This window comes from Ailuropoda melanoleuca, chromosome 12, assembly GCF_002007445.2.
Source record: "Ailuropoda melanoleuca isolate Jingjing chromosome 12, ASM200744v2, whole genome shotgun sequence".
Lineage (NCBI taxonomy): Eukaryota > Metazoa > Chordata > Mammalia > Carnivora > Ursidae > Ailuropoda > Ailuropoda melanoleuca.
Genome location: NC_048229.1, coordinates 46,289,719 through 46,361,066, shown reverse-complemented (window position 1 = coordinate 46,361,066; position 71,348 = coordinate 46,289,719). Strand labels below are relative to the sequence as shown.

Here is a 71,348-nt window from a genome sequence, read left to right as displayed (position 1 = left end):
TCTCTGTCTCCATTAAGTTGAATATTTGAGATTGGGGGAGCATTGATTGCTAATGTTCTATAGAAAAGTAAGACTCTTAGGCTGGTATGAGAAAAATCAGGTAAAACTACTATAAAGAGGATGTTGTGTCGCTCTTCTTTCCATCTTCTATTACCTTCTTTTCATTCCTAGAGTAGATATTTTTAGAACACACTTTAATTTTAGGGAAAAGAGACATTAGTTGTACATTTTACATTTGTAAAAGAACAAATGGGGAAAACTAAAAACTAAAATTTAAAAAATCTATTATGCCATCCCTGAGTCTAAATACAGTACTTAGAGTTTATTTCGAGGTCTACAAGACCCTGAATGGGGGGTGGGAGGTGGGGAGGATGGGGCGGGAGGTGTCCTGGCATAATCAAGGCCCGTGAGGTTTAAATTACTGCCCTATCCTCTCTACCTCCATTGTACAAAAAATATTTTACAACCAGCCTGGGCAAGATTCAACAGCATAGTTTTGTATCCAAGGTTACTTCCCCACAACCACCTTAAGGGTAAGAAATGCAGTGGCAATATAAAGTTTGTAGCCTTTCCAATAAAGGTTATAAAACATTAGAGTTGTTCAGTGTAGTTTTTGTTTTAACCCTTCTACCCAGGTTTTTTGGTCACAGAGAAAACCATGTGGAGGGAGAACCCAATCTTGTTAAGCTGTTACTGCCCTTGGTCGTGCCTGCTTTGTAGAGCACGTGTGTACGGAATAAGGTATAGTATCAACAGCACAACGAATCTTTTTAACAACTTCATTGAAATAATAACTCCTGTGCCATTAACTCTACCTTTTAAAAAAAAGGTGTACAATTCAGTGGTTTCCAGTATGTTTACAGAGCTTGCAACCATCACCACCATCTAATTCCAGAATGTGTTCATCACCCCATAAAAAAACCCAAATCCATTAGCATTCACTCCCCGTTCCATTCCCCAGCCCCTAGTACAATCAATAACCTAGTTTCATTTTGTATAAAATGGAGTCATAGCAACATGTGGCCTTTGTAAGCTGTTCATTTAGTATGTTTTCAAGGCTTATCGCTGTCATAGTATGGATCAGTACTTTGTTTTGAATAATGCTACTTTGGACATTCATGTATAAGTTTTTGTGTGGACATATTTACAGTTCTTTAAGATATACACCAGGAGTGGAATTGCTGGGTCTCATGGTAAGTGTTTAATCTTTTGAAAAACCGCCAAACTTTTCCAAAAGCCTGCACCATTTTACAGTCCTGCCACCAATACATGAGATTTCAATTTATCCACTTTAACTGCCAACGTTTGTCAGTACCTGTCATCCTACTGGGTGATGAAGTGGTTTTTATTTGCATTTGCCCAATGTCTCATGATGTTAGCCAACTTTTCATGTGCTCACTGGCTATTTGTATATCTTTGGAGGAATGTATTCAAATCCTTTGCCACCCCATACTTTATTCAGATTTTTAAGATTTTATTTATTTGACAGCGAGAGACAGTGAGAGAGGGAACACAAGCAGGGGGAGTTGGAGAGGGAGAATCAGGCTCCGCACCAAGCAGGGAGCCCGATGCGGGGCTCGATCCCAGGACGCTGGGATCGTGACCTGAGCCAAAGGCAGAGGCTTAACAACTGAGCCACCCAGGCGCCCCTATTCAGATTTTTTTTAGTTTTTATCTTTTTCTGTTCCAGGATATCCTATTATATTTAGTTACACGTGCAAAGGCTCCTCTTTGCTGTGACAGTCCTCAGACTTGCTTTGTTTTTGATGACCTACACAATTTTGAGGAATACTGGTCAGCTATTTTGCAAAATGTCCCTTGATTATATGTATAAAGTTTCTCACAGCACTGGTTGCAGGAATGAATCCGTATGTTGAAAAACCTGTTTCCTCTGCTCATTACACTTCTGACACTGCCTGTAGTTAGCACAGACCCCGCAGGTTAAGGGCTCAGTCCCACAAGACTGTCACAACTTCAGGTGTCAATCACAAGTCCCAGGTCCTTGCCTACACTTCTGACCAACTGCTAATTGGTGGTACCCACAACCCCCTCCTCAGTTTCGATAATTTGCTGGAATGGCTCACAAAACTCAGGAAGACAGTACTTACTAGATTGCCAGTTTATCATAAAGGATACAACCTAGGAACACCTAAAGGGAGGAGATGCATAGGGCAAGGGATGTGGCGTGTCCGTGCCCTCTGAGCACATCCCTCTCCCAGCTTCTTGATGTGTTCACTAATCCAAAGTTGGACCCTGTCCTTTAGGGTTTCTATGGAGGTTTCATTACATAGGCACAGTTGATTAAATTCATCGGCCATTTGGGGGTTTGGGGGGGGGTTGTCTCATTAAACTTTTGTTTTAATGGGTCTCAAAATTCAGTGACAGATTCTGGCCAAGTTGTTTCCATTAAAAAGCACTGATTTTAAAAACAAATAACCTAAAACTGCCACACACACACACACACACACACAAATGGTTCACAAAACATTGTCCTGGTTCTACAATGCACTGTTATCCTTAACCAGTCTTTTACTATTAAATGGTGTCATCAAAGCAGTGGGCAAGAAGGCAGCTGGAGCTGGCAAGGTCACCAGCTATGCCCAGAAAGCTCAGAAGGCCAAATGAACATTACCCCCAATACCTGCCACCCCAGTCCTCATCAGTGATGGAAGAATGATCTTAGAACTGTTTGTGTCATTGACCGCTTGTGATTGAACTTCATCTCAGTCTCTCAGCTGCTGGAGGTCTGGACGGTGAGGCTGGGAGTTGCAACCCTCTAATGACACGGTTGGTTCCACTGGTAACCACCTTCCATCCTTCAACACTCATCTCATTAGCCTAAATTCAGGTATCGTTGAAAGAGTCTAGCGGCAAATAAAAAAGACACTCCTCCCACCCCTCTCAGGAAATTCCAAGGGTTTTAAGAGCTCTGTGCTGGGAACCAGGAACACAGACCAAATGTGTATTTCTTACCCTATCACAGTATCCCAGTGTTATGTCAGTGAAACACCACAGCACACACTGCTGCATGTTAAAACTCTGTCAAGGCACATGTGTAGAACTTGTTTCCAACAGGCCTGCTTGCACCATCAGTCCAGTGTTAGCTCAGTGAAACGCTGGGAAAGCTTGCTCCCGCCATTTGCCTACCATTGGCTTCGTTGTTGAGTTCCACCGTCCATGCATGGTGATAGCAGAATTGTAAACCCATGCCCACACGGGAAACAAGTTTACCAACTAGTGCACGGTGCTAACAATAGTTTCTTCTAATTTTATAGATCTCGTTTCCAAAGTGACTTAGGCTAGTAGCCTCATCCCCTTGCGGGACATTGTTTAATATGTTGTAGTGTAGTTAGATCGTGTTCTTTGTTCTACATTTCATCCTAGGAACCTCCCCCCCGCCACCTCCAAAGGGTGTTTTTAAATCTGCATACATGGAGGGTCACCGTGCGACAATGTTCACTGTGTTTTGACAAATGCATCATGTCACGTATCTACCGTTACAGTGTCCATGGAATAGCTTCACCGCCCTAAAAAGGCCTATGCTTCACCTATTCAACCCCCCTGCCCCCCTCCTGAACTCATGGCAACCTCTTTTTACTGTTTCTCACTTCTCCAGAATTTCATATAATTAGAGTGATAGAGTTAGTATGTAGCCTTTCAGACTGGCTTTCACTTAGCAATATGCATTTAAGAATCACCCATATCTTTTTGTGGCTTGATAACTCATTTCTTGTTGCTGAGTAAGATTCTATTGTATGGATGTACCACAGTTTATCTTTTTTTTTTTTAATTTTATTTATCCGTTTATTTGAGAATGAGCATAAGCAGGGGGAGAGGCAGAGGGAGAGGGAGAAGCAGGCTCCCACTGAACAGGGAGCTCCATGTGGGGCTCGATCCCAGGACCCTGAGATCATGACCAGAGCCAAAGGCAGACGCTTAACAGACTGAGCCACCCAGGCGCCCCCACAGTTAATCTTTTATCAAGATTTTCGATTTGCAAAATTTTTTTGCCATTTCATGGGTTGTCTTCAATTTCTCGATAGTGTCCTTTGAAGCACAAAGATTCTTAATTTTTAAGTCCAAATTATCTATTTTTTTCTTTTGTTACTTGTGCTTTTGGTGTCATATAAAGAACTTTAACTAAAATGTATAACACTGGGGATGGAATCGTCAGTGTTTATTTTGGTACAGTAGCTGTTTTTTTTGCATACAATAATCATCTGGTTCTGGGGAGTAGGAAGGACATCGTGGAGCCTACCTGGTAACTGACATTTTACTTGGGAAGCCCACATGAAGTTACTGTTAACAATTGTATCAATTAGGTCTTGCGTATTTTGCTGGAAGTACTAATTATACTGACTCATTTTCTTGCCTGTCCTTGCCAACCCATTTACTTATGCCACACAGAGTAAGTGAGATCCGTAGACCTAGACTTCCTTTTTTGGCTTGCTCCTTTGCAAGTCTTATGTTCTTTCAGTTTCAAGTAAACACACTTTATATTAATATAAATAGCTGGGGTCTGATGACAAAGAGATGCATGGATCTAATAATTACTCCAAAAGTCTTGTGATTAATTCATCCCCAGATGCAAGGGATTTGGTAAAATTCTGAAGCCCACACAGTCTGGCGGAGACGTCTAGAGAATGTTGTTACTATAATTCCCGTTTGTTTTTAATTTCTAAAAGTTCAGTTAAATCTCCGGTCCAAGTGAACCAATTGCCAGTGCCACCAGAAGTCAGGCTAAGGAAAAGGACTTGAGGAAGCTCTTTTAGCCGTGGTAGGCAGAGCACCTTCATGAGTGATGTGTTTTATCCATCTATGTGTGAACAGCTAATCCCCCTCCTGTGATCTACAAATTATTTTCTGTTGGGAAGACGGCACATGATCATTAAAAAATGATATTTGAAAAAAATGAATAATCCATTTCTCCAATCCCGTACTAATGAGACTATCAATACAAACAAATTGGTCTTTATTCTTTAAGATTTTTTTAATGCATATGGAACCAAACCTCCCATCTTTAGTCCTCTTCCCACATGCACTTTTACCATTTTCTCATGTGCGTGTATGTGAAAATGGTATACAATCTATTTAACAACTTTTCTTTGGTCTTTTTATTCCTTTGCCGTATCTGCATACTGATGCATAATAATCTATGTCTTCTTTTCAATGACCTCGCAGTTCTGGCGTTTGGATGAACCATCATCCAATCTTCTATTGGTAATGTTGACCTTAAAAATAAAATAGCCAGTTATTTTACCAACAAATTAAGTTTATTTGGGAAATAGCAGAAGAATTGCAATTTGGGACACGCAAGCTATGGCAAACCATAGGCAAGTCTGGAGAATAAAGGAGAGAAATATTACTTTATAGAGAAAAACGAGGAAGCCAAGAGGGGTTGCTTTGAAAGAAGGTCTGTTGGAGGAAAGCAAGAGTTCAGGGTGGTGATGATTTCTCATTGGTTGAGTTGTGACAGTTTCTCACTAGCTGGGCTGCTGCTGGGCAAGGAGAAAATCTCCCATCCTCTCTCTTGGGTAGTAAAGTGAACTTCTTGTTCAGAAATGTGAAGTAAGCTGTGACAAAAGTTTTTGTGTGAGAGCTCCTCCTTCAGGGTTTTCCAACTCCATTCTTATTCTTCTTTTTTTTTTAAGTTTATTTACTTATTTGTAAGTAATCTCTACACCCAACAGGGGCCTTGAACTCATAACCCCGAGATCAAGAGTTGCTCACTCTTTCGACTGAGCTAGCCAGGCCCCCTTCCTAGACTCCATTCTAAATGAAGTTTCCTTTCATTAATTTTCACAATAGATATTTAGATTGCTTCCAATTATTTCTTATTACAAACAATCATATGGATAATAACTTCGTAAATATGTCTGTGCCTTTGTACACGAAGCCCAGATTACAAAGTTAAGCTTCTAACGTATATTAGAAATGCACATAGTACCTAAATCAATATTTATTGAATGAAAGGGGTGCCTCTTGATCTTTGAACCTAATCTAAAATCTGGAAGACATAAAATAATGACCTAAATCTCTGAAAAAGGACTCTAGAAAAATAATATATCCCTGTTAGAATTGGAAGATAGAGCCAAAATGAGTTTCTCAACTTCTTCAGTACCAAAGATCTCATGCTGAAGTATTTTGCTTGCCAAATAAGTTATGATTGTTTACTTTTTACTATATTAAGGCACAGCTTTCAGTCCTGAAAGCTATGATGTAACTCACTGTAGAACCAAAATCCATAAAATGGGGATCTATATTTAAAGTACACTTAACTTTAGAAGACACAAGAGTCAGTCGGGAGAATGCCTGGGAATGCCACTTCCCGAGACACTCAGTGAAACACCCACCCACCAAGCCTTATGTACTAATCCTGATATTACAGGGAACTGGGCTTCCCTCACGGACAACTGATTTAAGCTAGACTCAAGTCTCCAAGGTTTGGGCCTTGCCTGGGCATCTAAAGGTAGGTTGAGTGTTGAGCTATTTCTTTGAAGGCATAATTGATACCTTACCCCCAGTGTTCTCAGTGACCAAGCTCTTCAAACAAGCCTGTCAGTGTGGGTAGCAGTGGTGTGACAGACATGGCGACACTTCATCCCATTCTCTTTCTCACCACATTGGTCCAGGGACGTCTTTCTTTTATAACTGTTTAAAAAAATATTTATTTGAGAGAGAGAGAGCACAAGCAGGGAGGAGGGCAGAGGGAAAGGAAGGAGCAGACTCCCTGCTGAGCAGGGAGCCTGACACGGGGCTCAGTCCCAGGACCCTGAGATCGTGAACTGAGTGGAAGGAAGATGCTAAGCCAACTGAGTCACGCAGGTGCCCTGGTCCAGGGATGTCTTATAGCTAAAGCTCCTTAGATTCTAGGTCCTCTCTGGCTTGATCCTAGACAGTTGGTAGCTGGGTACCCAGAATCACCATCTAGGAGAGACAGACAGTGTTGGATCTTCCCTGAGTATCCCAGCCATCTAGAGATGTCCACTGTAGTGACCTCATTACAGGAATTTATGCTTGGATGCTTCCTTTCTTGCTATCAAAGAGAAGAGATTCAACTATAGGTTAGACTCTTGTCACAGCTTATGTTTCAGAGATGAGAAAGTTCCAAGACATCAGAGATGGAGAAACAGTGCTCCACTGTCAGCTCTGCCATCTCCTTCAGAAAATTTCTGACTCTTTATTAGAATAGCTTTGGTCTCAAAGAGTTTGTCCACAGAGTTTCCTAGTCCTTCCTCATATTTACTCACAGAGGACTAACGACTACATTTGTTCAACACAAGATTCCTAAAACTATTTGTTCCGCATAAAATCCTTAGAATGCCTTTGCCAATGATGTACGTGTTTATCTGACCAAGACATTTCAAACCATGAGTGTATAATGGTTGATTAGCATTCTGCTAGCACTGATCAGTACATACTTATATCTAAAACATTTTGTGATTGCAATTAACAAAGACACACCAGTCATAAGAAGCAGTCAGGCCCCGCTGGAGGGGGAGTAAGTCCATAATACATTATCTTATAGCACTGAAGTTCCAAGAGTCTCGATCCATGGACAATCATGGTTCCAGAGTTATGCCTAAGAAATTAGACCTGGCACAAAAGAAATCAGCTTCTAAAGAAGGAAAATCTCAGCACATAGGCTCCCCAGCTTGCAGTCTACCCTTCTTTAAGGTCCTGAGTTTGAACTCCTGATACATTGTAGACCCACAGAGAGAAAGGACCTCTCTTTGTTCTATCCACGTAGCCCAGCTAGTCAACACCCTTTTCCTGCGTGTGCTTGAAGAGGAGAGAAAATGCAGACTATGTCAGGAGCATTAAAGGCTTATAATGGGCATTTTCTATATTTTGCTTTCTTTTAATCTCCTCTCTTTGGGTACTTACACTCTGGTTTTCCCCTACAGCCCATGGGTCATATCTAACCTACCACCTGTGTTTGTAAATAAAGTTTTATTGGAATGCAGCCATACTCATTCCTTTACATAATTTATATGGTGCTTTTGTGCTACCATGGCAGGGTTGAGCAGTCACAACAAGGACCATATAGTCTATAAAGCCTGAAATATCTACTATCTGACCCTGTGCAGAAAAAGCTTGCCTGCCTCTGCTCCAAGAGACCGCTACCTTCCTCAGTCTCAGTTCTTGTGATCAGAGCCAGTTTGAGTTGGGTTTTCTGTCACTTGGCAACCAGTCGAGTTTTACCTGACATAAGGGTGGCCCAGCACCAATCTATCTCCTGGCAGGGCCTAAAACACATGACCAGAGCAGCAGCGGTCCTTCCATATAGTCGGTGGATGGGAACCGTGTTCCTTTGACTAGAGTTTCCACTTGTTTTCCATCAACCGGATCAAATATTTGAAATTGGGAGTTTCCCCCCAAATCCCAGGTGTATGGTCATAATCTGGTGATGCCACATTGACATCTACATGCATGTCGATGTGTGTATATGCATATGTATGGGTATGTGCATATATATACACAGCCATGGGTATATATATGTACACAGTATAAAAGGATACACATATATACATATCTGTTTGGTGAGAGAGCAATAGTGCTGTGGACTAACAGGTTTAACAAGATGGAAGCTTGCTGCCTCCGCATCCCAGGGTGTGGATGGTGTCATAACAGCCAATCAACATCATAGAATGATTGGTACATGCCAGTGTTTTCATGCGTTACATCATATGAAACCCACACCAACCCTGTACGGTAGATATTATCGCCCCGGTTTACAGATAAGGAAACCAGATCTCAGAGATATTAAGGAATTTCATAAAGGTTACATAGCCATGAAGTGATGAAGACAGGATTCTAATTCAAGTCCAAACTCCAAGGATTGCTCTTCAACCTGATGCTATGCAACCAAGTCAGCAACCCCATAAAAGCAGCAACTCTTTATCCACACTGCCAGCCAAAGTCCCGAGTGGGGCTCTCGCTGTCTTGTGTGGGTCAGATGCCATCTTTGAACCCATCTCTGGGGGCAGGATTGCTGGGCCTGGGTTCTATGCCCAGCTGTGAGCTTGAGACGGGGCCATGCGTACCTAAATTACAAGACTCAGACGATGTTAGCTCCAGCATTTCCATATAGAAAGGAATGGAAGGGGATAGCATTTTATTTTATGGGTTTGAGAAACATTGATGGTCCGCATTTGTTGGGGCTGGGTAAGGAGGCGGTGTTGCCTCCGCTCCTGGCCTTGGCGCTTCTGTCCTTTTCCACTGTCATCTTTGGCCAGCTGAGATGTTGAGGGGTCATCCCTAGAGCATGTTTTCTGACAGAGAAATGTGTATCTCTCAGGGATGGGACTTGCAGGCAGCACCTGGGCCTGAGGCAATCTGAATGAGGATCTTAACAATCTCTGAGCAAAGTCAGTTGTTAAACCTCTCTTCCCTTTTTTAAAAAAACATTTTTTTAAGATTTTATTTTTAGGCAATCTCTACACCCAATGAGGGACTCAAACCCACAAACCCAAGATCAAGCATCACGTGCTCCAGTGACTAAGCCAGCCAGGTGCCCCTCAGTTTCCTTCTGATCGAGTCCTCAAAATGTCAAGATAACCAAAAGGCTTATGAGAATGTACAGGAATGTACCAGAAAGAATCATCTGTAGGCTAAAACCAATGAGTAATAAGGAAGAAAACAAGCTCACATTTCACTAGATTCCGGTATTCATGGCCACCCCACCCACCACCCATCTCACCCCCTCAATACACAGGATCTCCAAATCGATATTGTCATATAATTGGCATACGTCCAGGGCCTCTGTGACATGTTTACTGGGTACCAGGCATTGTTCAGGGCCTGTATGCCCAGGTGCTTGACATTTTTTTTTTTTTAAGATTTTATTTATTTGTTAGAGAGCACAAGTAGGGGAAGCTGCAGGCAGAGGGAGAGAGAGACGCAGACTCCCCGCTGAGCAGGGAGCCCACATTTTGGGGTCAATCCCAGGGCCATGGGATCATGACCTGAGCTGAACACTGAACCGGCTGAGCCACCCAGGCCCCCCTTGACACTTCCTTCGCACAAAGTTGAAATAGAAAGTTGGAGATGGGGGGCACCTGGGTGGCACAGCGGTTAAGCGTCTGCCTTCGGCTCAGGGCGTGATCTTGGCGTTCTGGGATCGAACCCCACATCAGGCTTCTCTGCTGGGAGCCTGCTTCTTCCTCTCCCACTCCCCCTGCTTGTGTCAAATAAATAAATAAAATCTTTAAAAAAAAAAAAAAAAAGAAAGTTGGAGATGGGCTCAGCTGCTCAGTTTGAGGGTGAGGTTTTGCTTAAAAAAACCGAAAAACAAAAAAAGAAACCGCTGCATGTGGGGTTCCTGTAGGTGACTAGCTCCCCCTGGTGCTTAAACATTTTTTCCTCTGGAAATCCCTGTTGAGGCCTTCATCTTAGGGAAATGATGGCTGTGCTGCGAAACTCCATACTAGAATGTTCCCTGAAAGATCATTTATGACGGTGAGAAACTGGGAATTACCCAAAAATGCCCCATTAAATTTTGTTACATCCATTCAGTGCATCATGTATACTTGTTAAAATATAATGTTTTAAAGAATGTTTTATGACATGATGTTAATTATATAATAGAAAATGCATTCAATATGGTACTATTTTAAAAGTATATGCCTGCGTAAGTGCTCTGATAGGAGGTAGACAATGTTGGAAATGATTTTCTTTGTGTTTCACATTTATGTATTTTTAAAAACGTTTTCATTATGAAAATATACACCCAAGTCAAATTATATAATGAACTGCTCTGCCTCCATTGTCCCAGTTCATTCATTATCAACATTTGGCTGTCCTTCCTTTACCTACTCTTTTTTTAGAAACTGACCTCTTTCCTGAAGAATTTTAAAAACAAATATCAGATATCACCAGATTTCATCCCTACATTCTTCAACATGCACCTTTAAAAAGGACATTTCTGGACACCTGGGTGGCTCAGTTGGTTAAGCATCTGACTTTGGCTCAGGTCACGATCTTGGGGGTCCTGGGATCTAGCCTCACGTTGAGCCCGGATCAGGCTCCCTGCTCAGCTAGGAGTCTACTTGTCCCTCTCCCTCTGCCTCTCCCCACCCCCCAATAAATAAAGTCTTAGTCCGATGATGGTATCAGGAAGCGCATGTGTTGTAATGAGTACCGGGTGTTACACGCAAACAATGAGTCATGGATCACTACATCAAAAACTAATGATGTACTGTATGGTGACTGACATAACATCATACAAAAATAAAATAATAAATTTGGGAAAAGTTAAAAAGAATTTTAAAAATAAACTTAAAAAAATAAAAAGGACATTTCTGATGCATTTTCAATGCCATTATCACACCTAACAAAATGAACACCAAACCCTTTGCATTCTGAACTACCCAGATTATATTCACATTTTTATGAGGAACTTTCTCTTCTTTTTTCTTATCTATGTCTTCTAATTTTTTTATGACAAACATAACATCTATTATTTAAAAGCCACAATTTTAAAAACTGAAAAATTCTTTGATTTATACATTCCTTCCCCCCCAGCAACACATTCATTACATTAAGCAATTAAATACTAAATCTGATGGATACAGCAATGCTCTAGAGAAAAATAAGGGCTTGCAACTTTTTAGCAGTTTAATGATTCAGAATTCTTAAGAATTCTTCCCAAGGATTTGCCACCTTAAGTATTCAGGATAGAACAACATTATGGGGGGGAAATCCCTTGTCTTTAAGAGAGATGCAGAGACTGAGAGACAGAGACCGAGAGAGACAGCGAGAGAGAAAGTGAGAGAGACTGATTTCTATAACAGACACCTTTTAGGTACAGTGTTATCTCAAGGTTACCCCGCAGGTTCCTGCTCCCTGCTCAAAACACGACCTAGTAATTCCACTTCTGGATGTTTACCCAATGAAAACAGAAACACTAATTTGAAAAGATCTATGCACCCCTATATTTATTGCAGCATTATTTACAATAGCCAAGACATGGAAGCCACCTAAGTGTCCATCCGTAGATGAATGGATAAAGAAGATGTGGTGTACTTCCTTCCTTCTCCTACTGATCTTCCTGCTGTTTCTTATGTTCCATAAAGGAGTGAAACCATATGATAATTGTCTTTCTCTGCTTGACTTATTTCATTTAGAATGAAGGGGAGGTAAACAGAAGGGGGAATGAACCACGAGAGACTATGGACTCCGGGAAACAAACTGAGGGCTTCAGAGGGGAGGGGTGGGGGACTGGGATAGGCCAGTGATGGGTATTAAGGAGGGCACGTATTGCATGGTGCACTGGGTGTTATACGCAAGTAATGAATCATGGAACTTTACATCAAAAACTAAGGATGTACTGTATGGCGACTAACATAACATAATAAAAAATTATTATATATAAAAAAAGATGTGGTATATATACAATGGCATGTCCCTCAGCCATAGTAAAGGATGAGATCCTGCCACGTGCCACAACACGGATGGACCTAGAGGGTATTGTACTAAGTGAAATTAGTCAGACAGAGAAAGACAGATAACCATATGATTTCACTTATGGGGGAATCTCAAAAACAGAACAAATGAACAAACAAAAATCAAAAACAGACTCATAAACACAGAGAACAAACTGGTGTTGCCAGAGGGGGAGGGGAGAGGAGTAAATGAAACAGATGAAGGGATTAAGAAGAACAAACTTCCACTTATAAAATAAGTAAAGCACAAGAATGAAAAGTGCAGCATCGGGACTATAGTCAATAATAGTGTGATAAGTTCATGTGTTACGGATGGTAACTGGTAACTATGCTGATCGGGGTGAGCGCTGAGTAACGTATAGAACTGTCGAATCACTGTTGTGCACCTGAAGCCGATACCATATGGTACGTCAACTGTACTTCAATAATAATGAAATGCCGCACGAACTACCTGTAAACAGCTGATATCAGCTCCAGCTTCAGTCCCTGCTCTGACAAAACTGGCTATCGTTGTGCATGGCTCTGGTCACACCGGTTTTTCCTGCCGATTCTCTTTGCTAAAAATCAAGCTGAGCGGTTTGGGCATCTCCAATCCAGATATAGGTAACTCCTTTTCCCCTCTGTACATACGAAGATGTGGTTTGTCTGCAAGCAACAGAAACTTAACTCCAGCTAACTTGGGCAAAAGGGAGTATCTATTGGCCCTCAAAATATAAGAAATCAGAAGCACGGAGGTGTAGCTGAGCCTTTGGGCCACGGACTCTCATCTCTGATTCTCTGTGAACGTCAGTTCTGATGAAGACCACTTTTCCTCCATGAAACAAGATCCTTGTTGTCTTTGGGGCTCAAGTTTCATGGTTTTGTTTGTTTTAATAATTACAGTTTTTGGAGAATTAGACTGTGTTTCAAGTTAGAGAATGGACTTCCTGACCCATCCAAAGAGCAGGGGTTTGCAGACTTACCTAAGAGCAAGTTAGCTTCCTTACTTGGGGGAGGGAAGAATATTCCCAGGGAGGAAGCTAGACAGGGTGGGTCTGATCAGACAATACTGTCCATCGCTATTACTACATTAGGCAATTGCAATTGTTACTTCCAGTTAATAGCGTATCTTGAATGACTTTTCATGTCCGAAGATACAGACACACTCATCTGGGTTAACAGTTACATGGTGTTCCTGTACTCCTTTGAAGAGAATCACCAATTCCTTATTAATGGAAGCCTAGGTCTTCCCACTCCTTTTACTATGGCCAACAGTGCTGTCTAGAACATCCCTGTACATATATCTTTCACACGTGGGAAAATGTTCTAGGATAAATTCCTACAGGTGGAATTTTTAGGTGAAGGGACATATGTATTCCCCCTGCCCCAATTAAGTCTGTTGAGTTATGATTTACATACAGGGAAATACACACAAGTCGTAAGTGGACAGTTCTGTATGTTTTAGATGAATATACCAGTGTAACTCGATCCTATGAAGACATGCAATAGAACTTTGTTCCAGACCATGATGGAGTAACAGGGACTGGATTTACCTGACTACCTTAAACAACTAAAAATCTGGAGAAAAAAACCCCACCTGAAACAATAGTTTGCAGACCTTAAACAATAGGGCAGCACGAGATAGTGTACCCCGTGGAGACGGGAAACAAATGAAGTGAGCTATGGGGTGTCCCAGCTTTCTGCCTAGCAAGAGCTTTTAGGTCACAGCGCAGGGATGGGAATCCCAAAGCCTTCTTACACAAGGCTTTCGTGAGCAAGTGTTTGTGTTTCTCTTGGGTAAATTCCTAGCTGGGGGTGGAATTGCTGGGTCCTAGAGTAGCTAAGTTTAACCTTGTAGGAAGCTACCAGTTTTCCAAAGTGATGGGGTTATTTTCATTCCCACTATCAAGATTGTGATTGTCCCACCTCCTTGACGTTTGGTAGTGTCAATCTTCTTCATTTTAGTCGTTCCAGTGGTATTTTAGTACTTTTAATTTGCATTCCTTTCAAGGACCAATGATGTGGAGCATTTCCCCATGTGGTCACTGGTCATTTGTAGATCTCCTTTTGTGAAGTGTCTGTTCGAGTCTTTCCTCTGTTTTTTAATTGGGCTGTTTGTCTTGTTCCTGACATTTTGGAGTTCTTTATATATATTCTTGATACAAGTCCTTTATGGGATTTATGTTCTGAGAATGTCTTTGCTCTTTCTGTAGCTTGTCTTTTCATTTCTTAACGGTGTTCTTTTAAAATCAGAAGTTCTGGGGCGCCTGGGTGGCACAGCGGTTGAGCGTCTGCCTTCGGCTCAGGGCGTGATTCCGGCATTATGGGATCGAGCCCCACATCAGGCTCCTCTGCTGTGAGCCTGCTTCTTCCTCTCCCACTCCCCCTGCTTGTGTTCTCTCTCTCGCTGGCTGTCTCTATCTCTGTCAAATAAATAAATAAAATCTTTAAAAAAAAAAATAAATAAAATAAAATCAGAAGTTCTTAATTTTGATGTGGTTCAATTTGTCAATTTTTTCCTCTTCATGATCTGTGCCTTTTTATCTGAAGAAATATTTACCTACTTCAAAGCGACAAAGATACTCTCCTACATTTTCTTCTAGAAGATTTGTAGTTTGAGCTCACATTTTAGATCTGTGACCCATCTCAAATTTTGCTGCCACACCATTTGTTGAAGAGACTTTTCTTTCCCCTTGTATTACTTTGTATTGAGAAGTATGTTGTCAATACAAGTGTATCAAAGATCTATATATGTACATATGAGTGTGTATGTGGTCTTTTTTATGCTACTGTGATAAATGTATGAGTCTATTTCCCAACTCTATTCTGTTCTTTTGTCCGTCCTTTCAGTAATGCCATACTGTCTTGGTTTCTGTAATTTTAAAGTAGGCACATACATACTTACTGTCCAGTGTCAAACTGTCCTTCCAAAAGGTTGTACAAATTCACACCCCTACCAACAGTGTATCCCCGCTCTCACCAGCATGGGTCACTGTTAACCTTATAAATCATGGGTCCATGTCTTATTCACTACTGTGTCCCCATCACTGAGCACCGCACCCAGCATGAATGACAAGAAGCTTTAACATATCTATGAATGTGGCCAACACTTCTTAAGCTGCCCTAGTAGGTAACACGATGAGACAATCAAGCAATCTAGGCAAATGTTTCCGAAAGTCCAAAAGATTGTGTCCTCAGATTAGGGTGGGGTAAAACAACAGCAACAGTAAGAGCTAAATCTCACACAACATATATTATACCCAGACATGTTGTCCTTGTTGTCATGGCTTAGATGCCACCCATCACAGCTACATTCCAAGTAAGCTACAGGAGAGGACAAGGAAGTAAAGGGATGAAAGGGAGGTAGGCTTCTGCTAAGGGAGGTTCCCAGCAGCTCCCACATGACGCTATTTATGTCCTATTAAATTTATGGCCACTTTCCATGGCATTTATGGCCATGTATAGGAGAAAGAGAAGCTGAGAAATGTAGGTGTGGTTTACCCCATTCTTAACTTCTCAGGTGTGTTTTTCTGTAGAACCAAAAGAACCCTAAATTCTACACCTGTCTCCTTGAGTGGGGTTTGGTACCCGATGTGTATTCCATGAGGCTGACCCAAAAGATTGGGGGCATCCTATTTTAAAGTTTGAAGTCAGCAATGGCAAACAGCAGCTTACCTTAAACATAAAGGGATAAAGGCCCACAGAAGTCCCGTGGGGGAGGGCACAGCCCCATGTAAATACCAAGGAGTCCAGTAACTCCACTTCCTGACTGGTGCCAGCCAGTCAAAAGGGACCCACACCAAAAACAAATGTCCAGTTACTCTAGAGTTGCCAAAGGGGATTTTTAAACTGGACCTATCTCATAAAGACTCTAGCGTAACTGGACTCAAGGCATTTTTATTTCAGAAAGTGTGACTAAAAAACAAAACAAAAACAAAACAAAAACTTACCACGGACAAAAAAAAATAACTAACCAGTGTACTCTTCCTCGCAGAATGTTTCGAAGTTTTGGCAAATGGTCCTCACTGCTTCTAAATGTCATTTTCATATTGCATCTGGCATTTCGAGGGCATATTTTCCCATTCAACTTCAACATTATCAACCATGTATCCTATCAGCACTGCTCTAAAATGGAGATAATCATGGGAAATGCTCAGGAAGAGGCTACTTGCCAGGATCTAAGCTAAATCACACAGAGAGAGAGAGAGAGAGAGAGAGAGAGAGAGAGAGAGAGTGTTTCCCCCCAGTCAATGCTCATAATTTATCCTATTTCTCCATGAGTGGGTATTATTACCTCCATTCTACAGATGGTACCAGGGCTCAGTGATCCCACAGCTGGTAAGAGGTAGAGCCAAGGTGTGCACCAGGGTCTGCCCCATTCTGGACTCTGCCTGGAGGTGAGGCCCTTGACACAGCAAATACACAGTCCTAAGAAGGTTCCACAATAATTAAGAGCTGTGATAGCCTCTTAATGTAAGGATGCTAGTTATGCGGCATTATTTTTAAAAACCAAGAATTATGCAGAACCTAAATGCTGAAGAGTGCAGCCAACTAAATGATGGGATCTTCATAGAACAGATGAGGTAACCATAGAAACCACTCATCAGGCACTTTTATTAACATTCGTGATGCTGAACAGGGACAAAGTTAGGATCCAAACCACACACACACACACACACACACACACGTCTCAACCACGTTAAAAATACTCTCAGGAAAAGGACAGTAAGGAAATCTCCCAGAATGCTAGGCTTAACTTTTGTTAGGGGATTTCAAATTTTCTGGACTTTTCTTCGTTTTCTAGCTTTTCCACACAAACATGTTTACTTTGATAATCAGAATATTTTTGAGTTTTACACTTTTGTGTAATGTATACTTTTGTGGTCTGAACTTATCACTAGGATTCTGAATGTTTAAATATCTTCAAAATCTTTAAGATCTTCCAAATTTAATATCTTTTAAAGGACTACAAAGGGATGGGCCCAGTATTTGCATTCAGAGCAAAGGCAGAAGAAATTGGGGAGGAGACAAAAAAATGTCAGAATGTTTTTTTTAAGTGAGAGAATGAAATCTCATTAGGAAACCCCTCCTGACCTGTGGCTCTTAAGAGAGCTGGGTGGGTACGTGGCAGTACGTTCCATCTTCTTTTTTCTTGGGGAGAGGTGTGTCTCCTGACTAGCCGGACGGGATGAAGGCCAAAGATACCTGGCATTCCCCAGAAGGCATTGAGGAGAGGTGGGCAAATGCACGTTCCTTAAATTGGTAGAGAACAGCACCTTCTCCCATGCCTGACCACATGCTTCTTTTAAGCCCAGCACACTGGGAGGATGGAATTTGAGTACCAAACGGTTTGGTGGCCATTCTATCTATGGCTTTTTAAGGACAGTGACCACATCTTACTCACTTTTGACTCCCCATTCCCTAGAAGTCCGTAGCTCATGGGTACTTATCAAACATTTGCTGAAGGCTTCTAGGTGTGTTTTAGCAAATCAATACCAAAAATAATACAGAATAGTCTAACCGCTACTTAATAAACTCTGTATAGTAGACTACAGCAAGTTTAGTCTCCAGACCAGATGTATACATTCCCAATGTGTATGAATGATGAGGGAAGATTAGAAGACTTAGAAGAGAGAACACCTCTAGTCCCCTTGGTTATCAACCAGTAATCACCCTTAACCAAACCACCCTAAACACATCCCTCCCCCCTCCCCGGTCTCTCTCTAAAGAACCACCTGTAGTAAATGAGGCTCCCTGTCCTGCAGAGAACAGCTTCTCTTCCAATGGCTCTGAGGGGGCTGGCAATCCTAGGCCCCTTCTCTACCTCCCCCGGCAAGCACAGGGCCAGCCAAAGCCCCCAGGGCCACAGAGACTGATTCAGGGAAGGGCACATGGATCAAGGTGGCCAAAGTCCTTCCTCGGAATCTGTCAACGTGGAGCTGGACAAGACAGGCTTTGCGTTTAAAGGTGAACAGGAGAACTTAAGCCAGCTTCCCTCCAGAACTTCAATAAATTCCTCTTTCCTACTTCAGGCTTCCATTTCTTCCAACGGAAAGAATCCTCTTTTTTTTTTTTTCCCTTTTCCATTTTCCAAGTCTTCTTTAATAAAGACATAGACATTTTAGTTTGGGGTGAAAAATAAAGTTTTGAATTCTAAAACCACACAGCAAAACTGACGCAGATCTGGAGAGGCTGAGGAAAAGGAATGGAATCCCTCGTATCGACGGCTCCCCCTTTCCCCACTGGCCTGGAGCCACATCGTTCTTCTTCCACCAGACAGCCAAGGTCTGTATTCATTTTAACAACATCCCATTTAAAGAACCCGTGTTTTCCCACCTCAAGCAACAGAAAGCCACTCAGGGTCCGAGGGGTTGACACCTACAAGGAAATGGAAACTGAGAAGTCGTGACTGAAGTCTGTAGTGCTGGGGGAAAATGTTCACTCTAGTGCCAGGAACGTGAAGTTACAAAGAGGGAAGGTGTAACTGAGATACCACCTTACGCCAGTTAGAATGGCAAAAATAGACAAGGCAGGAAACAACAATTGCTGGAGAGGATGTGGAGAAAGGGGATCCCTCCTACATTGTTGGTGGGAATGCAAGTTGGTACAGCCACTCTGGAAAACAGTGTGGAGGTCCCTTAAAAAGTTAAAAATTGAACTACCCTATGACCCAGCCATTGCACTACTGGGTGTTTACCCCAAAGATACAGACGTAGTAAAGAGAAGGGCCATATGCACCCCAATGTTCATAGCTGCATTGTCCACAATAGCCAAATCATGGAAGGAGCCGAGATGCCCTTCAACAGATGACTGGATTAAGAAGCTGTGGTCCATATATACAATGGAATATTACTCAGCTATCAGAAAGAACGAATTCTCAACATTTGCTGCAACATGGACGGCACTGGAGGAGATAATGCTAAGTGAAATAAGTCAAGCAGAGAAAGACAATTATCATATGATTTCTCTCATCTATGGAACATAAGAACTAGGATGATCGGTAGGGGAAGAAAGGGATAAAGAAAAGGGGGGTAATCAGAAGGGGGAATGAAACATGAGAGACTATGGACTATGAGAAACAAACTGAAGACTTCAGAGGGGAGGGGGTGGGGGAATGGGATAGACTGGTGATGGGTAATAAGGAGGGCACGTATTGCATGGTGCGCTGGGTATTATACGCAACTTAATGAATCATGGAACTTTACATCGGAAACCGGGGATGTACTGTATGGTGACTAACATAATATAATAAAAAATCATTAAAAAAAAAAAGAAATTAGCATGGAAAAAAAAAAGAGAGGGAAGGTGTACGTTAGCGCTATCTGCTTGAGTACATGTGAACTACAAGGAAAATTAAACACAGTCACCATTTTGGACATGTATTTTATTGTATAGAAATTTCCAGCAGAGCTATCATTAAGTACTTTTGTCAGGAGATGCCTATGAGAATCTAAATTGGAAAACAGGGACAGGCAGGCCTGTCAGCTCTTCCTGCAAAACCACACAACACTGGGTCAACAACCAGCCGGCCTCGGGCTACGAGGTGATGGGCCACCCAAGGTACAGTCCAGCATCCCCCACGGATGAATCGAGATGAACAAAAACAACTTTGCAGGTGCAGATTTAAAGCGCGACCCCAAATGACAAATGACTTTCTTTGGCGGTACCCAACAAGACACCAGAATAGAGTCCGTAAAAAATCGAACCTATCATGATCAGCGCTCCTCCCCTGAACGAAGTTAACCTCCTAGGCCAGCTGACCTTCTTATGTTTTTATTTATTTATTCTAAAATCAAACCAAGTGCATATAGCGTCTTTTAAAAAGTCTTGTAAACGTTGCAAAGTTTTTAGGTGTTATTTATAATCTGAAGAGATTCATAAAAAACTACTGGACTTGTTAAGACTACAAATTCTAGCCCCCTGGTCCCCCCGTGAAAAAAGTAATTGTTACAAAAATATAAAAAATAGACTAGCTTCTACTATGTAACCTCTCCACCAGAAACCTCACGACTCTGGGACACGTTCTGCTTTATGTACCATCCAACAAGCACAAGTGCAATTCTCTCAATTTTTAAGGAAGGAAAAGTTCCAACACGTTCCCTTTGTTGCTTGAGACTGTGGCTTCTTTCTTCCCAGAGACTACAACGCTAGCAAGTAGGGACAGTTTGTAGTTTCCTATTGCTTTCCCCTGCATGGGCCCAGCACAGAAATCAGCATAGGCGGCTGCCTTCAAAGCTCACGCCTCTTGGTATTTGTCTCTCTAGCTCCTTCGATTCCAATTTGGGACTCGCTGGGTCCCCAGGCTCCTGAGCTGGCCTTGGCTTCCCTCACTGCCTCCTGGGGAAGGCCCCTGGTAGGAGGGGGCTCTCAGAGAAGCCTCCTGTTTCCATAGCACCCACTTTCTGAGAGTGTGGGTCAGGCCCCCAGCCAGCTTTGCTAATGCCAGGGAAGCATCAGGTTTGGTGGAGGGCACTGCGCTGGCTGCAGAGATGACTGATGCCGCAGGACAGTCTGCAGAGTCTGGGAGGGGAGCCAGCAGCAAACGTGCAGGCAAACCCTTTGGCATCAAGTTAAGATACTTCGATAAACTTCGAATCCCATTACGTGTACTTGTCCACAGCAGCCAAGCTACCAGGCACTTGGACCAATTATGAGCTAGGAGACACTACCGGAGGGGACTGGTGGCAAGGGCTTGACTGTGGTCAAGTCCTAGAGGATGCCCCTCCCTCACCCGGACGTCTTCAGTGTTTCCTTGTCCCTGCGGTCGCCAGGGGGCGATGTCTGTAAAGGCTCAACGGAGCCCTCAGTAGAGGCCGTTGTTGGCCAACAGCAGGATGCAGCAGCACGAGCAAGCAGACTTCCGCCACATCACGGGGATATTGCTGGGCTGTAGCCTGCGTCCCTGAAGTCCAGGGAGTCCTCTCAGACGGGGTCCCAGCCTAAGCATGCGCAAGAGAATGCTTCACCCCAAAGCCCTCCCTACCTACTGCTCTACGTGCAGAGTCCTCACTACGTGCTGCACGCTCCCAGCTGGAGACCTGGTTCCACTTGGAGCCTGGCTCGCACCCACTCTTCCCCTGCAGGACCCTTCGACCTTGGCCGTAGCCCCCAGTACCTGTGACAAGCTAGTCTGGGATCCGGTTCAGCCCCCACGGCCTTCACCATTCTTGTCTGAGACACAGGCCATCTGCCCGCAGGCCAGAATGGTGGGCCCTTTCTGAGCCTCCAGTGGACTTCAAGGCTCTCCTGTTTGAAGAACTAGATTTTCACACCGCTAAGGGTTTTATTTCACAGATCATGGTGGTGAGTTTAGGATTTCCAGTCTTCGCCACGATTGTCATACATTTCCCAACACCTTCTTGTTTCTTCAGATCTGAAACATCTCTCACCCAACATACCCTGGTTGTTTTAAACCCCAAAGGACCTTTCCAAAAGCAACAACAACAGATTCAGAGAACGCTGGCCACATGTGCTGAGCAAGTCCTCTCTACTTTGGTTGCTTCAAAAAAACAGGACTTCTGAGATAGACCCAATCACATTGCTCAGAAGAGAAGCGCTCCCAACATCAAGGCACAAAGAAAGAAGTCTCTTGGGGCAAAATGACAACGAAAGCGACCAGTGACCTTGTGAGGCCTGAGGCAGAGTCGCTGGGGAAGGCAAGTTCAGTCTGGCGTGGGCGGACATCAGGAGGAAGGCCTGACAAACAGGTCTCCCTTTGGGCCCAGCAGTCCTCATGCGTACTTCTCCAGGAACTTTATGTGGAAGTCCTTCACCTTCTGTAGAACTGTCTTCAGCTTCTCCACGGGAGGGAGGATGGTCATTCTGTCAGGAAAGAGGACAGCTGTCAGCCTGGACACACGTCGCTCTGGAAAAGGGGAGAGGAAGGAACCCAGCAGCTCCTTCCTTCCCCTGCATTGTGGAGATGAGGAGGTGTGGGCAAGCCCTGAGAGGGGGAGGCCGGTCCTGTCCACTGAGAAAGCACCAGCCCCGGGACAGAACCTGGAACTCACTGAACCACCCCCTGCCCCAATTCATAATTTACTTCCTACCGAAGTAACACACAGACTAAGAGCAGTAAGATGGCGGCAGCATGAAGCTCAGTGACACGTCCACCTGTTGTGACACAAGGCCTGCACGACATTCTGACGGGTGGATACAACTTTCTCTAGAGCTGTTCCTCCTGCTAGGTGGGCCTTTTAAAAATCTCTTAGAGTGAGGACCTCCAGTCACAACTCTCCCTCCAAAGGAACTCCCAAACTGCTATGGTCACTCACTCCTTCTCCTGATACTGCCAGTACGCTCCCCCACTGGAAAGGCAGCCCTCTCGATTTAGCCATTTCTCGAATGAGCCCTGACTTGCCAAGGTGAACCTAACTAGAGTGGAGAGGCCAACCACACACACGTTTGTCCATCCGGGGCACGTGGCCCACGACCTGAGTCAGGACTTGGCTCCAGGTGCTGACTAAGCTCATGACGCTTCTTTTTTTAGCATCTGCTGCAGGAGACATCTGAGAGCACTGTGCATGGAGAAGATGCTGTTGTGAACAGAACCGGCCTCCGTGGGGAAACCCTGGCTGGGCTGCCCAGCTTGCTCAGCTCCCCCCGGGCTGCCATCCCAGCAGGGTCGGCATGCGCCGCGCAATGCGTCTCAGGATTTGGGCGCAGCGTCTCTGCAGACGTCTGGACGGGCTCCTGAGCGCCTGGATGCTGTATGCTACTGCGTGGAATTGAAAAAGGACAGGGAAATAAAAAGAAAACACCCCACCAGGAACACTTCCGATGGTATGCGATAGATGGAGGCAGCGGAGGGGGAGACGAGCGGTCAAGGAGATGACCTCGGGGTCTACCCATCGTGTTCCTGAATCCCTGCACCCAGGTCTCAGCCAGGTTCTGCAGCAGGACAGAACGGGGGTGGGCAGGGCGGATGGGGCTGCACACATCTCCAGCTCTGGAGCCCGCCTGCGCTCTACCCTCGGAAGCCCACGTTTTCCAAGACCAACCTGGTTCCAGCCCCACGGTGCAGAGAGACAGAGGTACCTGAAGTGGTAGGTGCCTTCCCTCTGGCCGAAGCCGCTGCCGGGTACGACGCAGATGCCCGTCTCCTCGAGGAGCTTCATGCAGTAAAACATGTCAGGGGCCATCTTATGGGCCTGCGGGAGCAGGGCAGACGTAGGGTTCGTTCATGGCTTTGTACGAACACAGCACTGAAAACCTGAAGCCAAGTCACCACCGAAGCAGGGGGTTCTTTCCCACGGCAGGGCCCCCCTCCCCTCCCCGCAAGGACCGAGGCAGGACACTGGATGCGGCCGGAAGCCGGTGCAGGGAACAAGGGAGCTCAAGGCTACGTCAGCATGGCGTCTTCCTTGCCCAGGACTGATGGTCTCTTTCCTTTATGACCCGCACCCAGGCAGCTCCACAGGCACCGATGGTTGTCTCCTACGTGCCAAGCACACAGCCCTTGGACAATGAGGCCAAGAGCTGCCCCCTGGGGAGGGGGCTTTCAGAGAACAGCGTCTCGGGGGCTCTGTTCACAGGGCTTCTCACACCTTGGTTTGTACAACCTGGGGGACCTGCTGAATGGGTTTCTGGGCTCCAGCCCCAGGGATTCTGACTCAACAGGTCAACAGACGACCCCTCAACAGTGGGGGCGGGCCCAGATTCTGGATGTTTGACGGGTACTGAGGCCCCTGAGGACAGCACTTCCAGAAATACTGCTCTGGCCCTTGATCCTCCAAGTAGGGTCTGTGGCATGGCCTGAGAATGTTGCCCCCACAGGATCCCGGGCCCTCTGCAGACTTCCCGCACCAGCACCGGCATTTGAACAAGACCCCCAGGAGATTTCGCGTTCACAGTCCAGCTTGGAGAAGTGCTTCTCTAGGACAGTCACTGTGCAGAGCAGACTCTGTCATGGCTTCTGCAGTCTGAAATGCATCATGTCACACGTGGGGCACTGCCTTCTGAACACTGGAGTTTACAGAGCCCGGCTCAGCACCACTCGCCCAGGGCTGACCTCACCTCTGCCCCTCACCACAGCACTCTGCAGGGCTGGGCTTCCGAGAGCCCCGTCTTTCTGCTGTAAGCACCATCTGGCCGAACGGTCCACAAAATTCCAAGCCCCCAGAGCCAGCACTTTTGCTCCCCGAGGCAAAAAACAGCCCCCAACCCAGCAATTCCAAGTGAATCCAGTACGCCCCGGCCCAGCACCCCAGACCTGAGCTGCTTCCACGGCCTTGCTGGGGATGAAGATCCGAGGAAAGGCATACATAGCTCCCTGCAAGGGGTTGCAGTGAATTCCGGGGACTTGGTTAAACAGGTCTTCTGTCAGCTTAGCCTTTTTGGCCAGATTACCCAGGACAGACTCTTTCTCCTGAGGAGACACAGAAAACAGAACAAAGCATATATCTGGACATCATGGAACGCTCCAGATGCTGGAAACTGTCCCTTCAACGTGGGGGCAACGGAGCAGCCTGGTGCAACGTGAGCTCGTGTGTGCATGAACACAGCAAACCAGGGAGGTGGGCAAAACCTCCCCCTCTACAGGAACATCTTCCCGGGTGCTCAGCCCAGAAGGCTGCCCGCGGCCATGGGCACGCAAGTACGGGAGTGCCGGGCAACAGGTAGGTCCTGCATGGCTTCTGTCATGCTTCTGTTCTTGTACAGGAGGTCCTTCCTGAAGATGGGAAAACCCCATCCCAGCCCAGAAGTCTGAATGGACTTGGCCCTGGATGGAATGCTCTAGAACATACTTCTAGGAGATGGCCCAAACTCTTCATTTTGGGCAGACACTCTTAATCTGTGTGGTGTGCATAGGGCATGTGACCCAGGCAAAGCAAGTCCATGACTGGCTTAGAAGTGGACATTTCCAGGACTTCTGCTGGAATGGGGCATGAAAGGGGTGGTCTGAGGCCGAATGAAACATGGTCCACGCACACAAGGGAATATCATTCAGCCTTTAAGGGGAAGCAAATTCTAACACATGCTACGACACAGATGTACCTTGAGGACATTATGCTGAGTGACATAAACCAGTCACAAAAAGACAAATACTGTATGGTTCCACGGAGATGAAGTGCCTAGAATAGTCCTATTCACAGAGACAGAAAGTAGAATGGAGGTCAGCAGGGGCTGGGGGGGATGGGGAAATGGGGAGTTAGTGTTTAATGGGGACAGCGTTTCAGTTTGGGAAGAGGAAAATGTTCCAGAGAGGGATGGTGGTGATGGTCGCACACCAGTGTGAATGGATTTTAAGTACTAAACTGTTCAGTTAAAAATGGTTAAAATGGTACATTTTACATTCTGTGCCATTTTGCCACAATTTAAAATAATGTGAGCCTGGAACCACAGTTAAAGTTGGGTTTTTGTCCCTTGCAGTTGAAAGGCTCTGACTGGATCACCTCAAGCTGCAAGGACAGCCGGCGAGGCCAAAGGCAGGCCTGTGGCCTGGACGCAATGCCATGCCCATCCTTTCCTCCTTTCCAGTTTAGTAACAGAAGCTCCCCCGCCCCCAGGTGTTCTCAGGACACCAGGCCCTTCCCTCAGGGTGCCTGCCCACCCGCGATGCTCTCAGGTGAGGAGGAGGAAGGGGTCCCCCACTTCAGACACAACCCCACTGCATCGTCACACTGAACCTTGTGGAGTGGTTCAGGCGCCAAGAGGAACCAGGAGCACCCCTGGGAGGCCACCTGGGGAGAGACTGGCCGCGGTGACCCTGAGTCCACTGTGCATGCGCGTGGCCCTAGCCGTGGCAGTGACGCAGAGGGGCCACAGTACACAGCGACTCACCCTGTGGAACTGCTCGAAGGACTCCTCTCCAGGCACGGGGGGGTTCACGACGATGTCCATGGCAGCCTGCCCGGACACCGGCGGGCACAGGCGCACGGACAGCAGCTTCACCAGCTGGCCTTTGATCTCAGGGTGCAGGTTGATCACCTCCATGTAGCCTCCTCTGTAGCCACACCTGCAGGGTTGAAGGAGGGACAAGGACCCACCGGTCACAGGCCTCAGCTACGTGCAATCCGGTCAGCCGGAAAGTTCTGCAAGCACCACCAGGCCTCACACTGAGCGGCCGGGTGTGGCCGAGTTCTTCCCAAGGGGAGGTGAACGGCAGTGACAGGGGCAAATGCCACATCGCTTCCTTACACGAAAGAGCAAGCTCTCTCCTCTTTCTTTTTTCCCTTTTCCTGAGAAATGGAGACCCTCAGGGCAGCAGCCCCAGTGCTAGAGATGAATGCCGCGGGTTGACAAGGCAGAGCACTCATCCTTGAATGACCTTGAGGAGCACAGCAGGTCCTAACCTCCCCTGCCTTTGGGCTGTTACGTCACCAAGAGACACACTTACACCTTGTTTTACCCACTGTATTTAGGGGCCTCTTTGTTAAGCAGCTTAGCCTGAGACCTAACTCACACACTGGCCCCTGTTCCAAAGGGGCACGGGGTTCAGGCCCCCACCAGCTCCAGGTTGGTACGGATTCACTGGGCCCACGAGCACAGCCAGAGGCCTTCTGAGGGAACCACCTGCTGCCTGTACACAAACTCAACCCAAAGGAGAGCAGAGCTGAGAGAGACAATGAGACAGAGCAAGAAATCAGAGACAGAGTCCCATCGACATAAGACTCCTGGACTTTCCACCGATATTAATTTTTTTAAAAAAGCCTCTTTGGTGTAGGTCAGTTCAAGTTGAGATTCTCCATTCGTTATCACCACAAGGATCCTGACTGATAGAGTCAAGTCACATGAAAGTGAGCTGAGCTATGCAACGAGTTAAACAAAAACAACAAACCATTCAGAACCGACTGGGCTCCAGCAGTCACACATTCTGGAGCTATGCCTCCCCTCTGGGCTGTGATTGATAACATTCAGACTGTGATACAGAAATGCAGACCCCCTGAGGCAGGACTCTAGGCCTACCTTCCTCCGTATACCCCACACCCTCGACCTCAGAGCACCCGACACAGTGAGACACTCAGTAAAACGCCACTGCAATCAGCCTGCAGGACTGAGCCGGCAAAGGCAAGTTCCCATCTCATCTGCCAGCGGGATCTCCCAAGGCAAGAAGATAAATGCTGGTGTCTCCGAAAGGTTTCCCCTAACAGAGGCCGAAAGGTTTCCCCTAACAGAGGCCGAAAGAAAGAACCTTCTGCTTAATCCAGAGGACTAAGGCTGAGAGCAGTCTTATCTCAAGGAATCGGGATCTGAGGACTGCAAGGCGTAACTCAGGACCCCAACATCCAGGAAGACTGGTTAAAAAAAATAACAACACAGATGGAGAGACAGCTAGGTATGTGAACAAAACACCTGAGCTTGAAAAATGAATTACTAGAGAACAGACTTATTAGGGAAAGAGCTACACAGCACATGAAAGTCTAGCAAAGATAAACCACTACGAGGACCATAGACCAGAAAGACCAGCATAAATCAGCCCCTGCCGGGGCTCTAATCCTCCAGTCGCTGCCACCCCGCTCCGAGTAATAGTAAAAACTAACCTAAGGAGCCCAGGTGATCGGCCTCCTATGACTTCTTTGGTCTCCACGTCTGCCACTTTCCCCCTCACACACTCGTTTCGGGCCCCATTTCCCTGAACATTCCAGGCATGCCTCAGATACCTGGTAGCTCCCTCCTTCCTCCTCAGTGACCCATTTCTTGTTTTTGTCACCTGCCACATGATTTAATTCATTTGTCAACTGCCTGTGTCGTCACTAGAACCTCGCTGTTAGGGCAGGGACTGCTGTGGTTGGCTCCCTGCTGGACCTCGGTGCCGAGACCAGTACAGGACTCACAGCGGGTCACCCATACGTATTACCTGCACAACAAATACAGGATTGCAGCAGCTCTCTGGCCCCAGTGCCAGGGTGAGGTGCACATGCAGCTTGGGCCCCGGGCCTGATGGCCTGTGTCCACTGAACCTGCCTTTCCTGGCCCCTCAGATTTCACAGGAGAAGCAGCAGTGACAGGGCTGGCAGAACCCCCTAGCACTGGAACCTGCGGTAGGTCCTGCTTTCATTTGCATCGTTTTCTGTGGTCAGGTTTCTTTCAAGCAGGACCTTATTTTCTATGAGCCCCTGCACAAGGGGTCTGTCCTCACACCACAGGGCCCCCCAGGGGGAGAGGTGGCCTGTCTCCTGCTTCTTGGATCAGCAGAGGCCTAGATAAGGGCGGCCTTCTCTGTCCAGCAGGTCGGCTGCGGAGCAGGACAGGGGAGCACTGGTACGGGGCAGGCCCGGAGGCGGAGCGAGGGTGGTGGAGGCCAACGTACTCGCCCATGTAGCCCTTGGAGGTAGAGTGGAAGGATGCAAGTTCCACGTTGCTGGAGTACTCGGGCCCCATCTCGTAAAGCACCTTCTTAAACGAGTGGAATCTGCAGTCTGGAGAGTACACGTTGTCCTGGTACACCTGGGGGAGAGGACAGGACAAGGACAGTCACCTAAAGTCCCCTGGAGGCCTGACCCATGCAGGCTGCCAGAGGGCGGGCACGGGGGCTCGGGCTCGGCCTGCAGTCAGGCTGTGTGCTATGAAGCCCAACCTCTGATGCTACTTCCAGGAATGGGCCAGGCCGAAGGAACCTTCCGGAACAAGTCAGGAGGAACGACTCTGGGCTGTATGCCCACTTGATTTCTCCCCTTCACCCACACTCACCTCCACCCAATCTCCAGCCCTTTCTACCTCATCTGACCAGTGAGGACGTCAAGGACTCCTACCTGCCCAAGCAAGTTTTCTCCCTGAATGCCTACTTCCTTCCGTAAGACTAATAATGAAAGCAGTCCATGCGGCTGTCCTCTGACCTCCCTGCTTCGAGAGCTAAATGTGCTGCTCTCTTGGCCCTTTATGCCACTTACCCCATTCAGACCCGTTCTGTTTCTCTGCTCATCTCACTGCCAGCCTTCCCACGGACCATACACACGAGCAGCACCCGCACATGCTGTTCTTTCCCGTCCACACGGTCTACACTCAGCAGGCAAGCACCCCACTCCACCCCTGGAGATGAACTTCCCACACTCATGTTGGAGATCAGGGGGACACCGTGGGCCAGCGGGAGGGTCAGCCCAGCTCCATCCTCAACAAGCGACGCACAGCCCTCCTTCTCGTCCTCCCGCACCCTCTCCGCTTCCCACACCCCAAGGGGAGGAGGTCTGCGCACCAGGTCACTCTGCTGCCCCTTCTCTCCTTCAGAAATGAAGATTTTTAACACCCGATACTATTATAACCCTGCATGTTAACTATACTGGAATTTTTTAAAAGATTTTATTTATTTATTTGACAGAGACACAGTGAGAGAGGAAACACAAGCAGGGGGAGTGGGAGAGGGAGGAGCAGGGAGCCTGATGCAGGGCTCGATCCTAGGACCCCGGGATCATGACCTGAGCTGAAGGCAGACGCTTCATGACTGAGCCACCCAGGCGCCCCAACTACACGGGAAGTAAAAAAAAGAGGAAGAAGATTTTTAGACCCATCTGCTAGTCATGGCAACAATTTGGTGGGTAAGCTGTGTGTGTGTATGTGTGCACACGAGCTTGGGGGTGGGGGGTGTGGGAGGAGCTAGTGAGCAAAGAAACGAAACCAATGTTCTAGAAGCTACCACTGACCAGAAATCATGCAAAAAGGAAGAAGTGAAAATAGAATTTGAAAGGCCTTGAGCTTCTTCCTTACAAAGCAGGAAAAGAATGGGCAGCTTGGCTCCAGACCTGGGGTTTCAGGGAGCCGCAATCACTAAACTAATGAAGATTTCCCTCCCCCTGCCAGGCGCTGTGAGGACTAAATGAGATGGCAGACACAGGAGCACCAGGCGGTGTAGGAATGCAGCATTACACCCGCCCAGCACCCGTTCTCCCTTCCCAAGAAAGAGTCCCTTGACTTGCCCTCAGGGAACACAGCTCCCCTGCTCTGGGGAGAAAGTGCACCCCTTGCCTGGGGCCTGGTCAATGTGCATATGGCAACCAGTGGCCACAGTGAGTGGGTTAGCAATGGCCGTGTGGCCTGAGCCGCACCCATGAGGCTCAATTCTGAGACTTCCATGGGAATCCCCAGGAAGAAATGCTCTTTCTAGGCTGTGAAGATAGCAGGGCTGTGTGTGAGGCCAACAGGGAAGGAGAGAGAATCTGAGGGATAGGGTTTGAGTCCCTGGACTTAGCCCCCCACCTGTTACCTCTACAATCCTTTCGTTTTTCTTTTTTAAGTTTAAAGTGGCTTGGGTTAACTTTCTGAAATTGATAACCAAGAATCCAAACCAATACAGGCATGATTCAGGTCACAGTTCCATAGGTTGTAACATCCTCATCCTTGGTTAGAATCACTCCTCCAACACCTAGAAAGTTCTGACTACAGGCTCCCTCCCCCTAGAAGAGAAAGCTCAGCCTCACTCCTCACAGAAGAGAGAGCTGAGCAACTCTTACCTCATCAGCCAGGAGAAAGAGCTTCTCTTCCCAGGCAAAGTGAATCACATCTTCTATGCACTTTCTGCTTTGTACTTGACCTAAAAAAATCCCCAACAAAACCAGAATGCAGCTTGTAATGCTGTTTCAATTGTCCCTAGGTTAGAACCCCACCCAGAATCAATCACTCAGGTGTTCCGTGTTCCCACAGGACCCTCAGGGGTCACCCTCCCTAGCTGCTGAGCTTGACAGGGTGTCGTCGACCTCTACGGACCCCCGAGTGTCGGCCCCACCTGTCTGACTCACTTAAGCCGGGTACGTGGAGGGAGAAGTGTTTCACACTCAACTTTGTTATTCTTACGAGGTGTGTGTGTGTGTGTGTGTACGGGGGGGTATGTTTGTCTGGGCTAGAGGACAGTGCCCTAAAGAACAGGAAAATAAAACTGAAGGGCTTAAATCAATCAGCTCTGCGCCGCCCCCCTTACCACACATCCAACAGCAGCCAATGGAGAGAACCACACTGGCTGATGGAGAGTTCCCACCACGTCTCAGAGGTACACCCGAGCTCCGTGAGCAGGGACAAGGTCTGTTCGGCTCATCGGCTATCCTTACAGCCAGTACTCAGCCCGTGCTCCGCGAATATTTGCAGAGTAAGCACTAAATGAACGAGCCTGTGCAGCAGCTCCGGCGTCTCCTGTCAGTGGCCACGGGGAGCCACGCATCACTGATGACGACGGGGAGTGCGACGGGGAGTGTGCCGCGGTCCTCCCTTTCAAGGTCTCCCCCTGAGGACTTGACTCAACACACACAGTGGACACACCCACCACCCATGTCACAGAAATGAGTACAAACAGTACTCTGCCAGCTCACAGGAAACACCACGGGTCGAGCTGGGGAAGGAACAAAAACTGCATGGTGGAAATGGGAACTTTATCCCGTCTTTCCTGATGCCTACGATCGGTGTGGCAGTGGGAGTGTCAGAGGTGCTCACACACCCTCCGGGAAAGCACCAAAGCACCACTACCGTCAGGCTGACGGCTTAAAAGAGGCTGCTTCTTTACTATGCACGTGTGCGTATCACGCATACTCCCGTAACTACGTGTGTGCGTGCGTGTGTGCACATTATTTATGTCGACCTTGATGAAAAGCAATACCTAGAGTATGTTCCCTTTTTGTTAAAAATAAAAGCACCTATACTCTTCTCTGTACGAGAATATCAAGAACGGGTCTGGAAAAAAATTACCTACATCTTATAAAAGCACGGGATGATCCAACCAGGATCTCAGGCTTGATCTATCTAAGCAATGCACCAAATCCTTTATTAAAGGTCTAACTGTTCTCTTGACAAGCCAAGTTGCCAAACCGGGCTTCCTACGAAGCTCAGGGTTCTGGGATTCCGAAGGGCGGACGCCCTGGATTCTGTAAGGAACCAGCCACTGTTCCCACAGACTGACAGGTTCTGGCTACCAGAGGGTTTCTACTGGGCTTGCCTCTGATCCCACAAAGTACCCCGTTAGAATGCAAGCAAAGATTTGACCAGCAAGAATATCAAAAACATGTGCACATAATGCCAAGGGGACTGCAAAGAGGAACTAAGGATGGACCAGGGCCTCAGAAAGCCTGGTACTCAGCAGAGGGAGTGGACCCACTACAAGCAAGTAATTCCACTGAGCTGTGCAGCGCAAACCTGGGGACAAGGACAGAGCTTCTCTCCAGTACCTGGGAGTCACTCAGAACATGGCTCAGAGCCAGTGGATGGACAGACACATGCGGTGGTGTCAGAGGGACCCAGAAACAGCTGTGCCCAGCAGGGGGAGACATGAGGCCACCTCACAGAAGGGATGGCTTTGACACAGAAGGCTGGAGAGGGGTCTTCCAGGTGCCCCTCACCAGAGGCTGGGCCATAGGAAATTTCTCACAACCTAATGAGAAAATCTGTTGCTTGAGCCTTCCCAGCGTCCTTCCCTTTTTTGAGTAACAGAGCTGGCTGTTCTACGGGGAATTGCCTCTGTTTGCACTCCAGCAGGGGCGAGGGACACAAACCTGGCCAGAATCTTGGTGATTTGACTGGTTCAGGGATGGGCAGGTGACCCAACTTGGGCCAAAGAGAGTCTGGCCTCGAATTTTTGTTAAACCTATGAGCAAGGCTCTCTGCTGGGGTTGCTCAGCAGGCAGGCCATCGTGGGAGCTGCTGAAGGTCACTCCAAGGACACAGCCTTCCTGGGAAGGACACCAACCAAGACCTGGGAAAGGGATCGAGATTCCTAGGACAGTGATGTGGATTCAGGTGTATTGCTTTACCCCTGGACTTCACAGTTTAGGACCCAATCCCTTCAGCCTTGAGCTGGGTTTCTGTCTTAAAACTCAAAGAGTCCTGGCTTATTCTCCCAATCCATCTCGACACCTTTCAGCCAAAGTGGTCACAGTGTCTGGTCCAGACGAGACACACGGCCCTCACAGGTAGGTTTCTATTTTCCATCCCCCATTTTCCAAGAGCTGACTGGTATTTCACACATTCAGACCCCAGAGAGCAAAGCCAGCCTCTGCCCACTCAGAAAGTTACTCTTTAAAAATTACTCATATTGGGGAGCCTGGGTGGCACAGCGGTTAAGCGTCTGCCTTCAGCTCAGGGCGTGATCCCGGCGTTATGGGATCGAACCCCACCAGGCTCCTTCTGCTATGAGCCTGCTTCTTCCTCTCCCACTCCCCCTGCTTGTGTTCCCTCTCTCGCTGTCTCTCTATCTCTGTCGAATAAATAAATAAAATCTTTAAAAAAAAAAAAAAAAAAATTACTCATATTAATATACACTCACATGATCCCTTTACCTAAAATAGTAAAGTCTTTGATGCAACTATTTCTTCCCAGCCAGTCAGCTGAAAAGATATACAGAAAGGCCTGGCTAAGAAGTAACCAACCCTCTAACAGAAACTGGGCATACAGAGTATCTCCCAAGATACAGGACCTGCTACTCCCAAGTTGGGACCAGTAGCCTCAGTACCACCTGGGAGCTCGTTAGAAAAACAAATGATCAAGACCCACCCCAGCGTAATTACATCAGTACCTTAGAGTGGGGTCCGGCAGCTTGTTTTTTAACAAGCTGAGGTCTGAGAACCACTGTCCTAGGATAGAGGTTCTCCTCCTCAGCACAGGGAGTATTGATGACTGGGCCTGATCCCCAGAGATTCTGGCACACAGCCCTGCCTGTGGCATTTTTAAAAAGCTCCTTTGTGATTCAAATGTGCAGCCAGGGTTGAGAACCCAGCTGTAGTCATTTTCCTACCGCGCCCCAGTTAGACTCTGCACCCCCTACCCCCGGGGAGCTGATGTACAGAAACGGGTGAGCCGCACCCATTTTCTGCACTCAGGAATTCAAGTGGTGCTTTCAGCTGACCGAAGCATCATTTGATGTTCCAAAGCAGCAGACTCACAGTCAACTCCAACGCGTTCTGGCCCTGACCCAATTTATCTCCACAAAGGAGGAGAGAGGAGCCCTTGTTCTCGGCATCCAAGTAGCACTGGGGGCAAATGAAGCCAGCGGCCCAGAAAGATCAAAATGGGAGGGCTGTACATTTTTTTTATAGAAAAATGTGTAAAAATAGGAGTGCTTTTCGACTTCTGGAACCAGGGCTTTTCAGTTTGTTTGCTGTTGTTTTTCACAAGGCATTTCCTCCTCAGGTCTCAAAGTACACAAGTAACGCTGTGTCAAGAAAAACAAAACCGCACACACCAGCATTCTGCTAACTGGTTCAGCAAAACAATTGGGAGTAAAGGTAAAATGAGGCTTATGATTAATGGTGACAGGTTGAGTGTAAATACCCTCAAGGAGATTCTTTGCAAATGCAAGAAAGGGAAAAAAAACCAAACAAACCCTGGTTTTAATAATAATACAACCCTGTCCAAAAAAATGCCTGCATTTGCTCAGCTCCTAAGCTGGTTTGTGGCAGATTTTATGGCTTTATGTTAGCAAATCTGGCACTGGATTGGGAAACTGGGAGAGAAGGGAATGTCACGGTCATTTAACTCTTTAGTGTCGAGACATGGAGGACGCCCGCTGCCTTGCCCCCACCGCCCAAGAACCTGGCGAAGAAGTGTAGCACAGACCTGTGGGGTTCCCGGGATTGATGATACACAGCACCTTGGGGTCACAGTGGTCTTTGGCCTCCCGGACGGCCCGCCGGAGCTCGTTCACATTTAGGGCCCAGCAGTTGTCCTCGTCCAGGTAATAATTCACCTGGATGGCATCGAGCTCGGAGATGACGGCCGAGTAGAGGGGGTACTGTGGGATGGGGATCATCACGCCGGTCCGTGACTTGCCGCCTCCAGAAACCAGGATTTTCAGGATTGTCTGCAACAGAGACATCACGTCTTCCAGGGACACTGCCCATCTCCACCCTTTGGGGGCTGCCGGGCAGATTCCCCAGGAGGCCCCCCACCCCAGCCTTTGCCAGCCACCCCGCTGCCTGCCTTCGGTGCACCCCTGTGAGCTGCTTGACTTCCCTGAGTCTCACTGTCCCCATCTTTAAAACGAGGTCTGCTGTGAGGAGTAAGCACAAGGAAATGCTTTAAAGCTCTGAGCACAGTAGTTAAAAAGATGCAATGCTTATACTTTTAAAGAGGCCTTTTAAAGCAGCAGTCCACAAACTGGCCCTGTCTTGGCCCTTAAGCTCATTCCGTATGTTCTGATGGGGATGAGGGACAGGAATCTGTCTTGTTAGTAACTACCAGTACCCACGGCTGGGCAGACCCTTGAACAAGAGAGGGATTGTTGATTCGGGATGAAATACCCAGCTACTACCACCAGGTGGCGCTTCAACCTGGTTGTTTGCACGGCTGCGTGACTCAAGGTTTAGCAGGACTCCTGAGAAACCGGGCCACGCGAACCCCATAGGGATACGGGTGGAGGTGGCAATAATTGATTGCAAACCCTGTTCTGGAACAGTTCCCACCTCACACACAGGCTCAGTTCCTGGTGGCAAGAATGCCACTGGATTAAGAAGCTCAACAACTTGATTCCCTTCACTGAATCTTGAGGACACCTCGCCCTCTGCTCTAGGACCTCTGCCTGTCCGTGGGCTTCTCTAGGAAGGAAGAGGCCTTGACAGCAGAACACAGCGGAAGATGCGCTGGCTGGAGATCTGAGCCCCATCACTAGAATCCCAAATGTCCCAAGAGGCCAGGCAGAGCATTTAAGGTTCCTGGGCCTGTTTCCTTGTGGCTCCAGGAAGAGCTAAACGCATCTGAAAGGCTTTGGGAAACGATTAAAGCACTCAACAAACATTAGGAACAAGGGCCTTGGAGGTCAAAGAGGGAGATAACCCCATTCAAGAAAGGGTCAGCACGCACTCCCTGAGGAGGGAAAATGAATAAATGCATTGAAGACCCCAGCACGGATGAGGCATGGGAAGGAGCGCGCATGCTCTGTGGGAATGGAAGCCCGCAGGTCCCTCAGACCCAGGAGGGGTCTGAAGAGCTCCTCTGCTAAGCACACTTTGATACCAGCCCCTCTGCACCGCATCCACAGCGGACCCCAGCCCAAGCCACCTCTTCCTCATGGCCTAAATGTTCCCTCACATCCATTATGCCCCTTCCCCGCTGAAGTTAAAACTTGACATAAATCTAATTATCTCCCATCGGTCTGTCACCGCTCCCCCCCAAATCGTTCAACGGACATTGTTCTTAGGACCATGACCTAATTCCTCAGCATGGCCACTAAGGCCCTGAAGGACTCAGGCCCCTGTTGTCTTCCTAGCCCACTTCTGGAAACTCTGGCCCTTGCTACCTGTGCTCGTTCACTCCGACTCTCCTTTTGCAAACACACAGCCTCTTTCCAGCTCACAGCCGCTGCACATGTTGACCTTCTGTTCAGAACACACTCTGTCCCCTGCCTCCCCGTTCATACCTACGTATCCCCCAGATCTCTGCTCAGCCATCCTTGGAGAAGAAGCCCTTCTGCTCCCCACAACCAGCCCCGCCCCCTGCTGCTCCTCCTGCGGCACTTTGTCCTCTTCACCCAGAAGGGAAACGGAAAGCTTGTGGTATGACATTTACTTATGTGATATTAATGCTGGTCCGATCCAGCACCAGGTTACGTGTAGGCAGGGGCCAAGCTCGTTGGGTTCCCACGGTCTCCCCAGCACCCGGCAGGGGAGGAACACCAGTACCAGTATGAACTAAGTGAGAGAAAGGCCAACGCCACCAGAAAGACAGGCACCCTCGAGTGCCCATGGTTCCTCTCCAGCTGGACTCGCGGGTGTGCACCCTGGAGGGAAACCAAGGCTGCAGGAAACAGCAGGGACCAGAGACTAGCCAACCCCTCCTCCCAGGCCTGTCTCCCTACAGGCAGGCTCACGTCCTTGGCCCTAACATGAAAGGCTGTTCTTCATGTGGGTAAACACTGGGTAACAAGCCACCCTCTCACGTACAGAAATGCCATCGCTGGCTCCCGTGGTCAAGTAAATGTTGTCCGGGTCTGCAGGCACACCGCCGTCCCTCCTGGTGATGTAGGCAGCCACGTCCTCACGGATGCAATTGACGCCCTGGCTGGCGCTGTAAGACCCTGTAAGACAGCAAGCAAGACAGTGACTGGAGGCCAGAGGATGGGCTCTATGGAGTTGGTGACATCCATGTAATTACCTGCGGTGGGGGTGGGGAGTTGGGGAGGTCTTAGGACCCAACTGCCACTACTCTAGGCAGTGGAATCGTGGCAAGCTGTTTCAGGCTTCACCCACCCATCCGCTCATCCATCCATCCACTCACCTGCTATCGACCCATTCATCCATCTGCCCATCCACCCACCCGTTCATCCACTCAGTATTCACAGAGACGCTATTAGACGTCAAGCATTATTCCCTGGCTTCCAATCAGTCGAATGTACCCATACCTGTTTCATCCACCCTCCTGGGAGTCATACATATTCTAAACATACACATCACTACTGCTGGGCGTGCTATGGCTTTATCACCACTGCCTGCACACGGTTCCACAGAACCTGGAAGAATGGGAAGAGCCTTCTGCAGCACTGGAAATGTTCCATGTCTTTATCTGGGTGAGGGTTACACAGGTGTGTACCTGTACAAAAACTACTCGAGCTGTACGTTAACCGTTGTTCATTCTATTACCGGTTTGTTAATAGCTCAATAAAGAGTTGTGCTTTTTTTTTTTTTTTAATGCCAGGCCACTGTTTTTAGAAAGAATTTGAGAACAGATACTTGCACATGCACAAAATCTGGTCGGAGTCCCAAACTGGTGAGCTGAACTCTCTGGAGAAGTGAAGGGGAGGCTGGGGGCTCAGAGGTGGGAGGCAGACCTTCACTCTATATTCTTTTACACCATTTGAATTTTATACGACATGCTAAGAGACCTAGCCTATTCCTTCTAAGACTGCAAACCCAGCCCCAGGAGGCAGGATGGGGTTTTTCTGGGCTTCAGTGAGTATCCGTCTGGGCCCTGAGCCCTGGAGGCTCTCCTGAAGAGGGCCAGCCAGGCTCTGCCTCAGGTCTGTTCATCACTGGGCTCGCCCTTCCCCTCTGACCAGCTGAAAGATGGAGAGGGAAGGGAGGGGAGGCCAGGCCAATTCTCTAAGGTTCCAGTGGCAGACATTAACATGTATCAAATATAGGTGCTGGGTTCAAGGTCTTCTGTTACATTATTGGGGTATTCTAACGCATTTGAAATAGTTTGTAAATTCAAACAGTGGGGAGGTACAAAAGCTGGTATTAGAGAATCCTTCCTCTGGGAGAGACTGACTTGATGATTTCTGAGTTCCCATCCTCAGCAAACTTTCCCCCTGCCTTCCCCCAAGGCCCGCCCCTCCACTCCATGTCCATTCCCACGCCAGCCAAGCCTCCCCTTTTTCCTGCCTTGAGCTCATCCACGTCCTTGAGTTCCCAGGCCTTCACCCATTGGCAAGCTCCCCGCCCCTGCAGGCCACTGACCTTCCACCCTTTCCTTCAGCTTTTCTGTTATGCTCCAAAACGCACTGGTCCTTCGAAGCTCAAATCTTATCTCTCTCTAGGAGGCCTGTCATAAAGATACGGCCCCACCCCTAGCCCCTCTCCTGACCTAAAAATTCTCGTTATTTATTGCATACACATGAAACCCTGCCTCCCCATGTTGACTGTAAGTTCCCTGAGGGCAGGGACCATTACCTATTTCTTCTGTTGCATCTCCGTTAGAGCACCTACCCCCTGCCTGCCTCCACCCCACTACATCCCTGCTTAGGGCCCACTGCCCTCAGACTGACGGCAACCTGCCTCCCATGGCCTACAAACTGGCATCATCGCCACTGCCAAACTTCCCAGCCCCATCCAGACCCCTTCACCTGATCACATGCAGTTCTCAAACCTCCGGGCCTTTGCACATGCCATTTCTTCTGTCTGGCATGCATTTGCAAGTTCTCTATCACTCACCATCCACATGAATTTGAATCGGATTTGCTCCTTAAACCCTCCCTCTACATGAGAATCCCTGGTTATAGCCCCATAGCTCTCTGCTTTTCTCCAAGAACTCATGAAAACTAGAGATTTTTTTGTGTGTGAATTCTTTTTAATGTTAGTTTTCCCCAAATCTGACCGTGAATCTTGTGAGCACAAGGTTCCATCCGCCCAGCGTCCCTCAGGGCCTAGAGCCGTGCTCCCGGAGGGCTAGATAAGGACCCGTGCTGCCCTGGATGTCCAGATAAGGACCCGTGCTGCCCTGGATGTCCAGATTCCACCTTATAGTCCTATTAAGATCCAAGATACAACCTGGGAACTGAATTACTCATCAAACAAAATAGGAAACTCTAGTAGGAAGTAACTTTGGAGGTGCCTGGGTGGCTCAGCTGGTTGAGCACCTGACTCTTGATTTTGGCTCAGGTCATGATGTCAGGGTCGTGAGACTGAGGCCTGCGTCCAGCAGGGAGTCTGCGTGAGATTCTCTCTCCCTCTGCCCCCCCCTACTCGTGCATGCACTTTCTCAAATAAATAAGTAAATCTTTTTTTAAAAAAAGTAATTTTAAAGGGCACGATAATAACACATCCAGATGAGCTCTAAGACCTTGTGTACGTATTTAATAATCCCGACCCGGGTCAGGGTCACCCTGGGCATACTGACGTTTTCCATTTCCCTTACTTCCATGGGCCAGCAGGCTTAGTTGACAGAGCACCACCCCCAGGATGACACTGCCCTACCCCCTGTAATAGGCAGGGACTGACAGTGACCCCCAGGGACAGGGCTTCCTCACACCTGACACGTCAACCTCCTTCAGAAGCCCAGGAGGTGAGTAGAGTACTTCCTAGTTCGAGGAGGAGAGAGGCTCAGGGAGTACCCCCCTCATCTATCCTCATAGGGTCCACAGACAGAACTCAGTGCAGGTCCCCAAGCCCCACAGGCCACCTTTCCTCTTGCTACAACACCCCAAGAGGGGACTCACATGACCATGGCCTCCCCAACTCCTTCCCAGAGCCCTAGCTGACAGAGTTGCAAGAACTCGAAAGCTTCCTACAGGGCACGAAGAACGCCTCCCCCTTCCCCAGACATTCACATCAGGCAAGCAGAAGGCAAACACTCCCTCCCCTGCCTCTCCCTGCAGCTTCCAGGAATCTCAGGCCCGTGGCCACCGGGTCTTTGAGAAGCGCCTTTGTCCTGTGGGCTGGGCAGAGGGAGCAGGAGCAGAGGGGCCTGCAGGCTGCACCTTTGGGCTGTTGGGGGGGTTCTCTGCTAGCTTGTGGTTTCAGCCTTGCCACACAAGGTGCTGGCCCAGACCCCCCGGGGTGGCAGGCAGCAAAGCAAGGGAGAGCTGAGAAGGACACCCTGAAGGACAGTAACCAGACTCAGACAGAGGGCTGGTGGGGTAACCACAGCAAGCAACTAAGCATAGGGCTCTCATTAAAAGGAAGGAGCAGAAAAAGGGAGGGGAGGGGCAGGGGGAGGGCAGAGAGGCCAAAGGTAGCTGATCCCCTGCTGGGCAAGCCAGAAGAATCCCTCTCCCATGTTCCAGAACATTCAGGCACATGTCCTAAAAAGGCTCTAAGTACAACTACTTTTCCTGGGGCGAGGAAAGCTGGACCCCGTGTAGGCATGGGGCAAAGTAAACAGAACAAAGAACAGGAGATGAGAACAAAGAACCAGGGGCCCAGGGACTGGAAATCCATCTCCGCAGCAAAGGAAGAGAGAATATCATTTTCATATCCACAGGGTCAAATTCCAGGGCCTCCCTCTGTGGCATGCTCCCTCCATAAGGAGGCAGATGGCCAGGCGTGAGCTTCCAGCAAAGAGGAACAAAGGCCGGTGTGGTGGGAAACACAGGGAACGGGAGGGTGGACAGAACAGTCAGAAGGAAGGAAGACACCCAACGGGGCTCACAGGCATCTCACACCACTCCCCTCCCCAATAACTGACCATCACCTCCTGCCGTGGGGTGACAGACAAGAAGGCTGGACAAAGCCGCACACCGCACTTCACCCCGCCTCTCGCTGAGGCCCATCACTGGTTTAACCCCCCTGCTCTGAGGGGCACCTGGGTGACTCCTGATTTCAGCTCAGGTCATGATCTCAGGGTCTTGGGATAGAGCCCCACATCAGGCTCCATACTTAGCAGGGAGTCGGTTTGAGGATTCTCTCCTCTCCCCTGCCCCCTGCTCTCTCTCTCTTCTCTAAAATAAATAAATCTTTAAAACCATTCAACCAACCCTCTGCTCTGACAGAAGGGTCAGGTATTCAAGCTGGTTCCCAGGTGTAAAGCCAAACGCCAGGCAAATACAGGCTCCTGCAACTGAGGTGCCCCGCTCCTCCAAAGATGGCCCGGACCTCCCCGCTCCGCTAACAGGAGGTTAACAGAGCAGACATGAGGAGGAAGACCATTTTTCATTTACTCTGCATGTCATCATCCCATACACATTCACACACTCACTCACATGAGTAACCCTCCGTTCGGGGCCAGGGCCCAAGCCCACGCACAGAACACATGGTCATCTCAGGCCCCCTGGGACCTGGCTAGTCGGGGGGGCCTCACCCAGGCTGTTCCCGCCACAAGCCTGTAGGATCCGCCGGGCTCGCTTCTTAGCGTCTTCTGGGAAGCTGGGGCTGTCCAACAGGTTTGGGTAGGTGCAGAGTGCCATCACCTGAGGGAACAGAGGCGTGGGCTGGGCTCCCAGCACCCCCCCCAGCCCAGAGCCCCAGGAGGGGCACAGAGGACCCTGAGCATTGACACTGTGCAGACAACTCTGGGACACACTGCGGTATGTATGCCTCTCCGCAAGGGCTCCCGCCTGGGGGAGCTTGGGGGTGGATGGGAAGAGCATGCTGGGCTCTTTCCAGCAGGAGAGATGCTAAAAGGTGGGGTGCATCATGACCTGGGCTTGGGACCCCAAGGGGGACTGCCAGAAGAGGAGCCGGGGACAGAATGAGCCTGCCCCTCAGTCCCTGGCCCCAACCCTTCCAAAGAGGACAGCAGGTCACACACCCAGGGCCACAAGATCCAAGGGGCTCCTGAGCAGGGGCCAGGGCTGAGCAGGCAGGTAAACCCCAACTGAAAGGAGCACAGAGCCCTTCCTCACTCCCCCACACCCTCAACCCCCGCCCCCATTCTCACCATCATCCCCTTTCCTGGCCAGAACTGAAAGCCCAGTCAGCTTTCCCATCTCTGTAACAGAGAAAATCACCCTAACCTCACAAATTAAGAGGATTAAGCAAGGAAATGTGTGCAGAAGTGCCGATAAACCCCAGCACACCTGGCAAGTCTAAGCTGGCAGCTTAGGGCCGTGCCAAGAGCACTGCAGGGACGTTGAGGGCTCCCGGCTCTGACACCAGCTGGGTGACTTCGGGAGGGAGCTGGCTTCTTGGAGCCTCGCTTTTCTTCACTGGTACAATGGGCAGTGCCCCGGCCTGCCCTCTGCCCTCCTCCCACTTGTGAACATGAGAGATGCGTGAAGGCTGCAGGACGCCAGCACCAGCGAGGAGAGGCTGGGTTTGCCATAGCCAGAGGCAGAAGTGATTTTGGGAGCATGTCAGCCAGCCAGAAAAGGCTGAGGCAGCAGGAACCTCTTCACGCCCAGAGCCCCAGGCATGTGTGGGGAACATCTTTCGCCTCTCTCCTCCAAAGCTGCGAGACTCTAGGGCAGTCAGGGCCCTCCAGCCTCCTCCTGCCTCCGCTTCCCCGGCACAGCTGCTCTGTTTGGTCTGATCCATTGCCCCATCCTGGGCCCAGCTTGGGGGCCTCTTAGGTTCAAGGGCAGCTGGTACGCTCCTGAGGTCAGCAGCCACGGCCACGGGAGAGGAGGCCCAGTGGACGTTCCTCAGGTCAGTGCCAGCCTCAGTTCTTTTTCCCAGACCCTGTGTGAACTCCCTGAGCTAAGTAAGGTCCCCATACCCCTCCACCCAGAGAGTAGGGCAGGGTAGCCCCCCTCCCCACCCCAGTGCCAGCCCCTGCAGCAGGAGACACAGGCCTGGAAAAGGACCAGGGGCTTCAGTGCTCAGCTTCCCCGTTTGCCCAAGCCTGCGAACCTGAACCACGTAAGGACCATATTTTGCTCCAATTCTTCTCTGGGAAACAGCTTTCACCACAGCTGGTCTCTAGCTTCTGTTCAGGAGGCCCTATGGCATTCTCCCACCCTGCTTCTTTCCCTCAAGCCCACCAACCCCACAATTTCAGCTCATGCTGCATCTTTATGGCTGGTGCTCAAACTGAAACATTAAAACCCGCCCCCTGGAGGGGTGCCTGGGTGGCTCAGCCGTTAACTGTCTGCCTTCAGCTCAGGGCATGATCCCAGGGTCCTAGGATCGAGCCCCACATTGGGCTCCCTGCTTGGTGGGAAGCCTGCTTCTCCCTTTCCCACTGGCCCCTTGTTTGTGTTCCCTCTCTCACCGTCTCTGTCAAATAAATAAATAAAATCTTAAAAAAAAAAAAAAAAAGCCCGCCTCCTGGAGACCTCAGGACCAAGATGGGTCACAGCAGCAAGGCAACCAGGAGAACAGCAGCTGACAATGGTCAGCAACCGACACTCTCTCCTGCTGGGCCAGGGGTGAGCACTTGGTATTCAATGTCACACTGAGGCCCCTAGCTGTCCTCCGAGGCAGTGCTCCGGTGATCCGCACTTGCTCAAAGCCACCCAGCAGGTAAGTGGCAGAGTCGACACTCGAATTCGGGGTGTCTCACTTGGGATGAAAGTATCCAGACCCCCACATACCACCTCCCAGCCCACTGAGCCGCTACCTCTCCAAGCTGCCTCTCTGATGCGCTTATCAACCAAGCTTCGAACTCAGGATCCGAGACGACGGACTATGGAAGGGCGTCCCTGGGAGCCTCGTACACAGAATAACCCAAATGAGTCTAGGCATTCTAGACAACTCTGGAAGGGGAGGAGGCTGAGAGAGAGACCCAGGGCACATCAGGCACTGGAAGGGGCTGCTCATTCAGTGGCACTTCCCTGTGGCACTCCCCTGTGGCACTCTGGTGCCTGCTGTGTCCCCAGCGGGCTGGACAGGGGAGGAAGCAGGGATGAGAGGAGCTGGCGGGCCCTACCAGCCTCCAGTTCCCTGCTCTCCCAGCAGCCTCTGCTCCTGAGGGCCAGCTTACCTGTCGGAGAAAAGTTATTGGCTGCTGGCCCATGGCCTGGGCGTCCCCGATGTTGGCACGGATGACCTCAGTGAATGGTTTTTTGATACCCTGAGCAGAGAGAAGGCAACAGGTGGTTACTTGGAGACTCTCAGATCCCGAATTCCAGAGGCCAAGCAACGTCCCCACAGGATATTAATAAACACTCCTATTTTGAGCCTTACCAGGTGTCAGGCATAGTGCCAAGACCTTGACATGGCTCGCCCCATTTAACCTTGACCACCACCCCATGAAAAAGAACTAGCATTAATCTCATTTTACAAATGAGGAAAATGAGGCTTCAAAAGGCTAGGAAACTTGCCTGAGATCCCATAATTGAGAAATACAAGTACTGGGGTTTGAAGCGAGACTCCAAGATCACTCTTCTGAACCACGATGCTCACCGTCCCCCGCTTTCGGAGAAGGCTCCAAGAGCTCTCCTGGGCTACCATGGCACCCTGGGGCAGCTGCACGTCCAGGGCCCACCAGCCAAATGGGGCCTGGGAAGGATGCCTAAAAAGGGGGCCTTGGGGCTAAAGTGGTGGGAGGCAGGGGTCAGCAGTAGAGGCCCCCACACGTCCGGGAGGGGCCCCCACAATTCGCCCCCAAGCACGGCGCCACCTCAACAGCCGAAATAAATGGCAGGGGCACCACGACCACCCTCCCCTCCCAAAGCTCCCCCGAACAACGAACAGCAGGAACTCTAGGCTTGTTCCCTTGCAACCTGGCTTTGCAGAATAAAGAATGTGGGCTGATTTTCACTTCAAAAAAAATCACCAGAGATGGAAAGAGTGGTTGTAGAAGAAAGTCGGGGCTGCTGCCTGAGCAATGTGTTCAGCACAGGAAGGAGGTCCCAGAGAGGAGGGACTCGGAGACCTGCCAACCTCACCATCACGGGGGTGGGGATGGGGGGGTGGTGACTAAAGGACTCCCCCAGCTGCTGTGAAGGAGAAAATGCACTTTGGATGGAGGTTTGTGGGGATTCCACAGAGCTCCCTGCTAAGTCCAGAATTTGCCACTAGAAGAGTAAGAATCAGCACCTTGTTCAAGGGCCTCCCCGGATGGCCCAAGGATTACCCGAGACAAACAGTACAAACAGTACGAAAGCACCTGGCAGAGTACAAACATCATCAGCTTACAAACCCGGGCCAAGGACGAGGTCGAAAGGGTCGTGGTAGAGGAAGAAGGCTCTGGGGCAAGGAGGTGGCGGGACCGAGGGGTGGCCCCCGGGTGGAAGGCCTGGCCGCCTTCCTATCTCCAGCTGCCCTTTCCTCCAGGGCATGCTAAATTCAAATTTTAAAAATACAATTCTATGTGGTTTTTTAAAATTGTTTATTTAAATTCAATTTAGTTAACATATAGTGTCTTATTAGTTTCAAGGGTAGAATTTAGTGATTCATCAGTTGCATGTAACACCCAGTGCTCATTCTAGCAAGCGCCCTCCTTAATGCCCATCCCCCAGTTACACCATCCCCCCACCCCTTCCCCTCCAGCAACCCTCAGCTGGTTTCCTAGAGTTAAGTGTCTCTTAGGGTTTGCCTCCCTCTCTGTTTTCTATGGTTTTGACCCTTGTCTTTTCTCCATTTCCCACAATGTGTGAATAAAAGCACCTTTAGAGAACTTTCCCTTTTCAAAATCAGTACTATACACCCTTAAGTAAAAAACAGTGAACTTAAAGGACGAAAGTAGCTGGCAAACAAGTTTTGCTGACCCTCCTCTGCCACCCCTACGACCCTCGTGGATCTGGCTGCTCTGGAGCGAGAAGGCGTGGGGTGGGCACAGAACAGGTTAAGGAGGGTGTCTCCGAAATGCCCCTGGCCCTTCATCAACAGGGCTTGCTAAGTCTTCACGAGCTTCTGTGAGGAAGAGGCCTTTTAATTCCCTTGTGTCCCTTCTGCAGAGCTCTTCAGGGCTAGTCAATATGAAAAGAGGTCCCAGGGTACATGGGAGAAGCAGCTTAAGTGTCCTGAGGGACAAGGCACGTGGGTGGCACCACCCTCTGCTCCAGGGCTAGGACACGGGTGAGAGCATGACCCTGGAGACAGACTGTGAAGCACGTGGGCTCACGGCTCACCCCACAGGCAGGCGGCAGGAGGCTGGGGGTGGAGGAGGGGCCAGGCCACAGTGTGCAAAGGGGCCAGACCGACCCACCCCTTGCTGGCTTGGGCTCCTGGCACAGGTCCCTCTGTCAGCCCGTGAACTGCCACAGCCCCCTAGGCCTAGCCAGCTGAACACAGGTAATTTCCACAGTATGGGCACAGTCCATTCTCTGCTAGGGATAAAATCTGTCACAGTTGAGGGCCAGGAACCAACACACAGCTGTGGGCCCTCAGCCAGCCCAATGCAGGGAGAGACTATGCCTGGAACAGAGCCCTGGATATTCCTTTCCCATACCCGCCCCCTGCACTGCTCAACCAATTCAGGGCCTGCTGACAAGAAGCCTGGGGACACCAAGCATCTCTTGTCTTGGGTCTGGGTGACCACAGACCCCAGACATTTTGCTGTGATGGATGAGCTTGGGGGAGGAGGGGGACTGGCTCCCTTGAATGGGTAGCAGATCAGCCTGCCCAGCCAAAGGTCCCCATATAGAGGAGACTGTTCTGGGCAGGTTCCTGTATCTAGGCACTCAAGGTCCACATAGGATGGGAAATACCAAGGCTCCAGGGACAGATTCCTGTCCACAGTGAGTCATCCAGGCCTGGTAGGTCACCCAATGGTGACCTTGCCTCAGCCCAGCCCCCAGGAGCCTATCCCGTCCCCAGGTAGCATCCTGTTTCCTCTCAACAGTATCTAATCCACCAACAGACATCCCGCCCAGAGCGGCCTCCCTCCGGAGTAGCGAGATAAGGTCTTACCCAGAGGAACTCCTTCCCCACCACTTGGCTTAAGCAGGGATCAGGGAAGGGGCCCCGAGGCTCAAGGCATGGCATATATCACAGGGTGTTAGCAAGGACAAGGACAAAGGTTATCAGTGTCCTTCCCAGTTCACAGGCCCAACATCCCTATGAGCGCTGAGGGGACAAAAGATGATTCTAACAGGCACAAGGCAGTTTTCCTGAGCGAGGGATGGCTCCTGTCATTTCATGTGACATGTGGGGGGAAAGGCTTGGTAGGACAGTTATTCTCTGGAACACAGCCCTGGATGTTCCTTTCCCATACCCGCCCCCTGCACTGCTCAACCAATTCAGGGCCTGCTGACAAGAAGCCTGGGAACACCAAGCCTCTCTTGTCTTGGGTCTGGGTGCCCAAGGTCCCACCAAGGTCCACAGAGGATGGGAAATACCTTGAACTCTGGGTATCTGTGAGAGGGTCACCCGTAGAAACTGAGACTCACAGGGCGGAAGCAGAAAGGAAAGCTGATAAGCTCCGAAGAGAATCATTCACAACGGCAAGACTAAGGCCCCGGCAAGACAGAGCGAACCCTGCAGAACGCATGCCCAGATCCGGACAGGCTCAGCATGAAGGCAAGGAAAGGGCATCCCTTGGGGCTTCTCCTTAGTTTGGGAAAAGGTCTCTTAAGAGTTCTAAGTGGCTTCTTGCTGTTGTCAAAGCATCATTACTAACATCTCAAACTAGTCTTTAGAAGAAATAAAGTGGCCCCATTTTGCAGAGGCATAAACTGAGGCCAAGGTTCTCTGAAAGACTTCTCTGAGGTCCACAGCACGTAAAGCAAAGCCCAGGATGCACGTCTGTGGTGACCTGGGCAGGGTGGGGGGGGTGGGTTTGCTCTACTCGAAGCCCGCACTACAAATTTATTTTAAAGTAGCATCCAAATTCTAAAGAAAATGACCAGTGAGATCTCACCACCTGTGCTTGGAACAACCAGGGGTTCCGATCTTAGCTCTCATGTGCTATGTAGCACCTTCCGTTCTCACCAGCGCAGGAGCAGTACACACTGGTGTTAACAGTCATCACCAGTTTTCCCCTCTATTTATGAATCTTTTGCCCCAAACGTGTGTACTTTACAAATAGAAGTAAAGCCATTCCTCTGTTTCTACTTGTGCCAACTTCCTCCCCTCCTGCAATAAAGGAAAAAAGAAGTAGGTTGAGGAAGAACTGACAGATCTTTTCAAAACTCCTACTAATGGCAGCTTATTTTTAAGTGCTGCTCCCAGTAACACCAGGATCTGAAAAGCTAACAGTTTCTCCCCCTTGGAGCTTGGAGCTGCTGTCGGGGAGAAACAGGGCCTCCCTGAGCGCACACAGACCAGCCTGGAGGAGAATGGCCCCTTTCACACCCACTTAGCCAACTTCCCCTCCCTCCTCAGGCTATCCTGAGCATTCTCCACTCCCATCACAGAAAGAAGAAGGGTGGGACTCTCCCGGCAAGCCGCCTCAAAGTCAAACACCAGAACTACGTGTCCAGCCAAACAGTGGGTACTGTTTGCAGAGCACCTGGTGAAATAATTCCAAAAGGCAGCACAAAGGCCAGGACACCTTCAGACGGACAGACGGTACAAAAGTCAGGACAGGGGGGCGGGGATCACCGGGCCCACCAACCCACCTGTCTCATTTTACAGACTAGGGAAACCAAAGCCCAGAAAGGATATGAGATTCACCCCAAGTCACCCTACAAATCCTTACCCATCCCCTCTCTACCCAATCAAACCCTTTATAACATCAGTCCAGTTTCGAACATTGCAGTCCAAAACAGAGGTAGAAAAAAAATGAAGCTGTGCAGATTCAAGCCAAAAAAAGAAAAAAATGACTGGGAAAATACGGCTCTCTCAGAAGGGGCACTATGTAAGCTAGCAAAGTAGAGAGAGGCTGTCTCCCGAAATGAAAGGTTTAAGTGAGGCTCTGCTGGCTTGGCCGAGCTGTGTCTCCAGCACCTAGACTGGAACAAAGCGAGAATAAAATGTGAAGGGATGAGCTTGAATGAAAGCACCAGACGATGCAGGTGGACAGAAAACTCAACTTACTCAGGAGCAGGCCATGGGAATGTGGGGCGTCTGTCCCAGAAATCACAGGGTGCTTCCAGCTTAAATGACCAAGAAATTTGTCCACCTCAATCATGGAACCATACCTTGCTGGAAACGCTGCATGGTTCCCCACTTCATACCAAAACCCCCACTTTGCACCAGAAAGTCCTGATCCCGGCACCCAAGACTCCAGTCCGCCTATTCTGTCTCAAATTCACCTCCCATATCCCCCTGCCCTAGGGCTCTTCAAACAGCACCAACCCCTTCCCCAAAAGCCCAGAACTTCCCACCTTCCATCTTTGCTCACAGCCCTGCTCCCACCTGGAATGCTCTCACATTTTTCTCTGCCTGCTAAAACATCCCACCAGTCCTTAAAGAATTGGGCTGGGGGGGGAGGGGGAGTCCAGGTCCAGAGAAAAGCTGGGCAGTCAGCCTCCTGAAGACAAAGACGGGACACCTTTCTGTCCTCATCATTCTCATACTTCATAGAGCCCACATCCAAGCTGCTATTTAGCAAAAGGTAGATAGAGAGAATCCCTGGGGCCCTTACCAGCTCTGAAACCAGAGGAATGAGCTGTAAAGTGATAAGCAGGGAACAATTTAATCTCAGCTTTGTTTTAACAGGGAGACTGTTGTCTCAAGGACAGGCAACTCCAGTCGGAACTCATGTTTTTTGTCCCTGGCCCATGTCAGGTCAGGGAAGCACAGAAACCGAGCGAGCCTTCTGTGGGCCAAACCTTAAACTTAGCCCTACAAGGAGTCTGAGGGAGATGCTGGACTCTGACTTGTTCAGCTCACTACTTTCAGTCAGGAGAACTGGGCATCCCACCATTGCTTCCTCCCATGCATTCAAGGGACACTAAGTGCTCAACTCGCCCCAGAGTCACCGGGCTCTAGAGCCTCTGAGAGCTGGATCAAGGAACCCTCCCCCGCATTCTGGGTTAGAACTATCTTAAGCAAGCAGCTGTTTCATCAGATCTTACAAATCTTAGGAGTGTTTACTTTTTTTTACACTGTTACTATTGACCCAGCCTCCTAAATTCCACTCAGGTTAGAACTGGTGTCCCACAGAGGCATCTCTTACACACACAGGGTCACCCTACCCGTAGGAAGGGAGAAATCACTCCTGGAGATGTCGTCACTTTTACATGCAACTACAAACTAAAGCCAAGATCCCAGCCAGCCAGCCACCAAGACGAAGTCCCAGGGCCATCCTACCAAGGCCCCAGACGCTCAAGACTCTTGACTACCCACTGGGGATGAGTGTATCCTCTGAGAACAAAATGTGGTGGCCAATCAAGGTTTCAGGGAGGGGCCTAAAGGCAGGAATTGTTCGGGACCCTCCTCCACACCTCCACTTTTGTCATGGAATCACTACTGGCAGAATGACCCAAAAGGTCTCAGAAAGAAAAAAGCTTTAGAAACAAACCCAAGTCTTGGAGCCGTCCTCCCTCTCCTCCTCCCTAACATGGTATCCTTCCCAACACTCCCATCCAGCACCCCTTACACCGTTCCTCCATTTTACTTTCTCCAAAGCACTTATTCACTATCTGAAATTCTCCTATTTCTTTACTGCTTGTTGTTGCCCTCCCCCCACGGATCTTGGTCCACCGCGGACAGGACAGCCACATAACGTGCAGTGCCTGGCACCACAGGTCGCTCAATTATAACTGATGAATTCAATTCAACAAGTGAACCGTATCTGAGGGCCTTACTTTGTGCCAGGTGCCAGGCACCGGCGGGTGAAGGGATGGGAGGAGGGCATTCTCCTTTTAGCCAACCTTGGCTGAATGAAGCAGCTGGCCACCGGGATGGGAGGAAGCCCCAGCGGGTGGACCCCAGCCGCGGACAGCTACTGCTCTCCCCGCCCGGTTCGGGGACCCTAGCCTCCCTGGGCCCTCCCGGAGCCCGCGCTCACCCGCTGCAGCTCGAGCTCGATCTCGCCAGCCTTGAGCACGATGGGTCCCCGCACCGCATACTCCACAGCCTTCACTTGCGGGTTCATGGACTCAAGCGTAAGGATGCGCTCGCGCCGGCTCCGCTCGGGCCGCACCTTGAGCACTGCCGAGGCCTCGGCGGCAGCGCTGCTCTGACTACGGCCCCACGGGCCCGGAGTCCGTGGGCAGCAGCCCCGCCGGACCAGTGCCGCTGCCCGCTGCATCGCGCGCCCACCCAGGGAAACCTTGACACTAAAAGAAAAAGAACAAACACGTCGCGCACAACCGAGGGCGGCACCAGTGCCCCCACCCCCAAGGCCGGCCAAGGGCCCTTTCAGCGAGCGGTGCCAGCCTGGCTCTGGGGCCGGGTGCCCATCCCCCCGGCGACCCGGACCCTCGACCGCGCTACTGCAGAGCCAAAGCAGTTTTGCAAAAGCTGCTCCCGATGCACGCATGCAACGTGCCTGTTGCCGCCGCCTGGCCACCCCTCGCTGTGCCCAGCTAGCGCGCGCGCCTGAAACCTGCCCGGAGCTTCGGCAACCGCAACCGCATTTCAGCGCCCAGCGCCCGCACCGCCCGGCCCCCTGCGCTCGCACACCCACAGCCGGCGGGTCCGTCCCGGGCCTGCCCACTGGCTCCTGGGCCTTGTAGTTTCCCAGTCTGCTTGCAGAGCCGAGGTAGAGAGCTGGATGAACTACAAATCCCATATTGCTCCGCGCTGGTCCGATAGGGGGCCGGGCCAGAGGCGGGAACGGTCTTCAGACTCAGCCGGGGGCTGGGAGGGCTCTTTGTCCCGGCTGAGGGGCTGGGGAGTTGGGCTGGGGCAGGGCCAGGAGCTGTTCTTTCAGCCTTCTACGAATTTAGAGCTTTTTGCAGTGTCTTCTTGCAGGCGCATGCCTCCCTCCCACAGCCCTCCCCCCCACTACCCAGCACCTGCGAGGAGACAGGCTGAGAGATGGTGCAGTCCTCGCCCCGGGTTTCATCATCCAGGGCCTGAAGGTGGCAGTGGCCACTCAACGGGGACTGGTAGGAAGTGGAGCTTAGGAGTTTGGGACTTGATTGCCACTCTTACCCTTCTGAACGTCGGGTTCCTTGTCAGCAAAGCGGAGGTCTGACCCTAGCCTCTAAGGGTTGTTGTGAGAATTAAAGGACCAGCACCGGGTAGGTACCAGGTAGTCAGGCTTTTCCTGACTCCGTCTGTAGCACTTCCCTACCTTCATTGCCTCTTTATTTCCTTGCAAGCATCTGAAATTATTTTGTTTAGATACCTCCTACAGGCTTATGGTCTACCTCCCCCATTCACCACGTAAGCTCCAGAAGGGCAGGTTTTCATATCCTATTCATAGCACCTCTAAGGGTTCACGGCAGATAGGTAAGCACTAGTAAATATTTGTTGAAGAATGAACGCTCAGCATAGGGTAGCTATTATTTTTGGCAAAGGTATTACCAACTAAGGCACATTGGCTCCCCCAGAGGGAGTGCAGGTCAAGAGTCGGAATGGAAGACACCAAAATCCAGAGAGCATGTGGGAGAAGTCACTTTCCCTCTCTGAGCCTCACCTTCTCTATCTGCAAAGTAAATTGGATTAAATGACCCCTAAGGTCCCTTTCCCCCTTGGAAATTCTGTGTCTAGGTGTTTTCCGCCAGAAAAGCAGCCCAAAGCTCCCTCACCCCAAGAAACACACACACTCAATATTAGAGTTGTGAAAGTAGGGGGCAGGGGATGCTTAAAAAACACAGCAGTGTAAGGGGAAAAGGTACTAGAAAATCTGGGTTTGAATGTAGGTACATATAATTACTCACCTCTTGGCTGACTTCGAGCATGTTACTTAACATTTGCAAGCCTAGTTTTCCCATCTGTAAAATGGGGTAACACACTCAGTGAGGTAACTCTGAAAAAGCTGTAGGTTGATCTTACTCATCCTTGTCAAGAGGATGCCATATACTTGGATTAAATAAATTACCAATAAAGGGGAAAAGGGAATGGAAAGAGCAGAAATGAAAATCTGCCTGAATATTCCTGTGTTAGCAAACTGGCTTGCCCACCACGGACAGTTATTTGGACTTCTCATCAATGGTTCCACCCCCACCACCTATTTCTACACTGTCTCCTTCCTAGCCTTTGTCTCAGTGGCCAGGTATTCAGCCTCCAGGTAAAAGATCCCCCACCCCCAGGAGCTTGGCTTCTCTAAGGATTCCACTGCCTTCAAACTCATGTTCTCACCCGCTCTTCCCAGTTGTGGAGAAACACACCCACACACCCGTCCACCTCTAAAACACATTTAACCGTGACCTGCATATGATGTAAACACAGTCCCTCACTCTTCACCTGAGGGTCGGTGCACTTCTGTTGTCTCCACCCCAGATCAGAAGGGGCAGGGGAGCTGGGAGGGTGGGTGGGCATAGGGAGGTGAGCACAAATCCATTTGCAAAACTGGGAAAAACAATGCCTAGCACACAGGCCATCTACATGGGCTCACACGTCATCATTGTAGAAAACAAGTTAATGTCCCAATTATGTTCTTTGCCAACCTGTCATGCCTGCACGAGAAGAAAGCTCCCTTTCTTGCCTGTGAACCACACTTGACAATTTACAAAGCACTTTCATACTTACCACTGCATTTGAACCTGATAGACATCAATGAAGTGAAATAGGCAGGCATTATCCCCATCTTGCAAATGAAGCTCAGAGAGATGAAGTGACTTATTCAGGTGGCATAGTCAAGTGCAGAGCACGAACTGTGATTTTGAACCCAGTGCTTTATTATTATTTTTTAAAGATTTTATTTATTTATTTGACGGAGAGAGAAACAGCCAGCGAGAGAGGGAACACAAGCAGGGGGAGTGGGAGAGGGAGCAGGCTCCCAGCAGAGGAGCCTAATGTGGGGCTCACTCCCAGAACGCCGGGATCACGCCCTGAGCCAAAGGCAGACGCCTCACAACTGAGCCAACCAGACGCCCCCGAACCCAGTGCTTTAGTCCGTACATGCAGGGACCAGGCTTGTGTAGCTCTCTGGGTTTGGCAATTTGCACTGCCATTGCAATGCACTGAGCCCTAGAAAGGCTTTAGGGTGGTAGATGTGATGATGATGGTGGTAATAGAGTGAACTTTGCCTTAATTTTCCCTCTTCACCAGATTGGGGTGGGGCAGGAGCGGACTCCGCAATGTTAAAAATAAAACCTCATTGAAACAGTCATGAAAGTCCCCCCTGTGAGCTGGACGAGAGCTCCCAATACACAGTAAGTCCTTGACAAAACACCCGGTTGGAGAGTCATTTGTTTGCAAGCCATGGTAGTCATTCCTTAACAAGTTTTTACTGAGCACCTCCCAGGTGCTGACCCGTGCTCTGGGACTGTAGTGAGTCACACAGATGGTCCTTGCCTACGCGGACGTACGATTTCTTAGGAATGACAGACATCCATTAGATAAGCACACACACAAGCATGTGATTACAAACTGTGATAACTGCTGGGGAGAGAAAGGACAGAGTTTTATGAGTACTTATAGCCCAGAAGGCTGAGTGAAGGTTTCCCAGAGAAAGTAGCCTACAAACTGCCCAGAAAAGCCTGGCAGGATGATAAGGGGCAGCAGTACTGATGGGTGCGGTAGACACCGGGATGTGCCCTCACTCATCAAGGCAAGACTTGCCTGAGAAATAAAAGTCCGGGGAGGACTTGCCTTCAACCAAGGGGTGCGGTCCGTAGCCAGCCTCCACCTGCCAGTGCTGTCAGGGTCCGCCTGGCTCACACTGCACTGCCTGGCCCAAGGTTGCCATCACACCCTAACAGGAGAAGCCTAGGTTCAACAATCAAGCAAGACTCAGCAAGTGCTGGAGCGGTATTTGCTCCACGGCTTCCCCGGGAGGTTAGCCGAGGCCTTGGCAGGCCTGTTTCGCGGGGTATTTTTCCCTGCCCGATTCCTGCTGCCTCCCATCCCTCTTATAGAAGCAGACCTCTCCCATCCGTCTTGCACCTCACACTCCATCTCAATGCCGTCGATGAGGCACAAAACGTCCCAGGCCAGGGGCTGCTGAGGAGCTCCGAGAAGGCTAGGGTGACTGCAGGGCAGACAGGGAGGGAGAGGGGCAGGGCTGGAAGACAAGGGTCAGAGGTGAGTGGTTTAGGAGGCAGCCTCGGTCCTAAATGTAAGAATTTCAGTTTCATCCTAAGAACAATTAGAAGCCTCTGGAAGGCTTAAGGTAGGGGAGTCACGTGATCATACTCATGTTTAAAATTCTGTTGCTTAAGGAGGGATTGGAGAGGGGCAGCTGAAGGTGCAGGAGGATGAACTGTGACACCAACAGTCCAGTGGTGGCCTGGACTAGGGAAGGGTGAGAAACGGCCAGGCTTTTCTGCACCCCAGAATCTAGGATGTCACCTGTCACACAGAAGATCTCAGTAAATTTTTGTTGAATGAATGAATGAATGAATGAATGAAGTAGACTCTGTAAGATCTGTGCTCTCAAGGTGGCTGCAGTCAGGAGAAGGACAGTGCATATTAAGTGTGGTAAGCGTGGCCCCCAAGAGTGCCGAGCAGCCAGTCCTTGGAGTCAGTGACAGCCATTCCACTCAGTGGAACACAAAGTGAGGGGGTCTTCCAAGAAGAACAGATGGGCATTATGGGGCTACAGGGAGGGATGGGTGACCTTCCAGAATGTCAAATCATGCTCAAGCTGGGTGCTTGGGTAACTTACAGGTGATTCTTGATCTCTTGCTCCCCAGGACACTAGGGGAGCCGGGTGAAAGTTAGTGCCCTCAATAAACAAATGTCTTGGCCCAGGACAATGACTCTAAAGTGTTACCCAAGGAGCCCCTGAATCCTTGCCTAAAATGCAGATTCCAGACTTACCGGTTCTGAAACTCTAGGGGTGGGTTTGCCCAGGGATTTTCCTATAACTGGGTTTTTTAATTAAAAAAATTTTTTTGTTTTTGGAGAGAGAGAGAGAGCATGAGCAGGGAGAGGGGCAGAGGAAGAGAGAGACTCTTAATTATTCTCCAGACTCAGCCCAGAGTCAGACGCGGGGCTCCATCTCATGACCCTGACCTCGTGTCCTGAGCCAAAATCAAGAGTCCAATGCTTAACTGACTCAGCCAGTCAGGCACCCCTCCTATAGTCAGGATTTTGATGTGCACCAAAGTTTGAGAACCACAGATACAATGCAAGGCTAGGCAGTATCATAGTGGGAAAAGCATAGATCAGAGAGTTCTGAATTCTGGTTCCAAATCTGTCACTAATCTGTTGTGTGACCTTGAGCCAGCACTGTCCTCTTCTTTGGCCTCAGCCTCCTCATCTGCAGAACTACCTGCATTTCTACCTGATTTCTGGTTACTGGCTCTAGCTTGAAGACATTCCAGCCTCCCCTTCCAGCCCAACTGACTCCCTCAGTCACAGCTGCAAACCTCTGCTCACTGAGCCTCAGTTTCCTGACCTCTCAGTGAGGTGATTGTAGACAGTGTCTTCCTCAGAGGGTTGCTGAGAGAATTAAAATTATATATTTAAATATATATACTTACATATCTTCATTATAAATATATATTTATATATTTAACGGTTTTAAAACAAGCTCTGGCGAGTTTTATTAAAGAAAAATTTTGCACAATTTACTTTTCACCAGTCTGTTCTGACACGCTTCCAATGATATTAGAATCACCTGGATCAATGAGAGCCCAAGCTCATACTCTGTAGTATTTCCCACATGTTGTGCCCAATTTAGTGTGATTGCCACCGTAGTGATGGACACCAGATTTGGCCATTATGGCACAGTATTCTACTTCTGATTTCCTCAAGACTGGGCAGCTGTTGGCAAGGATGACCAATTTGGCTTTACCATGTCTGATCATCACAGTCTGCTGGTGCCCCAGCATGTCCTTTTCAGTTTTCTTAACGAGTCGGAGCCTGAAGTTGGACTCCAGCAACTTTTTCATCTTTTTGTAGCCCTCACCTATCTGCCATAGGTATTGGCCGGCCCCAACTGAGAGCAGCCCAAGATGGCCTGGAGCTAGAAAGACTAAAATGATCCCTCTTTCTTCCTTCTTCTCTCCCTCCACTCCCCTCTCCCTCCCTTTCTTCCTCCCTCCCTCTCTTTTCTCTTTTCCTTCCTCTTTCTTTCTTTCTTTCTTTCTTTCTTTCTTTCTTTCTTTCTTTCTTTCTTTCAGTAGGCTCTATGCCCAGCATGGAACTTGAATTCATAGTCCCAAGATCAAGAATTGCATGCTATACAGACTGAGCCAGCCAGGTGTCCCTAAAATGATATTTTTAAAGTTTATTTTCCTTATGGATATTAGGGTAGATTAGAAAGTCTGAAAGAATAAACACTCTATTCTTTTTTTTTTTTAAGATTTTATTTATTTATTCGACAGAGATAGAGACAGCCAGGGAGAGAGGGAACACAAGCAGGGGGAGTGGGAGAGGAAGAAGCAGGCTCATAGCAGAAGAGCCTGATGTGGGGCTCGATCCCATAACGCCGGGATCACGCCCTGAGCTGAAGGCAGACGCTTAACCGCTGTGCCACCCAGGCGCCCCTAAACACTCTATTCTTAATGGTGGTTATCTTTGAGTGGTGGTCTTATTGGTGACTAATCTTTCTCTTTGTTTAACGTATTATCAATGTTTTAAAAAAATAATGATAAAAATAAAAAATAAGTTTTAAAAAAACAAACAGAATTACCACATTCTGGGTAAACTGTATATACAGAGGAATTGAAAGCAGGGACTTGAACAGTTATTTGTACACCTATGCTCATAGAAGCATTACTCACGGGGCGCCTGGGTGGCAGAGCGGTTAAGCGTCTGCCTTCGGCTCAGGGCGTGATCCCGGCGTTGTGGGATCGAGCCCCACATCAGGCTCCTCCGCTGTCAGCCTGCTTCTTCCTCTCCCACTCCCCCTGCTTGTGTTCCCTCTCTCACTGGCTGTCTCTATCTCTGTCGAATAAATAAAATCTTTAAAAAAAAAAAAAAAAGAAGCATTACTCACAATTGCCAAAAGGTGGAACAACCCAACAACTGTCCCTTGACAGATGATTTGTTAAACAAATGTAATGGAATGTTATTCGATCTTTAAAAGGAAGGAAATTCTGACATGCTGCAACATAAATGAAAGGTAAAGACGTTATGCTAAGTAGAAAGGACAAAGGCACATTATTCAGGCACAAAAGAACAAATATTGTGATTCTGCTTTTATAAAGGGCACCCAGAATAGGCAAATTTATAGAAACAGAAATTAGGTTACCAAGGGCTGGGGGAAAGGTGGAAAGGGAAGCTGTTGTTTAATGTGTAGAGAGTTTCAGTTTGAGATGACGAAAATGTTCTGGAGACGGTGGTGATGGTTACAGAAGAATGTAAATGTGCTCAGTGCCACTGGACTATACACTTAGAAATTCTCAGAATAGCAAATTGTATATTATGTATATTTTACCATAATAAAAAATAATTACAAGGATTTCCTGTATGTTGCGAGAAAAGTTAAAAAGGGAAACAATGTAAATAGTCAAATGCTTATGGCCTTGTTTCAGAGATGGCTACTGAGCGTGTCTGGGGGGCATTTGCTCAAGCTTCTCCATCTCTCTCTGCCACATACCGGTCAGCGTCCATCCTTGCCCTTCATGATACCCTTTCTAAATGAAGGCCTCGTTGTTTTTTTTTTAAAAAGTCAGGCTGGAGATTTTAGGAGAAAATTAAGGGGGGGATTTTGTTGAGATCCCATCTGCTCTGAGTCAATTGGAGGCAAATGATTGCCTCCCTAACAAGCAAATATTAGTTGAGTTGAGCTAATAGCCAGAACACACGTACCAGTAAAGATTTCAAAATGACGTGCAAAGTGGGTTAAAGATAAACTTGTAAAGATACAAAGCCAGGCCAGAAAGGCCACTAGCATGTTCAATGTAAGTGTAATTTACAGAGATCGAGGCAGAATAAAGACATTTCACAAAAGCAATATTTAGAGTTCAGTATTGCATTGATAACATTTCAAAGCAGAGACAGCATGCTGTGGTCTTAGCAGCCGACTCAACAAAATCCAGGAGGTATGGGAGCAGGACAAGAGGAAAGAGTAGAGGAGCGAAGGAGAAAGAGCAATTGTATAAGCTTCAGGAGCAAAAACAACCTCTTTCATTCAGAGTGTGTTTGTTGTTCCACCTTCCTTGATTTCTTGCTTCCTGATCCTGCAGGGATATGAGCTCTTTGACTTGACTTCTTCAGTCGAAGACCTTTGGGAAAGATTTCAGGAACAGTCCGAGGGACCAAAATAAAAGAAAATCCTTAGCAGCAAATTCAGTGACTTTAGCCATTCAGTGCCTTAAAGCACAGACAAAATATTAAGCAATGGCTCGAATCAATATTTCCAGCTGGTTCCCTCTCCAACTTTTCCCAGATATTTTCTTCATGAAGCCACAGAATCTTTCACCTAGAGAGGCTTGCAAAATAGTTTCAGGACCTAGGAACTTAAGAGAAAAAATATTTATTCAAGGCCTTAGGCTTTGTAGTTCTCATTTATTCTTTTAGCTTTTAAATTCTAGTTCTTGTCCTTTCTTCAGATCCTTCTGTGTTTTAAGAAAGGAAATGTGTTTCTTATTTTATGCCTGGGGAACAGGCACAGATATTTACCTAGAACATTATCTGTGATTTGGGTTTAGCACGAGGGTGGCCTGGCACAGCTTTCTTTATTAATAAAAATATTTTTAAAATTATAGCTAATGTTTATTAAGCATTTGTAATGTGTCAGGCACTGTGCTAAGCACTTTACTGCCTTGTCTCATACCAGCTCAGAACAACCCCATGACATACTTACTACTGTGATCCCCATTACATAGATAGGAATACTGACGTTCAGAGAAATTGGGCTACTTGTGAAGATCACATAGCTAGTAAGTGGCACAGCTGAATTTGAACTTAGGACCCAAAAGGTTAAAGGCTCAGTCCCACAAACACCCCCACTTTGACTAGTCTCAGGTACAGTCCCCAAGCTACCTGTACTTCTGCCCAGATAACTACAAACTCCAGAGTCCCATGACACCTTACTTAGGCTCAGTAATTCTCTAGCATGATTCACAGAACTCGGGAAAGCACTATCCTTATGATGACAATTTTGTTATAAAGAATACAACTCAGGGGTGCCCGGGTGGCTCCGTTGGTTAAGCATCTGCCTTCGACTCTGGTCATTATCCCAGGGTCCTGGGATTGAGTCCTGCATCAGGCTCCTAGCTCAGCAGGGAGCTTGTGCCTCCCTCTCCCCCTCCCCCTGCTTGTGTGCTCTCTTTCTCTCTCCCTCTCTCTCTCTCTCTCTCTCTCTCTCTCTCTCTCGCTGTCTCTCTCTCTCTGTCAAATAAATAAATAAAATCTTAAAAAAAAAAAAAGAAAGAAAAAATACAACTTAGGAGCAGCTAAATGGAAGAGATGCATAGGGCAAGCACAAAGTTTCCTTGCCTTCTCTGGGCGAGCCATCCTCCCAGCAAATCTGTATGTTCACCAACCCATAAGCTCTCCAAGCCTCCTTGTTTTTATCAAGGCTTCGTTAGGTAGGCATGATTGCTTACATCATTGACCATTGAACTCAATCTAGACTCAGTCGGTTCACTGGAGTTTGCCAGGTGGGGCTGACAGTTCAGCCCTCTGGTCAAGTTCATGGCCAGCCCTTCCCTTGAAACTATCAAGGGCTCACCTTGAACCACGTTGGTAGCATGAACTCAGATATGGTTAAAAGGGAGTCAGGAATAACTAAAGTTACTCCTAATACTCAGGATATTCCAAGGGTTTTATAAGCTCTGTGCCAGGAACTGGGAACAAAGACCAAATATGTTTTATCATTTTACTTCACTTTTTTCATCATGATAAGTGTCTCTTTAATCCCCATAAACTATTTCCCCACCCACCCACCTCCCCTCTGGTAACCATCAGTTTGTTCTCTATAGCTAAGCATCTATTTCTTGGTTTGTCTTTCCTTTTTTTTCTTTGCTCATTTGTTTCTTAAATTCCACACATGAGTGAAATCATGTGGTATTTGTCTTTCTCTGACTGACTTATTTCTCTTAGCATTATACTCTCTAGCTCCATCCATGTCATTGCAATTGGCAAGATTCCACTTTTTATGGCTAAATAATAGTCTGTTATATATCTATACCACATCTTCTTTATCCATTCATCTATCGATGGACACTTGGGCTGCTCCCATAGTTTGGCTACTGTAAATAATGCTGCACTAAACATTGGGGTGCATGTAGCCCTTTGAATTTGTGTTTTTATATTTTTTGGGTAAATACCTAGTGGTTCTGTTGCTGGATTATAGGGCAGTTCTTTTTTTAACTTTTTGAGGAGCTTTCATACTATTTTCCAGTGGCTGCACCATTTTACATTCTCACCAACAAGAGGGTTCCTTTTTTTCTCCACATTTTCACCAATGCGTTGTTTCTTGTGTTTTTGATTTTAGCCATTCTGATAGGTGTGAGGTGATACGTCACTGAGGTTATGGTCTGCATTTCCCTGATGATGAGCAATGTTGAGCGTCTTTTCATGTGTCTATTGCCTGTCTATATGTCTTCTTTGGAGAAATGTCTGTTTAGGTCTTCTGCCCATTTTTAAATTGGATTATTATTACTTTTGGGGGGGTATTGAGTTGTATCAGTTCTTTATATATTTTGGATATAACCCTTTATCAGGTATATTATTTGCAAATATGTTCTCCCATTCTGTATGTCATCTTTTGATTTTGGTGATTGTTTCCTTTGCTGTGCAGAAGCTTTTTATTTGATGTAGTCCCACTGGTTTATTTTTGCTTTTATTTCCCTTGCCTCAGGAGACATCTCTAGAGACTTGTTGCTATGGCCAATGTCAGAAAAATTACTACCTGTGTTCTCTTCTAGAATTTTTATGGTTTCAGGTCTCACATTTAGGCCTTTAATGTATTTTTAGTTTATTTTTGTGTATGGTGAGAGAAAGTGGTCCAGTTTCATTCTTTTCCATGTGGCTGTCCAGTTTTCTCAACACCATTTGTTGAATGTCTTGTTCCCATTGTATATTCTCTCCTCCTTTGTCAAAGATTAATTGACCATATAACTGTGGGTTTATTTCTGGGTTTTCTGTTCTATTCCATTTATCTATGTGTCTATTTTTATGCCAGTACCATACTGTTTAATTACTAACATTTTGTAATATAACTTGAAATCTGGAACTATGATACCTTCAGTTTTTTTTTTTCTTTTTCAAGTTTGCTTTGACTATTTGATCTCTTTTGTGGTTCCACACCTGTTTTAGGATTGTTTGTTCTAGTTCTGTGAAAAAATGCTATTGGTATTTTTTTGATAGGGATTGCATTAAATGTGTAGATGGGTAGTATAGACATTTTAACAATATTTGTTCTTCCAACCCATGAGCATGGAATATCTTTCCATTTCTTGGCATCATCTTGAATTTCTTTCATCAGTGTTTCATAATTTTCAGGGCACGGATCTTTCATTCTTTGGAAGTTTATTCCTAGATACTTCACTGTTTTTGGTGCAATTGTAAATGGGATTGTTTTCTTAATTTCACTTTCTGCTGCTTCATTAATAGTGTACAGGAATGCAACAGATTTCTGTACATTGATTTTTGTACCCTTCAACTTTACTGAATTAATTTATCAGTTCTAGTACTTTTTTGGTGGAGTCTTTTAGATTTTCTGTATAGAGTATCATGTCATCTGCAAACAGTGAGGGTTTTACTTCTTCCTTGCCAATTTGGATTTTTTTTTCTTTGTGTTTCCTAGTTGCTGTGGCTAGGACTTCCAGTATTATGTTAAAAAAAAGTGGTAAGAGTGGACGTCTTTGTCTTGTTTCTGACCTCAGGGGAAAAGCTCTCAGTTTTTCACCATTGAGTAGGATGTTGGCTGTGGGTTTTTCAGATAAGGCCTTTAATATGTTGAGGTATGTTGCCTTTATTTATTTTTTTTAAAGATTTTATTTATTTATTTGACAGAGAGAGAGACAGCCAGCAAGAGAGGGAACACAAGCAGGGGAAGTGGGAGAGGAAGAAGCAGGCTCCTAGTGGAGGAGCCTGATGTGGGGCTCCATCCCAGAGCACCAGGATCACGCCCTGAGCCAAAGGCAGACGCTTAACGACTCTGCCACCCAGGCGCCCCAGCGGTATGTTCCCTTTAGACCTATTTTGCAGAGGATTTTTATCATGAATGGATGTGGCACCAAATATATTTTTTATTATATCACAACAGCATATAGTTGAATCCTGTTTATTTTAAAAGCCATTTCACCAATCTATGTGGGGTTTTTTTAATTCAAGTATAATTAACATACCGTGTTATATTAGTTTCAGGTCAATCTATTACTTTTGATTGAGATTTTAGCTCATTTACAATAATAGTAATTACTGATAAGAAAGGACTTACTACTGGCATTTTGTTACTTGTTTTCTGTTTGTCTCACAGATTATTTTTGTCCCTCACTTCTACCATTATTACCTTCCCTTGTGTTATGTCAATTTTTGTAGTAACATGATTTGATTGCCTCCTTATTTACTTTTGTGTATGTTCTATAGGTAGTTTTGCTGTGGTTTCCATGGGGATTACATATAACTACCTAATGTTAAAACAGTCTATTTTAGGGGCGCCTGGGTGGCACAGCGGTTAAGCGTCTGCCTTCGGCTCAGGGCGTGATCCCGGTGTTATAGGCGAGCCCCACGTCAGGCTCCTCTGCTGTGAGCCTGCTTCTTCCTCTCCCACTCCCCCTTGCTTGTGTTCCCTCTCTCACTGGCTGTCTCTATCTCTGTCAAATAAATAAATAAAATCTTTTAAAAAAAAAAACAGTCTATTTTAAGTAATCTCTACACCCAATGTGGGGCTTGAACTCACAACCTCGAGATCAAGACTCACACACGCTAATGACTGAGCCAGCCAGGCACTGCCTGACCGTCTCCTTTAAATCGATACCAACTTAACTTCAATCACGTACAAAAACTTTACTTCTTTATAGCTCCATCTCCCCACACTTTGTTTTTAATGTCAGAGTTACATCTTTATATGTTCTGTACCCATTTACATGGATTTATAAATATTCACAAGGAGGAATTGGAAGTAAGTCTATACATAGAGAACTAGCATCTTGGCCTTCCAGCTGCAACGTGTTGGTTCTGGGCCCCAGCTTTTCTTTTTTCCCTCAGACTAAGGCACTCAGCTTGCTGGAAATGATACTTGATTAGACACCATGATCACAAGAGCAGAGTTCCTCATCCTCACTGTGTTGGGACACAGAGGAAAGAAGATTTTAGCTTTTGAAAAGTTTGGGGAAACGGGGCACCTGGGTGGCTCAGTCGTTAAGCGTCTGCCTTCAGCTCAGGGCGTGATCCCAGGGTCCTGGGATCGAGCCCCACGTCAGGCTCCTCGGCTGGGAGCCTGCTTCTTCCTCTCCCACTCCCCCTGCCTGTGTTCCCTCTCTCGCTGTCTCTGTCTGTCGAATAAATAAATAAAATATTAAAAAAAAAAAAGAAAAGTTTGGGGAAATAGAGCATAGAAAAATAATATATGTGAGAAAAAGGCAAATCCTACAAAGATTTGATGATGTTTACTAGTCTAGAGCACCAAGGTCCCTACTGTGGTCAGGGTCTCACAGAGGTCAAGAAAGGCTCCAGCCAATTCCATTATTTAAGGGTCACTTTAATTAAGGAGAAGAAAAGGCTAAAGCAGGGTACAACAATTGTGGCATCCTTTTATTTATTTATGCATTTAGTAACAATTTTTATGTTTTCATATAAAAATGTTCAAACTCATAGAAAAGACACCCATATACCCACCAACTCCATTCAGTAACTGTTAAATTTTTGCCATATTTACTTCATTTATAAATACTTCGTCAAATCAAAGATGCCATTGATTGTAAGATACCCCGTTATTTTATTTAACAATAAAAAAGAGAAAATACTGCCGTTAATTGTTTAAACACTGTCAATTTATTTCTTTTTTCTTTTAACGATTTTATTTTATTTTATTTTTTTAAAGATTTTATTTATTTATTCGACAGAGACAGCCAGCGAGAGAGGGAACACAAGCAGGGGGAGTGGGAGAGGAAGAAGCAGGCTCATAGCGGAGGAGCCTGATGTGGGGCTTGATCCCATAACTCTGGGATCACGCCCTGAGCCGAAGGCAGATGCTTAACCGCTGTGCCACCCAGGTGCCCCTCTTTTAACGATTTTATTTATTTTACTTGAGAGAGAGAGCACAAGCAGGGAGAGCAACAGAGGGAGAGGGAGAAGCAGGCCCCCCACTGAGCAGAGAGCCCGCTGTGGAACTCGGCCCCAGGACCCTGGGATCATGACCTGAGCTGAAGGCAGTCACTTAACCAACTGAGCCACCCATGCACTCCAAACACCACCAATTTCTAAGATACATTCCAATTTCAGGGATATTAAGATTTAAAAAAGTGTGTCTGAAGATTATGTGTTATATAACTCTATTACACAAAGTCCCACATCAAGTCAAACTAATCTGTGGTGAAGAGATCATCAGAACGGTGGTTCCCTCAGTGAGGGACTGGAGAGGAGATTGATTTGGAAGAGGCAGGAGGAAATTTTCTGGGGAAAATATTCTGTATTTTGAAAGAATAGTGGCATCTGTCAAAACTCATTTCACTGTAAGATTTAACATCCGTATATAATACATAATATTGTATGTATTATACATCAATTAGAAATTAATGGGGTAACTGGGTGGCCCAGTGAGTTAAGCATCTGACTCTTGATTTCGCTCAGGTCATGATCTCAGGGTCATGAGATCAAGCCCTGCATTGGACTCCGATCTGAGCATGGAGCCTGCTTGAGATTCTCTCCCCCGCCTTTCCCTATGCTCCCCGCCACCTGACCTTCTAAAAAATAAAATTTTTAAAAAAAGAAATTAAATAACAAAATGTGACTTGAAATTTGATTTTTTTTTGATAGACCATTTTAAAAGTAAATTACAGTAAATTCTTCAGCATGCATCTCCAAAAAATAAGAATATTCTACTATATAACTGCAATGCCATTCTAACAGACCTAAACATTTAACAATAGTTTCATAATATCATCTTTGGTTCATATTCAAATTTCTCTAAGTGTGATTGTCTAATATTTCGTTTGTTGTTTTTAAACTTTTTCTTAGAAAATAAAACACATATAAAGAAAACTATAGGGGCGCCTGGGTGGCACAGCGGTTAAGCGTCTGCCTTCGGCTCAGGGTGTGATCCCGGCGTTCTGGGATCGAGCCACATCAGGCTCTTCTGCTATGAGCCTGCTTCTTCCTCTCCCACTCCCCCTGCTTGTGTTTCCTCTCTCGCTGGCTGTCTCTGTCTCTGTCAAATAAATAAAAAATCTTTAAAAAAAAAAAAAGAAAGAAAACTATAGCAAACATACATAGCTACCACTTATGACAAAAGATAGAACTTTGCTGGCCACCTCAGAAGCAATCCATATGTTTCCTCTCAATCACAACCAACCCTTTTTCAAAGTGACCACAATTCTGAGCAAGATTCCCTGAGTTTCAGCATGTGGATAGCAGGTTGTTTGTTTCTGTGCCCTTTATACTCAGTTGGATACAAAATCTTTGGCTCACGTTTTCTTTCCTAGATATCTTAAATATGTGACTCTATTTTCTTCCAGCATCAAGAATTGCTGTTGAAAGTCTAATGAAGATCTAATTTTCTTTCCATTATAATTCACTTGGATTTTTGGCCTAGCTACAAAAAGGGCCAATTTTATTCTCTTTCTTTAAAGTTTAGAATATGTCTTAGTATTTGTCTTTCTGGGTCAATATTTTCAGTTTTAAGGTGTGCCTATTCCAAATGTAGTTTCAAGTCTTTATTTTTTATTTTTTTGGGGGGTGGAGGGGCAGAGGGAGAGAGAGATTCCTAAGCAGACACCACGTCCAGTGTGGAGCCTGAGAGGGGCTCGATTTCATGACCCTGAGATCATGACCTGGGCAGAAATCAAGACTTGGACACTTAACCAACTGGGCCACCCAGGCACCTTGTTTCAAATCTTTATTTTAGGAAAGTTTTCTTGATTTATATTTTTCAGTATTTGTCATGTTGTTTCATTAGTTTTGTTTTCATTTGCAGTTACTCCTAATATAATGTGTTATATCTTATTTACATGACTTCCAATATGTATCACTTTCTTTCAAATTCTTTTTCTTTCTTTATTCTGAATTTAAAAGCCTTTCTTTTTTCACCTTCTATTTCTCAAAAAGCAATATCTGTAGTATGTATTCACTCTTTTTTTTCTGATTGAGCTTTATTTCTGAAATAAATTATTTATTCTTAATTTTCCCTAAGTTTTGCCAGTTAATTGTAATATTTTTCTAGTTCTAATTCACATTAATCTTTGATATCTTGGATCTTTTGAAATATCTTTTAGCTAGTTTTGAAACACTAGTTTATGCTTTTCATCAGTTTTGTGGAAGGCAACTTGGCCAATTAGATTTATGAATCCATGTTGCTTAAACTGCTCCAGACTCTAAAGATCTTATCAGAGACCCCTTGTACTTATCTGATATGGGAGCAGGCAAACCGTCTGTCACTTCAACCGCTTTGCTCGAATCAGCCCACTCTGCCTTCCGTGAATGCAATTTTGCTGGTCCATCAGTTGCCCTGTTTCTTCCCTCTGCTTTCTCCTGTATAAATGTGGATGTAATGCAGATCTCACAGTGGTGTTGCTGGTTGTCCTCACTCTCTTGTACTTTTGAATTTGTGGAGACACCCTATCATCTGACCTTGTTATTGATGTTGTCCATGCTTGTTTTTAGTTTTATCATCTAGTTATTCTGCCTGCTTTTTTTTTTTTTTTGGATGGGGAGAGGATTCAGGGAGATTAAAATACTATGCCACTGTTGTCTCTTTCCAGAATTGTCATGGAGGAAAAAAGAGCCAGGAGAGCTCAGGAATCAATTTATTATATTTTCATTAAGACCATGTGTCTGAACCAAAATTGAGGATGAACAGGCCAAGGTCGTTCCCAGGAAGCAAGTATCATATTCTTGAATTCTGTACCAAAGAAGAGAAACACAACAGATGTTCACTACAGTGTTTTATGAAACATTTCATTTGAGGGGTTCCACAATTTAAAAAATAAAGAAGTATGATAGCTCTTTCTTGGCACTGCCTGAGTTGGTGGCAGCCATCTCCAACTGGCATCATGGCCACCACCCTCAGGCCTCTGGTGAAGCCCAAGATCATTCAAAAGAGGACCAAGAAATTCATCCAGCACCAGCCAGACCCATATGTCAAAATTAAGCCCAACTGGCAGAATCCCAGAGGCACTGACAATATGGTGCACGGAAGAACCAAGGGCCAGATCTTGATGACGAGTATGGGTTACAGGAGCAACAAGAAAACCAAGCACATACTGCCCAGTGTCTTCTGGAAGTTCCCAATACACGTCAAGGAGCTTGACGTACAACAAATCTGACTGTGCAAAGATTGCTCACAATGTCTCCTCTAAGAACCACAAAGCCACTACGGAAAGAGCAGCCCCCCTGGCCATAAGAGTCACCACACCCAATGGCAGGCTGCCCTGTGAGGAAAGTGAATAGACAGAGGGCATATGTGTACATTGTGTATGTGTTAATAAAACCATAAAACTACCAAAAAAAGAGTATCATAATGCAATTACATGACTTGTTCTTTAACCCTATTTTAAAGTTAACTTTTAATTATATGAATGATTTACAAATACATTCCTTTATAAGAAAGTAACACATACATATGGCTAAAGTCCTCTCTGACCACCTCACCAACCCAAATCCCTGGCTATTTTTGGATGCCTGGCTGACTTTGCCCCATCTTCAACAGACTTCTGGTCCACAACTTTCTGCCCTGCTGGGAGCATTTAAAGTCATTTTAACATTAACTAGAATTCAATGTAATTATGAAAGTGAATCCATTAATAACCATTTGGGGAGGATTATCTGTGCTGTTGTCCATTTGTACAAAAATGTAAATCTTAGAATGGTTGAGAATTTAAGAAATTTGGCTCTTTCTCTGTTCTTTAGCATGGTGAGGGCCTTGAGTCATGGTTCCATCTTCGATCAGTAATCTTACTGTTCCACCACAGTAACTAGTGGGTTTTTTGGCTCTGCTATCACAAGGTTTGTTGAAATTGTTTTGATTATAGTGCATTATGATTCAAGTTGCAATTCAAGTTGCAAAACACCCTACTCATATTGGCTTTTATTTTTTTATTTTTTTAAAGATTATATTTATTTATTTGACAGAGATAGAGACAGCCAGCAAGAGAGGGAACACAAGCAGGGGGAGTGCGAGAGGAAGAAGCAGGCTCATAGCGGAGGAGCCTGATGTGGGGCTCGATCCCAGATCGCCGGGATCACGCCCTGAGCCAAAGGCAGATGCTTAACCGCTGTGCCACCCAGGTGCCCCTATATTGGCTTTTAAAAAGGGATACACTGGTTCATGGAACCAAACAGTGTTGGAAGTATTTGGCACTTCAAGAGTTGCTGGATTCAGGGCTCCAATTGGGTCATGGCAATATGCCTTACCCAACTTCAGGGGCCCTCATTATATTGCATGGCATGAACCCAACACTATGTACTCTTGGCAATGCCCCAGTAGTCCTGTGCTGGGGGGTTCTTCTCTTTGTTCTGTATTCTCTGTTTTTTGACTCCCTCTTAGGGGCCTCCCTTCATAGCAGTAAAAGTGCTGTAGTAGCTTCTCTCCCCACATCTTCCCGTCACCAGTACCAGGAGAGAATGGAGGACTACCTTCTCCCAGAAGCCCCAGGAAAAGTTCCATCATGATTCACTGGCTCTGATTGAATCACAGGCCCAGCACTGAGCCAATAACTAAGGTCAGGGGAACACTGATGTGCTGATTGCTTCATGCCTGGTCAAGTTTGGCACCTTCTTCAGAACTTCGTGAGTGGCAGTGGGGGGTGGGAGGTAGCTGGGACCAGGCGTGGTTAATAGAGTGGGGCTGTGACAAGGGATAGCTCCATCTGGCTTAGATGGCACCCTCTCTGACAAGGCAGCGTGTCATAGTAGTTGAGAGTGTCAGCTATGGAGCCTGATGACCTTGCTTCCAACATTGGCATAACCATTTAAGGGCTATGTGACCTTAGGCAAGTTACCAAACCTCTTTGAGCCAAAGCTTCCTCATCTGAAAAGTGGGGGATGATAGCAAGATCCCCCCTAAGATTGTTGTGACATAAATTTGATTATATATGCATAAAACACTTAGAACAGAGACTGGCAGGGGATAAGATCTAAAGTCTGCCATCACTGAGAGAGATTTGATGATCCCGAGGGCAAAGTAGGGGAAATGTTCCGTACAGCAGGTGTTGAGTAAAGGGTAGGGTTCCTTTGACCAAAGGCTGTGAGATAAAGTGATGGGAAGTGACCCCTTTCATTAGCTCATCCATCTTTGGAAAGAAGAGATTCCAGGTTCCATGCATGTGTGTGACAGGGTGTGGTTCGCACCGAGGAGATCTGGAGATGAGGGCATAGCTGTAAAATGCCATTAACGACAACCCATTGTGAGATTTGATTCACAAACGTTGTTCTAGAACTTTAGACTCTGATTCATGATTTTGCTGCCAGCCTTGGGAGCAGCGACTGCTTCGGTTTGTGATGCAACACGCTGATTTATAAACCATTTATAGCTCTCCTCCACACTTAACACAGCCATTCCACAAATGACTCAGGTTGCAACCAGAGGGGAAGCTGGGGACTGTGACTGAGCTTTCTCTATAATGGAGTGTAAATTGTCCTTTTGAATACTGCTCTTTTCATAAATCCCAGGTCTCAAACATGGTCATTAAGAGAAGCCTGAAAAACAAAAGAGGCTTGTGTTCCAGGCCCTCTTTTCAAACCCCAAATGCTGAATTTTCGGTGCCTGTGTCTTGGCCTGGCATCTGATTCCCCCCAACAGCCTCCTCCCACCCTTTTCTTAGTAACAATCTCAGATCCTGGCAGCAAATGGCATGTGAAGCCGGGCACATTTTTATTCTACACACAGCGTTATATAAATCTTCCTGCTTTAAGGTAATTTCTTTCGCCCTTTCTCTCTTTTGTGTGCCTTTAGGGGTCTGCTTGGATTCTTAATGGGCCATATCCTTGGCTGGCTTTTAAACAAAACCTTATTCCAATGACTTTCATCCAGGCACCC

At 47.4% G+C, this 71,348-nt stretch overlaps 1 protein-coding gene and 1 pseudogene across 2 annotated transcripts; both read right to left on the bottom strand.

Moving 5' to 3' along the window:
• Positions 1-21,091: 21,091 nt before the first annotated feature.
• Positions 21,092-51,832, bottom strand: GPT2 (glutamic--pyruvic transaminase 2). 2 transcript variants are annotated; one of them, XM_011237133.3, is made up of 12 exons: positions 51,687-51,832; positions 51,204-51,474; positions 44,346-44,435; positions 41,784-41,892; positions 37,214-37,347; positions 34,893-35,136; positions 30,812-30,891; positions 28,678-28,814; positions 26,208-26,382; positions 24,637-24,792; positions 23,463-23,575; positions 21,092-22,247 (listed from the first exon to the last, which is right to left on the bottom strand). In XM_011237133.3, the coding sequence occupies exons 2-12, from the start codon at positions 51,444-51,446 to the stop codon at positions 22,157-22,159; spliced, it is 1,572 nt and encodes a 523-aa protein (XP_011235435.2). In that variant the 5' UTR covers positions 51,447-51,474; positions 51,687-51,832; the 3' UTR covers positions 21,092-22,156. The 2 variants fall into 2 exon arrangements, with proteins under 2 accessions (XP_011235435.2, XP_034494001.1); XM_034638110.1 differs by having other exon boundaries at positions 51,748-51,831.
• A 4,991-nt stretch (positions 51,833-56,823) lies between these two features.
• On the bottom strand, positions 56,824-67,963 carry LOC100475675 (annotated as a pseudogene).
• Between the last annotated feature and the right edge of the window lie 3,385 nt (positions 67,964-71,348).

What these genes read in the sequence shown, in the direction of transcription:
- GPT2 (XM_011237133.3), bottom strand. Translation starts at nt 51,446, where the DNA reads ATGCAGCGGGCAGCGGCACTGGTCCGGCGGGGCTGCTGCCCACGGACT. An exon ending in GAGCCAGCGATGGCATTTCT is followed by an intron (nt 35,137 to 37,213) that starts GTACGTGAGAGG and finishes TCTCTGTTGCAG; the next exon opens with ACAATCCTGAAAATCCTGGT. An exon ending in CCTTCGAGCAGTTCCACAGG is followed by an intron (nt 24,793 to 26,207) that starts GTGAGTCGCTGT and finishes GTGTCTCCTCAG; the next exon opens with GAGAAAGAGTCTGTCCTGGG.